The sequence below is a fragment of the Herpailurus yagouaroundi genome, unplaced genomic scaffold (genome assembly GCF_014898765.1).
Source record: "Herpailurus yagouaroundi ecotype Mexico unplaced genomic scaffold, PumYag 139, whole genome shotgun sequence".
Taxonomy (NCBI): domain Eukaryota; kingdom Metazoa; phylum Chordata; class Mammalia; order Carnivora; family Felidae; genus Herpailurus; species Herpailurus yagouaroundi.
The window spans coordinates 32,937,675-33,009,763 of NW_024412394.1; the positions used below are offsets into that span (position 1 = coordinate 32,937,675).

Sequence of the window (72,089 nt, forward strand, 5' to 3'; positions counted from 1 at the left end):
CTTAACCAACTGAACCACCCAGGTGCCCCAAAGCCTGGAACTTTAAAAATCAGTGGCTTGGCTCTGGGAGAGCCCAGAGAGTGACAGGAAATTTAGTCCCTGCCCTTAAAAATATAGCATGACAAACAGCTCATGGAGATATAGTGTAGAAGGGGTAGTTTGAAAAATGCCTGGGGCATATGAGAGGGATAGTTACTTACTAAACCCAGAGTCCACTGAAGGAGTTCTCAAGGAACAAAGGAAGTAGCAGGCACCATTCCCCTCCCCTGCCTCCCCGCTGCAGGAACCAGTCCAACACCAGATTTCAGTATCTAACTGACTTATACCATGCTTCTCCCCCTGCAGTTTGGTGGATCTACACCTTCCAGCCAGGCCTGCCTCAGCTCTGGCACTGCAGGTGTCCCCATTCTCCCCCTCATCTCCCCCCAACCCCACCAATCCAAGACCAGGGCAAACCTACCCATACTGTATCATATGACTGGGTGTTTTGCAAGGCTTTGGTCCCAGCAGCTGTAGCTGGTCACCTCATGGGGAGGACAGTGCACCTTGTTAAAACTGCATCCCTCATCATGCACTCTGCACAGTGGCCCCCAACCATGATATTGGCAGCAGCTGTGTATCCCCTGTGGAATAGGAAAAGAGCTACCATCCCAGACTATGAGTCTGGAGTTCTCTCTTGTCCAGCAATAGAGTGCATGCAGAATGGAATATAAGAGAGGCTAATGTCCAGGAGGAGACAAGGGCCCCGAACAGGGGTTCTGTCTCCATATTTATTGAGCTCACAAGATATTACACACATGAACGTGGAAAAAACAATCAGACAGTAATCATTAACTTGCATGTGTAAAAAGCAAAGGGTCTGGGGGGCAAGTGGAGTTTGTGATCAAGGTACATTGGCACCAGATGTAAAGCAACTTCCTGCAGGTGATATAATAAGTTTCTCGTGATCCCATTTCAATATCTTGCTAACTAGCCTCAGACACTTTGACCCTGTGGTGGCGGTTTTCCTCCTTAAGTTTTTTCCTAACTCATTTATGTAAGTAGAACCTATTTCCCCACAAGCCACCTTGCTAAAGTGCTTGCTAAAAGCCCCACCCACCACTTCAGGAGCAAGAGACATAGATGACTTTCCTAAGACACAGAAATACACACAAAGTTAGGCAAATGAGGAGGCAGCAGAATATGAGAGAATATGAGAGAACAGGACAAAAATCACAGCAAGAGACATATATGAAACAGAGGTAATATGTCTCATAGAGAATTTAAAGTAATGATCATAAATATACTCACTGAACTTGAGCAAAGAATGGAGGACATTAATGAGATCCTTAACACAGAGATAACCAATCAGAGAGGAAGAACACAATAACAAATTAAAAACACACTAGATGGAATAAATGGCAGGATAGAAGGAGCAGAAGAATCAATCAGTGACCTAGAGGAGAGAGTAATGGAAAGTAATCAAGCTGAGCAGGTGACAGAAAAAATATGCAAAATTAGAATACACTTAGGGAAATCAGCAACTCCAGCAAGCATTAACAACATTTGCATTATAGGGATCCCAGAGGAAGAAGAGAAAGAAAAGGGGGCAGGAAATTTGTTTTAAGAAATAATAGCTGAAAACTTACTGAGAATCTGGGGAAAGAGAAATTCAGATCCAGGAGGCACAGAGATTACACAAAAAAATCAACCCAAGAAGGTCCATGCCAAAACAAAACACATAGTAATTAAAATGGCAAAAAGCTGGGGCGCCTGGGTGGCGCAGTCGGTTAAGCGTACGACTTCAGCCAGGTCACGATCTCGCGGTCCGTGAGTTCGAGCCCCGCGTCAGGCTCTGGGCTGATGGCTCAGAGCCTGGAGCCTGTTTCCGATTCTGTGTCTCCCTCTCTCTCTGCCCCTCCCCCATTCATGCTCTGTCTCTCTCTGTCCCAAAAATAAATAAACGTTGAAAAAAAAAATGGCAAAAAGCAGTGATAAAGAATTTAAAAAGCAGCAAGAGAAAAGAAAAGTTACATACAAGGGAAACCCCATAAGGCTATCAGCAGATTTTTCAGCAGAAACTTTATAGACCAGAAGGGGGTGGCATGATATAGTGAAAGTACTAAAAGGAAAAAATCTGCAGCCAAGAATACTCTATTCAGCAAAACTATCAAGGGGAGACAGAGTTTCCCAGACAAACAAAAGTTAAAGGAATCCATGACTACTAAACCAGCTCTACAAGAAATGTTACAGGGAACTCTGTGAGTGGAAAGAAAAGACCATAAATAAAAGAAAAGTAGGAAGCACAAAAGAGGTAAAAATAAGTATACCTATAAAATTCAGTCAAGGGACTCACAAAATAAAAGGATGTAAAGTGTAACACAAAATACCTAAAATGTGGGGAGAAAAGGAGTAAAGAATGGGTTAAAACTTTGGTGACCATCAACTTAAGATAGAATGGTATGTAAAGAAGATGTTACATACAAACATAATTGTAACCACAAATTAAAACTAGTGATAGTAATGCCAAAAAAATAAAGAAAAACCAAAGTATATCACTAAAGAAAGCCAACTTATTGGTGAGAGAAGAGAATAAGGGAAGAAAGGAACAGAGAAGTTCCACAAAGACAAACACAAAATAAATAAAAAAAATGGTAATAAATATATACTTCGGATATAAATGGACTAAATGCACCAATCTAAAGAATACGGTGATATAATGGAGTAATCAGACAAGACCCATCTTATACTTCCTATTAGAGACTTGCTTCAGACCTAAAGACACCTGCAGATTGAAAGTGAGGGGATGGACGGGGTGCCAGGTGGTTCAGTTGGTTAAGCATTCTATTTTGGCTCAGGTCATGATTGCGGTTTGTGAATTCTGGCTCTGCATCAGGCTATGTGTTGACACAGCTTGGAGCCTGAAGCCTATTTGGGTTCTGTGTCTCCCTCTCTCTCTGTCCGTCTCTGCTCACACTCGGTCTCTCTCTCTGTCTCTGTCTCTCAAAAATAAATAAATACTAATTTTTTTTTTTAAAGTAAGGGAATGGAGAAACATTTATCATGCAAATGGATGTCAAAAGAAAGCCAGGGTTGCTTTACCTACATCAGACAAAATTGACTTTAAAACAAAGACAATGAAAAGAGACAAAGAAGGACATTATATAATCATTAAGGAACAATTGACCAAGAAGACATAAATTGTAAATATTTATATGCCCAAAATGAGAGCACCAAAATACATAAAATAGTCAATAATAAGTAGGAAATCATTCACAGTAATAAAATAATAGTAGGGGAAATGAACACCCCACTTACATCAGTAGACAGATGGTCTAAACAGAAATCAATAAGGAAACAGTGGCTTTGAATGACACACTGGACCAGATGGATCTGGCAGATACATTCAGAACATTCCAACCTAAAGTAGCAGAACACACATTCTTTTCAAGTGCACACAAAACATTCTCCACAAGAGATCACATATTAGGTCACAAAACAAGTCTCAACGATTTCAAAAAGATCAAATTTATACCATGAATCTTTTCTGACCACAACTCAATGAAACTAGAAATCAAACACAAGAAAAAATCTAGAAGGAGCACAAATACATGGAGGTTAAATATCATTCAGAATACAAGGAGAAGTAGATGCATGGGTCAATCAAGAAATCAAAGAGGAAATAAAAAATACATGGAGACAAATGAAAATGAAAACACAATTGTCCAAAATCTTTGGGATGTAGTAAAGTGGTTCTAAGAAGGAAGTTCTTAGCAATACAGGTCTACTTTCAAGAAGCAGAAAAATCTGAAACAACATAACTTTATAGCTAATGAAGTTAGAAAAAGAACAAACAAAACTCAAAGCCAGTAGAAGGAAGGAAACAATAAAGATTAGAGCAGAAATAATAATTAATAATAATGAAAACAACAACAAAACAGATCAGGAAACCAGGAGCTGATTCTTTGAAAAGATCAAAAAAATTAATAAACCTTTAGCCAGATGCGTCAAAAATTTTTGAAAATGAGAGGATTCAAATAAACAAAATCAGAAATGTAAGAGGAGAAATAATAACTAAATCCAGAAAAATACCAAGGACTGTAAGAGAATATTATGGAAAATTATATGCCAACAAACTGGACAACCTAGAAGAAATGGGAAAATTATCAGAAACATATAACCTAAAAAAATGGATCAGGAAGAAATAGAAAATTTGAACAGACTGATTACCATCAATGAAACTGAATCAGTAATTTAAAAACTCACAAGAAACAAAAGTACAGGACAAGGATTTACAGGTGAATTCTACCAAACATTTAAAGAAGAGTTAATCCTTATTTTCCTCAATCTTCTCCAAAAACTAGAAGAGGAAGAAAAACTTCCAAATTTATTCTATGTGGCCAGTATTACCCTGATTCCAAAATCAGATAAAGAAATAGCAAACCAAATCCAACAATACACTAAAAAAAATCATTCACCATAATCAGGTGGGATTTATTCCCAGGATGCAAAGGTGGTTCAATATTTGCAAATCAATCAATGTGACACATCACATCAATAAGAGAGACGATAAAAACCATATGATCATTTCAACAGATGCAGAGAAAGCACCTGACAAAGTATAACATCCATTCATGATAAAAACCCTCACCAATATAGGTTTAGAGGGAACATATCTCAACATAATAAAGGCCATATGAAAAACCCACAATTAATATCATAATGGTAAAAAACTCAGAGCTTTTCCCATAAGGTCAGGAATAAGACAAAGATGTCTATGCTCTCTACTGTTATCCAACATAGTACTGGAAGTCCTAGCCACAGCAATCAGACAACAAAAAGAAATAAAAGGTATCCAAATTAGTAAGGAAGATGTAAAACTTTCACTGTTTGCAGATGACAAGTTACTATATATAGAAAACTTGAAGGATTTTACCAAAAAACTACTAGAACTGACAAATTCCGTAAGGTTGCAGGATACCAAATGAATGTACAGAAATCCACTGCATTTTTAGACAATAATAATGAAGAAGCAGAAAGAGAAATTAAGAAAACAATAAAATTTACAATTGAACCAAAAATATTCCAATACCTAAGAAAAAACCTAACCAAAGTGGTGAAAGACCTGTACTCTTAAAACCATAAAACACTGATGAAAGAAATTGAAGACAACATCAAGAAATGGAAAGACATTCCATGCTCATGGATTAGAAGAATATTGTTATAATGTCTATACTACCTAAAGTAACCTACAGGTTTAATGAAATTCCTATCAAAATACCACCAGCAGTTTTCACAGAATTAGAACAGCCAATCCTAAAATTTGTATGAAACCACAGGAGACTCTGACTAACCAAAGCAATCTTGAAAAACAAAAACAAAACTGGAGGTATCACAATTCCAGATTTCAAGTTATACAACAAAGTGGTAATAATCAAAATAGTATGGTACTGGCACAAAATACCCACATAGATCAAAGGAACAGAACAGAAACCACAGAAATAAGCCCATAATTATATGTTTGATGAATTTTCAATAAAGGAGGCAAGAATTTGCAATGGGAAAAAGAGTGTCTTCAACAAACGGTGTTGGGAAAATTAGACAACTACATGCAAAAGAATGAAACTGGAACACTTTCTTACACATATGCAAAAATAAACTCAGAATGGATTAATGATCTAAATATGAGATCTGAAACCATAAAAATCTTAGAAGATAGTATGGGCAGTGATTTATCTGACACCAGTCATATCAACATATTTCTAAATACGAATCCTGAGGCAAGGGAAACAAAAACAAAAATAAAGTATTGGGACTACATCAGAGTAAAAAGCTTATGCACAAAAAAGGAAACAACACCAAAACTAAAGACAACCTACTGAATGGGAGAAGATATTTGCAAATGACATATATGATAAAGGATTAGTATCTAAAATATGTAACAAACTTATACAATTTTTCATGCCCATTTTGGGGGGTATTGAGTTTTGTAAGTTCTTTATCCACTTTGGAGAACAGACAAATGAAAAGATGCTCAACATCACTGATCATCAGGGAAATACAAATCAAACTACAATGAGATATATTTCATACCTGTTAGCATGGCTAAAACAACATGGCTAAAATACCTGTTAGCATGGCTAAAACAACACAAGAAACAACAAGCGTTGGCAAGTATGTGGAGAAAGGGGAACACTCTTTCACTGTTGATGGGAATGGAAACTGGTGCAGCCACTTTGAAAAACAGTATGGAGTTCCCTCAAAAAACTAAAAATAGAACTACCCTATGATCCAGCACCACCCAAAGAATACAAAGCATTCATTCAAAGGGATACATGTACCCTGCTGCTTACAGCATCATTATCTATAATAACCAACCTATGGAAACAGCCCAAATGTCTATCGATTGATGAATGGATAAAGAAGATGTGGTACATATATACAATGGAATATTAGTTAGCCATGAAAAAGAATGAAATCTTTCCCCTTGCAATGACATGGATGGAGCTAGAGAGGATTATGTTGAGTGAAATAAATCAGAGAAAGACAAATAACATATGATTTGACTCATATATGGAATTTAAAAAACAAAACAAGTAACCAAAGGAAAAAAAAGAGAGGCAAACCAAGGAACAGACTCTTCACTATAGAAAATAAACTGATGGCTACCAGAGGGGAGGAGGGTAGGGGTATGGGTTAAATAAGTGATGGAGTTTAAGAAGCGCACTTTCTGTGATGAGCAATGGGTATTTATATGGAAGTAGTGAATCACTGTACTGTACACCTGAAACTAATATTACACACTGTATGTTAAGTAGAATTTAAATAAAAACTAAAGAAAAAAAGAACTTCTGCAACTTTAACACTAAATCCCCCCCCCCACTTCCCCACAAATAATCCAATCAAAAATAGGCAGAAGACACAGACATTTGTCCAAAGACATCCAGATGGCCAACAGACACATGAAAAGATGCTCAACATCACTCATCATCACGGAAATGCAAATCAAAACCACAAAATGTGATATCATCTCACACTGTCAGAATAGCTATAATCAAAAATCCAAGAAACAGGTGTTGGTAAGGATATGAAGAAGTAGGAACCCTTGTGCACTCTTGGTGGCAAGGCAAACTGGTGTAGCCACTGTGCAAGACAGTATGGAGGTTTTAAAAGATTAAAATTAGAACTACCCTAGGATCCAACAATCATACTATTGGGTATTTACTCAAAGAATACAAAAACACTAATTCAAAGGGATTCATGCATTCCTATGTTTATTGAACTATTATTTATAATAGCCAAATTATGGAAGCAACAACCTAAGTGTCCACTGATAGATGAATGGATAAAGATGTGGTTTATACATATATATGATGGAATATTATTCAAGCAAAAAAAATGAAATCTTGCTATTTGAAACAACATGGATGGATCTAGAAAGTATAATGCTAAGCAAAATAAGTCAGTAATAAAAGACAAATACAAATACCATGATTTGTTTTGACTCATGTGTGGAACTTAAAACAAATGAACAAAGGAAAAATAATAAAGACAAACGTAAAAACAGACTCTTAACTATAGAGAATAGATGGTTAGTAGAGAGGATGTAAGTTGATAAATAAATAGGTGAAGGGGATTGAGCACACTTATCTTGAAGAGCACTAAGTAATATTTGGAATTCTTGAATCACAATATTTTACACCTGAAACAAATATAACACTGTATGTTAACTATACTGGAATAGTAATAAAAATTTTTTAAAGAAGAAAAAAATTCAACATATGATGAAGATGACATCTCAAATCACTAGGAAACATGTAGACTTTTTCATGAATAACTTAACAACTGATGATTATCATACTTCACATCACATACCAGAATAAACTCCAAGTAAGGCAGAGTGCTACTGTAAACTACGAAGCCATACAACAACTAGAAAAGAACAGGTGAAGGTTTTAAATAATGGCCGGGTAAGTTTTGACTCAAATCCAGATACAATAAAAGTTTGATACATTCAATTACATTAAGAAATACTTTTAAATTACCAAAAAGAAAGGCAAATAACAAATGGCAGACAAGGAGAAAATATTTGCTACCTTTGATACATTCAATTACATTAAGAAATACTTTTAAATTACCATAAAGAAAGGCAAATAACAAATGGCAGACAAGGAGAAAATATTTGCTACCTTATTGTAGATAAAGGGATAATCTCTCTCTAATACATAAAATTTTCTTAAAATAGATTAAAAAAACCCTACAACCTAATACAAAATAAGCAAAAATATAAGCAATCGGTTCATGGAAAAATATATATATACAGAGGCCCTCAAATATATAAAAAGTTCAATAAGTTCTCTAAGAAAAATGCAAATTGAAACTACATTGAAATACTATTTATTAGAACAAGACTTTAAAATCTCAATAACATATTTTGTATACAAGACTACAAGAAACAAGTTCCCAAATATTGCTGATGAGAATTCAAAATGATATAGCCTCTTTGGAAGGGACTTGGTATTATCTAGCAAAATTACTTGACACAGCAGCAATTCTCACATGTAGGAATTTAACCTGAAGATACACTTTCACAAATGTGAGGAAAAAAATATGCACAATGTTATTCATTGAAGCATTATTTGTAATAACAAACTATTGGAAACATCCCAAATGCCCAACCACAGGAAAGTACTGGAATAAATTATGGTGCACTCACACCAGGAACACTATTTACTGTAAAAACAAAAGATTAAGGAAAAATTCTATGATCTGGTATGAAATGATTTTCAGACTACATTGCAATTTGGAAAAAAAAAACAAACCCAAGTATATACAGTATACTGTCTTTTGTATAAGAAAGATAAATGAGACTATATACATACATTCTTATATTAATATAGATATGTGTATTGTAAAACAAATACAGGAAGGATAAGCCAAAAATTAATACAAAATTTTACCCATAGAAGGTAGGCGGGAATGCAGTGGAAGAACGTGAGCCTCCTCGGAATATATAAACTTTTGAATAATGCAAGTGCTTTGCATATTCAAAATAAAACAAAATTTAAAAGAATTTTAAAAAGATAAATCTAAATGGATACAAATAGAAACACATGAACCTAACTGCATATCAAATTGGCGATATAATCATATGGAAAAAAGAAATTCATTCAAGTAAATTTTAAATATATTACCTTGACTATATATAATAAATGGGGTTTTCTTGAAGTAAAGAAAAACTGCAAAGAAATCCTGAATGTTGTTTTGTTATTGATAATGGTATCAGTTTAGTAATACTATACATATTTTGTGTATATTGTAGACAAGGGAAAATTAATGAATATATTGATGTGGTTGGGATCCAATATTTTCACTGTGAAAGAAAAAAGATACTAATTTGAAATGGGTTTAAGTGTTTAGATTTGGATTGTAGCTGTCAGTGTGAACTCCTGACTTAAACATATACATATATTTCTTAGTTCTGTCCACTAAATGGGTTTAAAGAACGACCTCCCATTTTCCAACAACACACCTTAGCATTCCAATTTCAGCTTCTAAATACATTCCCCGCTAAAAGAAATCAAGAGGACTTCCTGCAGAAATACCTGATTGTGAGAAGGGATTAAGAAAGTGCAAGGTAAGTCTGGGACATTTTTCATCAGAATCATGGGGACTTATTAAAAGGACCTAAAGCTGTCTTAATAGAATCCCACTTGTCATGCCTGGGACAAATAGAGAACTGAAAAGAATAGCGTAGGTAATGGATTATAACACAGCTAACCAAAGAAAAACCCATGAATCCATAGTAATACCCATAAAAAGGCAGAAGGGTATGAAAGGCAATTCTTTACAAAAGAATGTCAGCTAATTAGTGTAGAAATAATAATAGAATTAGAAATTTTCCATTTTTAAAGCATCAATATAATAATTCATTCAGGCAAAAATCATGAATGGATGGTAAGACCATTGAGTGAAGATTTCTCGGGCATGAAATATTAACATAGACCTTCCAACTTATTATCTCACAGATGACATAGTAATTTTAAAATGTAAGAGATTTCTTTACAATGTAGACATCTGGGGAACACCACCATAACCAAATGACCAACATTAGCATTATCAATAATGGTGCAAATTAACATTTTATATTTCCTGATGTGAAGCAGTGGGAAATATATCTAAGTAGTATCCTTGCAAAAATGTTTAACATGAATTATATCATAAAAAAACCAAATTGAAATTTGGGACACTTATAGAAGACAATTGGCCCAAGTTTTTCTTTTTTTTTTTTAAGTCAATGTCATAAAAGGCAAAAAAAGAAAACAACAACAACAAAAAAGGTGAAGGAGAATATCCTAGTCTAAAGGAAGCTGAGTAGAAATGAAAACTACTGAACAAGTGATTCTTGATTAGGTCTTCGAAAAATAAAATAGGTATAAGAGACATTTTAGAATAAGGTAAGAAATTCAAATATAGATTTCAATTTTGATGGTATTACTGTATCAGTGTAAATTTCCTTATGAGTGATAATCTTGAGGTATTGTGGTTAGGAAGAGACTATGGAAAGGAAGGGAAGTATCTGTTTGTAGGTGATACATGCTAAAGCACTCAGAGCTGAAGTGTCATGAAGTCTGCAACTTATTCTCAAATGGTTCCAGGTGGCTGTAGGGGAAGAAATAAATAGCAAAAAAAGGAAATGGTAAACATGGCAAAATGTTAATAATTGGTAAATGTAAGTAAAGAATATATGTTTATTGTATTATGCTTTTAATGTTTTTTGTTTGCCTTTTTTAAATTTTTTTTTCCCAACGTTTTTTATTTATTTTTGGGACAGGGAGAGACAGAGCATGAACGGGGGAGGGGCAGAGAGAGAGGGAGACACAGAATCGGAAACAGGCTCCAGGCTCTGAGCCATCCCCCAGAGCCCGACGCGGGGCTTGAACTCACGGACCGCGAGATCGTGACCTGGCTGAAGTCGGACGCTCAACCGACTGCGCCACCCAGGCGCCCCTGTTTGCCTTTTTTAAATAAAAAATTGAAGTAATAAATAAAACAGCAAAAATGATTCTTTTTCTGAGTATGTTTCTACTCTATTGAGAATCCTAAGACAATTTTACATCATTTGCATTCAAGTGGTAAACATTCAAGCATAGCAACATTCCCTTAGAGAATGCAATCAGATTGGCCACATTCCAAATTACAGGAGTGGAATTTACATTTTCATTTTTCTGCTTCCATTTCTCAGTCCTTCCCCTCTTCCTTCACAGAAATACTTCAATCTTAAATGCCCCATTCTAGCTAAGGAGGAAAACTGTGTAATGGGATTTCCTAAAGTCACAGAACCTTCCTTTCTTGTCATGCCTCCTAAAAGGTTTTACATTTTTAAGGAGACTATAGAAAAAATAATAAATGATTCTTACATTGGAAAACTATTCTGAGTGGGGCTAGCTCTTCTGTGTCTTAAAACAAAATACTCACATTTGAAGACTTATTATAAGGCAAGCATTGATGTAAGTATTCTTGTATCTGACTTATTTTTTACCCCAGGTGCAACTAAAGGTGGCTAGATTAGTAATTTTCACTTCAGAAAATCATGAACTACTCCCTGGCAATTTATGGTCTTTAGATAGCTTGCTTCTTTAACTTAATTTTTTAGGGTTTTCCTTCAATGCTCTCATTACTTCTCCAAATGGCAAAATATATGACTTGACGTGTCAAAACTTACGCAAGCTTTATAACTAACCACTGACCAAGGCCAAATTTGTCGGGGGTGGAGGGGTGGGGGGGAAGTGAGCCATCGTTTTGTAATTAGAGACCACTGGTCTGACCAGTAAGATGAAATACCAGGAGAGAGACCACACTGCAATTTTTTTCCTTTACCAGTTTTTCTGAAACTCAGTTCTGTTCATCTTCCTGTGAGAAATTAGACATTCAAAGCATTATTACTGTAGGGTAATGATTTCTATTCTGTTAAAGCTGACAGCTTCCATTTCTGTAAAATAACATTCCAAAGCATATGGAAAATGGAAAGAAAGTCTCTCTTATTCTCCCTTGTAATATTTATCTTTTTGTTCATGATGGTACCTAACTAAAATTAGAATGTCCATCAAGGCTGGTAGAGCTGTGTGGTCACCAAACAGACACTGGTTTTCTAGGGCCTGAAATTGATATGATTTTTATGACCCATTTTAAGAAAAATCATAAAAAGTTAGTCAAGTACAAATATGAATGTTATGAATATTTAGAATGAGAAAGAAGTGATGTTTAAGAATAACTTCTAGGGGCACCTGAGTGGCTCCATTGGTTAAGCGACTGACTTTGGTTCAGGTCATGATCTTGCAGTTCACGAGTCTGAGCCCCACATCAGGCTCTAAGCTGACGTGGAACGTGCTTCTGATTGTCCTCGCTCTCTCTCTTTCTCTGCCCCTCCCCCATTTGTGTGTGCACTCTCTCTCTCAAAAATAAATAAAAACATAAAAAAAAACTTTTAAAAAGCTAATACCACAAACAGAAAAATCCTGAAAAAATATATTTTTTATTAATCAACTGCCCAATGCATATTTTCATTTTTGACTCTAATCTCTTCATCACCTTTTACATGAAATGTCAATTTTGTGATAATTTTTAATAAAGAAAATGAGAAGATAGTTTAGTTTTTCACTAAGCACTGCTGATTAAAATTTATAGAATTCAATTTTTCAAAAATATTTCTCCTTCCATAATTTGTTATTGGTAATACCATGAAATTTTAGAATTGTTGTCAAATTTGGAAAAATATCTACCAAGTTTTTTCATATATGAATGATAGGATTTCAGATCATTATTAAGTACACTTTCAATAGGAGGCAACTGATTACTCAAGGAATCTTCCATGGACTAACTCATTTTTCCATATAGTTCAAACTTCATTTCTCCTTCAGTACCCTCCTAGTTCTAGGACTAGGAATTGTGGGCACCTTTGTGTAACATGCTGAGTAGAGTGGGTGCAGGAAATGGTAGTTTTTCTGGGAACAAATTTTATGCAGAGTAGCTAGCAGTGATTTGACAATGCATGGAATTAACTGTGAATCATTGAAGTGTATTCCCCTGATCTCAACACCACATAGCTGCTCTAGGTCCTCCTGGCAGAAGGGAGTGTGAGGGTGAAGCTGCTGTAGAAAATAATAGTCTTAACCGATTGCAATAAAATTATCTTACTTTTGCAAATTTTTCTAAAGCATATAACCCTGTGCACATATTACTTGGGATTAATCTTCATTAGTTTCATGGTAAATCCATCTCTGGCCATTACTACAATACAAACAAAGCTGCCCTTTTCTAAGTCTTTAGTAGAATCTGTTGAGAAGCCAATACAGGGATCATGCTTTGTTGCCCTCTCCATCCATCCCATGCCATGCACATCTAAGTAAGAGCAGGAAGAAAAAATATTTTTACTCTTTGGTTAGTGCATCTTTACATTTAAATTTGCTCACATGCAGAGGTAGGGATGAATGAAATTAGAAAGCTTTTTTAGGTACATAGTGGTTATATGGCTTAACAGAACATTGTTCAGAAACTTTTAATTATAGAATCAGTTAGGTATCCAATAATTGTACAGAAAAATATTTCAAAGAACCTTTTCAAAAGTAATAAAGGTTTAGGATTTAACTGAAAACTTACTAGGTGGAAGGGACTAATTATGATCTCAAAGGAAATGGGAGAGATTAAATATGATGTCCACAAAGGCAAAAGTATATTAGCATAACACTAAAAAAATCCAACAGAAATATTTGTAAAAAAATAAATAAGGGTAAATACCATTCTGTGCATTCTCCCTCCTCCTAGGGAATTAGTTATTTAGGTAGGGCAGAAAATTTGGTGGGATATTTCCTTTATGAAGGAGATAGCAGGTGGCTGTCTGTTGAAGTGTGAAAAACAAGTAGAATCATTTGGATGTAATTAAAAAAAATTAATCAAATGACAAAAAATACAAGCAGAAAATAATTTTCCTCTTCTCTTGGAAATTTCTCTATGCAGAAATTTAGGAAGATATTGGAATTAGAGGAGACAGTAAACTATGAATCTAAGAAATTATAATTGCTAACAAAAAAAAGAGAAAAATTATTTGGTAATTTAGACAATCAAAAGATTTTTATCTTTCAAAATACATTCAATATAGTTTTCTTCTATTCTTATGGTTTTAAAAATCATTTATACACAAGTCTTCCAAGGAACAACACATGCAATATCGCAATATTTTCTAATTACAGCCCAAAGAAACTAACAAAGATCTTTTTTTTTAACCTGAGCCCAGTAGAGTCTGATAAAAAAGCTTTTTCTTTTCAAAATTTAATTTAAATTCTAGTTACTTAGCATACCGTGCAATATTGGTCTCAGGAGTAGAATTCAGTGATTCATCACTTACATACAACACCCAGTGCTCATCACAAGTGCCCTTAATATTCATCATTTAACCCATCCCCCTACTAACATCAGTTTGTTCTCTATCTTGAGAGTCTCTCATGGTTTGTTTCCCTCTCTCTTATTTCTCCCCTCCCATATGTTTGTCTGTTTTGTTTCTTCAATTCCATATGAGTGAAATCATATGGTATTTGTCTTTATTTCTCTTATTTTCCATTTTCCATTTTATTTTCCATTTTATTTCCATTTCCATTTTCCTTTATTTCCACACTTGCTACATTCACTTCCTTGCAAATGGCAATATTTCATTCTTTTTGATGGCTGAGTAACATTCCATTGTGTACACACACCACTTCTTTATTCCTTCATCAGCTGAAAGACAGTTGGGATCTCTCCAAATTTTGGCTATTGTTGATATTGCTGCTATAAACATCGGGGGTGCATGTGTTCCTGTGGATCTGTATTTTTGTAACATTTGGGCAAATAGTGCACCTAGTAGTGCAACTGCTAGATCATAGGGTAGTTATACTTTTAGCTTTCTGAGGAAACCTCATATTGTTCTCCAGAGTGGCTGCAACACTTTGCATTCCCACCAACTGTACAAGAGGGTTCCCCGTTCTCCGCATCCCAGCAAACACCTCTTGTTTCTTGTGTTGTTAATTTTAGCCATTCTGACAGGTATGAGGTGGAAGCTCATCATGGTTTGATTTGTATTTCCCTGATGATTAGTGATGTTGAGCATCTTTTCACGTCTCTGTTAGCATGTGGATGTCTTCTTTGGAAAAGTGTTTATTCATTTCTTCTACCCATTTCTTCACTGCATTATTTGTGGGGTTTTTGGATGTTGAGTTTGATAAGTTCTTCACAGATTTTGGATACTAACCCTTTATCAGATACGTCATTTGCAAATATCTTCTCCATTCTGAATGTTGCCTTTTAGTTTTGTTGATTGGTTCCTTCACTGTGCTTTTTTTTTTCATAAGTGTTTTATGGTTTTCAGAGTACAGATCTTCTACCTCCTTGGTTGGGTTTATTCCTAGGTACCTAATTGTTTTTGGTGCAGTTGTAAGTGGAATCAATTCCTTGATTTCTCTTTCTGTTGCTACATTATCGGTGTTTAGAAATGCAACAGATTTCTGTAAGTTGATTTTATATCCAGAGACTTTGCTGAATTCATTTATTAGTTCTAGCAGTTCTTTGGTGGAGTCTTTTGGATTTTCTACATAGAGTACTATGTTGTCTTCAAATAGTGAAAGTTTGACTTCTTTCTTGCTGATGTGGATGCCTTTCATTTCTTTTTGTTGTCTGATTGCTGATTGCCTATGTTACATAACAATGGCGACAGTGGACATCATTGTCTTGTTCCTGACTATAGGGGAAAGACTCTCAGTTTGTCTTCATTGGGAATGACATTATCTGTGAGTAGATATGGCCTTTATGATGTTGAGGTATGCTCCATCTATCCTTACTTTGTTGAGGGCTCTTTTTGATTTTTTCAATGAAGGGGGTGTTTGTTGTGTGAGAGAGCTTTCATACAGTAGACTAAGAATCTGAAAACTTATGTTTTATTTCTACTTCTGTCACAAACTAGTTCCTCTGTTGTAGGAAAATTACTTAAATTGAGCCTCAGTTTTTTTCACCTGTGTAATGAAGATTGGAATATATAATATCTAAGATTTAAGTTCCAACATTCTATGAGTCAATGTGTGTCTGATGTAATATTCTTTTACTCAGGTGAATGGATCGAACAGAATTTAGTCTACTGAAAAATGAATAAAAATCAATTAATAATAAACATAATAAAATAATAAATGATAAAATAAATAAATATCCATGATAATAATGAAACTAGTTTGTGAGTACTAATGACCCTATGATTATATTGGGCTTTTGCCTAATGCTGCCATAGCCTATTTGCTGACAAATCCCAGATTCACATAACCAGTATAGACCTATTTGCACTCCAACTTGTGTAAGGAACTGACTACATAACTATTACTTGTATATTTCTCAGATATTCAAATTTAGGACATATAAAGTCAAATTCTGGACTCTGCCTCTACCCCTCTTTACTTGGAAATAACACATTCCATTCTACTTCTATGACCTACCTGATCCCAGTAGCTTGAATGGGAACTACAGCATCTGCCCTGACTCCTCTTCTGCATACCACTACCATTCAAGCCTGTGAGTCCTTCCCAAAAGAGGAAGAGAGAGAGAAAGGGGCTGAAGGTGTACTTGAACAAATCATAGCTGAGAACTTCCCTGATCTGGGGAAGGAAAAAGGCATTGAAATCCAAGAGACACAGAGAACTCCCTTCAGACATAACTTGAATCGATCTTCTGCACGACATATCATAGTGAAACTGGCAAAATACAAGGATAAAGACAAAATTCTGAAAAGCAGCTAGGGATAAACAGGCTCTAACTTACAAAGGGAGACCAATAAGATTAGTGGCAGACCTATCTACTGAAACTTGGCAGGCCAGAAAGGAATGGCAGGAAATCTTCAATGTGATGAACAGAAAAAAAATGCAGTTGAGAATCCTTTATCCAGCAAGTCTGTCATTCAGAACAGAAGGAGAGATAAAGGTCTCCCCAAACAAACAAAAAAACCTGAAGGAATTCATCACCACTAAACCAGCCCTACAAAAGATCCTAATGGGGATTCTGTGAGTGAAATGTTGCAAGGACTACAAAGTACCAGAAACATCACTACAAGAATGAAACCTACAGACATCACAATGACTCTAAACCCATATCTTTCAATAATAACACTGAAGGCAAATGGACTAAATGCTCCAAGCAAAAGACACAGGGTATCAGAATGGATAAAAAAACAAGACCCATCTATTTGCTGTCTACAAGAGACTCATTTTAGACCTGAGGACACCTTCAGATCGAAAGTGAGAGGATGGAGAACTATCTACCATGCTACTGGAAGTCAGAAGAAAGCTGTTGTAGCCATACTCATATCAGACAAATGAGACTTTAAATTAAAGGCTGTAACAAGAGATGAAAAGGGCATTATATAATAATTACAGGGTCTATCCATCAGGAAGAGCTAACAATTATAAATGTCTATGTGCCAAATACGGGAGCCCCCAAATATATAAAACAATTCATCACAAACATAAGCAACCTTATTGATAAGAATGTGGTAATTGCAGGGGAATTTAATACTCCACTTACAACAATGGATAGATCAGCTAGACACAGGATCAATAAAGAAACAAGGGCCTTGAATGATACATTGGATCAGGTGGGCTTGACAGATGTATTTAGAACTCTGCATCCCAAAGAAACAGAATATACTTTCTTCTCGAGTGCACATGGAACATTCTCCAAGATAGATCACATACTGGGTCACAAAACAGCTCTTCATAAGTATACAAGAATTGAGATCATACCATGCACACTTTCAGACCACAATGCTATGAAGCTTGAAATCAACCACAGGAAAAAGTCTGGAAAACCTCCAAAAGCATGGAGGTTAAAGAACACCCTACCAAAGAATGAATGGGTCAACCAGGCAATTAGAGAAGAAATTAAAAATTATATGGAAACAAATGAAAATGAAAAGACAACACTCCAAAAGCTTTGGGATGCAGTGAAGGCGGTCCTGAGAGGAAAATACATTGCCATCCAGGCCTATCTCAAGAAACAAGAAAAATCCCAAATACAAATTCTAACAGCACACCTAAAGGAAATAGAAGCAGAACAGCAAAGGCACCACAAACCCAGCAGGAGAAGAGAAATAATAAAGATCAGAGCAGAAATAAACAATATACCATCTAAAAAAACCGTAGAGCAGATCAATGAAACCAAGAGTTGGTTTTTTGAAAACATAAACAAAATTGATAGACCTCTAGTCAGGCTTCTCAAAAAGAAAAGGGAGATGACCCAAATAGGTAAAATCATGAATGAAAACGGAATTATTACAACCAATCCCTCAGAAATACAAGCAATTATCAGGGAATACTATAAAAAATTATATGCCAACAAACTGGACAACCCGGAAGAAATGGACAAATTCCTAAGCACCCACACACTTCCAAACTCAAACAGGAAGCAATAGACAACCTGAACACACCAATAGCCAGCAAAGAAATTGAATCAGTTCTCAAATATCTCCAAACAAATAAGAGTCCAGGACCAGATGGCTTCCCTGGGGAATTCTACCAGACATTTAAAGCAGAGATACCTATCCTTCTCAAGCTTTTCCAAAAAATAGAAAGGGAAGGGAAACTTTCAGACTCATTCTATGAAGCCAGCATTACTTTGATTCCTAAACCAGACACAGACCCAGTAAAAAAAGAGAACTACAGGCCAATATCCCTGATGAATATGGATGCAAAAATTCTCAATAAGATACTAGTAAATCGAATTCAACAGCATATAAAAAGAATTATTCACCATGATCAAGTGGGATTCATTCCTGGGCTGCAGAGCTGGTTCAACATTCACAAATCAATCAATGTGATACATCACATTAATGAAAGAAAAGAACCACATGATCCTGTCAATCAATGCAGAAAAAGCATTTGACAAATTCAGCATCCTTTCTTAACAAAAACCCTCCGGAAAGTTGGGATAGAAGGAACATACTTAAACATCATAAAAGCCATTTATGAAAAGCCCACAGCTAATACCATCCTCAGTGGGGAAAAACTGAGCTTTTTCCCTGAGATCAGGAACACGACAGGGATGTCCACTCTCACCGCTGTTGTTTAACATAGTGTTGGAAGTGCTAGCATCAGCAATCAGACAACAAAAGGAAATCAAAGGCATCAAAATTGACAAAGATGAAGTCAAGCTTTCACTTTTTGCAGAAGATATGATATTATACATGGAAAACCTGATAGACTCCACGAAAAGTCTACTAGAACTGATACATGAATTTAGCAAAGTTGCAGGATACATAATCAATGTACAGAAATCGGTTGCATTCTTATACACTAACAACGAAGCAACAGAAAGACAAATAAAGAAACTGATCCCATTCACAATTGCACCACGAAGCATAATATACCTAGGAATAAACCTAACCAAAGATGTAAAAGATCTGTATGCTGAAAACTATAGAAAGCTTATGAAGGAAGTTGAAGAAGATATAAAGAAATGGAAAAACATTCCGTGCTCATGGGTTGGAAGAATAAATATTGTCAAAATGTCAATATTACCCAAATCTATCTGCACATTCAATGCAATCCTAATCAAAATTGCACCAGCATTCTTCTCTAAGCTAGATCAAGCAATCCTAAAATTCTTATGGAACCACAAAAGGCCCCGAATAGCCAAAGTAATTTTGAAGAAGAAGACCAAAGCAGGGGGCATCACAATCCCAGACTTTAGCCTCTATTACAAAGCTCTAATCATCAAGACAGCATGGTATTGGCACAAAAACAGATACATAGACCAATAGAGTAGAACAAAGACTCCAGAATTGGACACACAAAAGTATGGCCAACTAATCTTTGACAAAGCAGGAAAGAATATCCAATAGAAGACAGACAATCTCTTTAACAAATGGTGCTGGGAGAACTGGACAGCAACATGCAGAAGAATGAAACTAGACCATTTTCTTACACCATTCACAAAAATAAACTCAAAATGGATGAAGGACCTGAATGTGAGACAGGAAACCATCAAAACCCTAGAGGAGAAAGCAGGAAAAAACCTCTCTGACCTCAGCCACAGCAATTTCTTACTTGACATATCCCTAAAGGCAAGGGAATTAAAAGCAAAAATGAACTATTGGGACTTCATGAAGATAAAAAGCTTCTGCGCTGCAAAGGAAACAATCAACAAAACTAAAAGGCAACTGACAGAATGGGAAAAGATATTTGCAAATGACATATTGGACAAAGGGCTAGTACCCAAAATCTATAAAGAGCTCACCAAACTCCACACCCGCAAAACAAATAATGCAGTGAAGAAATGGGCAGAAAACGTGAATAGACACTTCTCTAAAGGAGACATCCAGATGGCCAACAGGCACATGAAAAGATGCTCAAAGTCACTCCTCATCTGGAAAATACAAATCAAAACCACACTCAGATACCACCTCATGCCAGTCAGAGTGGCTAAAATGAACAAACCAGGAGACTACAGATGCTGGCGAGGATGTGGAGAAACAGGAACACTCTTGCACTGTTGGTGGGAATGCAAACTAGTGCAGCCGCTCTGGAAAACGGTGTGGAAGTTCCTCAAAAAATTAAAAATAGATCTACCCTATGAGCCAGCAATAGCACTGCTAGGAATTTACCCAAGGGATACAGGAGTGCTGATGCATAGGGGCACTTGTACCCCAATGTTTATAGCAGCACTTTCAACAATAGCCAAATTTCAACAAGAGCCTAAATGTCCATCAACTGACGAATGGATAAAGAAATTGTGGTTTATATACACAATGGAGTACTACATGGCAATGAAAAGGATGAAATACGGCCTTTGTAGCAACGTGGTTGGAACTGGAGAGTGTTATGCTAAGTGAAATAAGTCATACAGAGAAAGAGATACCAAATGTTTTCACTCTTACGTGGATCCTGAGAAACTTAACAGAAGACCATGGGGGAGGGGAAGGAAAAAAAAAGTTAGAGAGGGAGGGAGCCAAATCATAAGGGACTCTTAAAACCTGAGAACAAATGGAAGGTTGATGGGGGGGGGGGTGTGGGCGGGAAGGAAAGGTGTGCGATTGGTATTGAGGAGGGCATCTGTTGGGATGAGCACTGGGTGTTGTATGGAAACCAATTTGACAATAAATTTCATATTAAAAACAAAACAAAACTGTTTATTGACATCCTGCCATGGTAAATGAGGATTTAGCTCAGTTACTCTTCCCTAAACTCTCCCCTCTCCCTCCTGCCATCATAATTATTTCACTACTCTTCTTCATTCCTCTTTGGATCACATTTGTGCCCCTCAAGATATGCATTTTCCTTTTATTTTTGTCCAGTAGTAACAGACAATCTATCTTGACTCCTTACCTTGTAAAGTGAGGTCTTCAATTCCTTACTCTTAGAAGCATCACTTTTACTTTCACATTAACAATACCAAAAAAAATGCCTTCTGAGCTATAACCACAGTTAAGTTTCCCATGCTTTGCCTTTTCTTAGGTCTTAAAAGTTGAAAAATCAATAAGCATTCCTTTGCATTACCATAACTATGCAAATATAGTTCATTGCTGAACCAAGCAGTGATTACATGATAGCATGTACTTTTCATGTACAGTGTCCCTCTTAAGCAAATTTCTAATTGCTTTCTATTTTTTATTTAGTCAATCCTCACGTGTGTTCTGCATTTCAAGGATACTATCAAGTCTATGGAACATACCCCACTGCACATACCTTTTATCTTTTTTACTGCATACTTATTTCTGGACCTCACTTTGAGAATTATTTTGCCACACATTAGTAATGTTAGGTCTTCTCTTCATTACTGTCCCAGGTTAGATTCATTGTTTCCAATATCCTAGGTCTTGTTCATTCTTAGTTTCTTGTTTTCTCTGACCCATCTTAAGGAATCTCGTAAAGATGGATGCATACGAGAGAAATTTTCTGAGTTCTTGGATATTTGAAAACACTTTTATTCTATCATCATACTTGATTAATAATTTGGCTAGGTAAGGCTTTTAAGTTCAAAATCAGCTTTCATCAGAATTTTTAAGGCAATTCTGCCTGCATTCTAGCAGTCTGTACTGTTACTTTTCCTTTCTGAAAACTTCTAGGATCTTCTCCCTGAACTTGGTGTGGTAAAATCTCTCAATATTATGTTTAGAAATGGATGTTTATTGCACTCATGCTGTACATTTCCTGGCTTCTCTCAATCTGAAAACCTATATCCACCATAAACTGTGGTATGTTCCTTTCTATTATTTCTTTGATGTTTTTCTCCTCTCAAATTTCTTTGTTTTCAATAGGCACATACTAATTTTCTAACTGTACCTTCTTGCTATTTCATTGTTCCCTTTTCATAGATGCTATTCTTGCTATATGCATGTAACATCTTCTAACATATTAGTATAATAGCTAGAATATTTAAAAATTCTTTTCCATTCCTTAATTTACCTTTCTTTCTCTTGGGGTATCTTACCAGGTTTATCTTAGTCTTATTCTTTAAATATTTTCCCTCAAGTGTCATGTAATTCATAGCTATTCATTGTTTTAGAATAATGGAAAAGAGAACTAGAAGTTATACATAAGTGGCTTCCTTAAAAAGTGAGTGAGTAGTGATCTTGCCCTTAAGTTGAAGAATCCTAAAATGAGAAGATAGGTTTTATCCAAAAGTGTCAACATTTCTACTTTAGGTTTTCCAAACTATTAAATTTCTTTAGAAAAGAAATGTTTAGTTTTTATTTTCTTGGTGTGGGAATGCTAAAAGTAGGTGAGCGATATGGGATGACTACTTTTTCTTTACATATTTTTTTAAAGTAAGTCTTTATTTTCAAGTGTTTATTTATTTATGCAGAGAGAGAGAGAGAGTGAGTGCAGGGGAGGGGCAGAGAGAGAGAGGGAGAGAGAATCCCAAGCAGGCTCTGCACTGTCAGTGTGGAGCCCTACGTGGGGTTAAATTTCACGACCATGAGGTCATGACCTGAGCCAAAATCAAGAGTTAGATGCTTAACCTACTGAGCCATCCAAGGGCCCCATACATATTTAATTAATTCTTTTAATTTTTTTTTAAATCAGCCCTAGGTCTCTATCCCACCCCTGTCATACCTGGCTTCTTCATGGCCAGAGCTCTTTCTACACTTCCACCCTTCTATCTGCTTTTTGGACTCCAGAAACTTACTGAACTATTTTGTCAAACACTGTCCCTTTCCTTGTCCCCCTGGATCTTATACTTGTACTATCATTTTAATCCAGTCTTGGGAGAAAGAGTTGATCAACATATGTTCTCTGTCTGTGGTCTTGAACCACTATCAGGATCTACATTCTGTTTTTCATAAAAAGTAACTTAGTTTTGCTTGACATTAAGACACTAAAGTTAATCATTTAAAAGCTTTATGGCATTTATATTGTGCTTTGTAACCTTAGTTTTGTTTTCTTTGTTCTATGTTTAAATGGATTTAATGTCTATCACCATTTTTTATTAGTTTTTCATTCCTAAGTTCTAAATTTTGATCCCCTCTTGTATGGATTTTATTTCAAAGGTTTATTAAAAAAAATACTTCTAGGTGTTATATTCCCTAAGTTCTTTCACACTAGAGCAGACAATGTGTCTATTGCCTTTCAACCTAAAGAAGCACTTAACTGATTATAGAAAACGTAGGTCACACTTTTTTGTAATGCTGTGACATTACTGTCTTCTGGTATTCAACATGGCAGAAGTCACCATATGCCATGGTGTCTCTATTCATTTGATTGGATAGATTCCATTCTTGAGTCATTTTTTTTGCCCCTCAAGAAAGTGAATGCATGTTATTATTTTTTTCCTTTCACATTCAAGAATATCTGTTTGTAGCCTTCATAGCTGAATGGAATATTAACTGGATGCAATATTTTTGGATCACATTTCTTTTCCTTTACAGTTTAGTAGACAGTGCTCCATTGTCCTCTCCCCTGGAGTGTTGCTCTGGAGAAGATTAAGGCCAGTCTCCTTTTGTTCTAGATTATAGCAATTTGTTTCTAGATGCCTAAGGAATTTTTTCCTTATCCTATAAATTCAATAATAACAGGAATATGATTTAGAATGGATAGTGTTCAATATTTTTGTCCTGGAATAGTATATAAACTTCTGAGTCGCAGAGCCTCTTATTCCTACAGTTCAGGATTATCTTTCTATTTGTTATTGAAACAGGTTTTCTGATTCATTTTTTGAGTTCTTTAACTCAGGGACACTTACCATCCTTGTGTAATGTCATCTTTTTCACTCTTCCATAGCTATTATCTTCTATTTCCATTAATCTTTTTATCTTTTTCCTTTGATTTTACTGTGCTTACCTCAGCCTTTTCTTTGTGTAAGCAATTTATTTTTCAGCCCTGTCCATTCAATTTCTTTCCATATGTAATTTATTAGTTTTGTTATGGCATTATTTTACTTTCAATTTGTGTCATTTTTTTCAGTTTTATTTCATTCTGTGTTATTATCTTACATTTAAGCTCTTATTTTATGTTCTTAATATGCTTTTCTATGGTATGAAACACTGGTGAGACATTTTCCTGTGTTTTTTAGACTCTGGTTGCTATAGAATTTCTTTTGTTATTTTTCGTTCTGTTTGCATAGTTCTTATGTCATTATATTTTTGTGTTGTTTATATTTCCAATGAATCCTGTATGTAGACTTTGTTTTTGCCCTGGTATAATCTGGTAAATTCTCCGGAAGTCTATCCGATATTCTCTGAGTCTTTCCCTACAAAATATGGTTTGAGAGCTGGTTATTGAATTATTCTTACTTCTCAGTGGCCTGAGGGTTTTGGTGTGTGTATTTTGGAAGATGGGTAGGAATTGGGAGACAGCTGAGCTGGGACTGGGTATAGCCTATTTGTTCAATTATTCTATACTTTTACTATTTGATTCATGGTTTTTGTTGAAGTGTTCACATCTACTACCCTTCTGGATTTGTCAATTTTACTTTGTAATCCTGTCAGTTTGCTATGCCTAATGGAATGTTATATTATTAGGTGCCAAATTGTTTTATTGTCTTGGGAATTATTCTCTATTTTTTGTAATTCAACTTACTATGAAATCTATTTAGCTTTTGAAAAGTTTATGTTCAAATTTTCTTTTTGGCTTGATGTTAGGTATACCTTTTATAACCACATGTATCTGAATTTATATCATCGTTACTCCATCTGATAATCATACTGAGAATAAACTGAGAGTTCATGGGGGAAGTGGGTGATGGGCATTGAGGAGGGCACCTGTTGGGACAAGCACTGGGTGTTGTACGGAAACCAATTTGACAATAAATTTCATACCAAAAAATAATAAAAAATAAAAATAAATGACAATTTCTTTTAATGGGTGAGCTTTATCACATTCACTTTGATATCTTATGCATTTGGGCTTATTTCTACCACCTCCTTTTGTATTTTCTGCTTACTATTCATTTTCCTTTTTTTTTTTTTTCCTGCTATCCTATCTTTTTTGTTGGATTGATAAAGTGTTCTAAATTTTTCTTTTTCTTCTTTTTTTCTCTCTTCTTTTTCCTCCTCCAAATCCTCCTATTTGTCCTCCTTTTGATTCATCTAGTTTGGAAGGTATTAAGATTGTTTCTATTTATAAATTGGTTATCTAGGGTTTACCTTTTAAATTTTATGTAGAGCAACATACAGAAATGAGCACATGCATAACAGTACACCTCAATGAATTTTCACAAAGTAAATATACCTGTGTAATAACCCAGATCAGGAAGTAGAACACTACCAGTACCCCAAAACCCCTATAATGTCCCATCCCAATTTTCTCTTCTTCCCTTCCTAAGTTTAACTACTACTCTGTCTTCCTTACCATAGATTAGCTTTGTCTGTTTTGAACTTTATGTATATGGAATAATAAAATATAACCTCTTTGTGTATGACTCCTACTGCTCAATGCTATGTTGTTAGACCCATCTATGCTGTTGGATGTAATGGTGACTCATTTGCTTTAATGTTGTAGACTACCCCATTGTATGAATACACCACAATTTATCATCCATTATACTGTTGCTGGCCATTTAGATTGTTTCTAGTGTTTGGCTATGATAATTAAAGCAATTTTAAACATTCTTGCTCCTGTCTTTCAGTCATCATTAGGTTGGGTATGTTTGTAGTAGTGAAATCTGAGATTGTTAGCTTATAGGCTACACATGCATTCAGCTTTATTTTTTAAAAAATTTTTTTCAATGTTTATTTATTTTTGGGACAGAGAGAGACAGAGCATGAACGGGGGAGGGGCAGAGAGAGAGGGAGACACAGAACCGGAAACAGGCTCCAGGCTCTGAGCCATCAGCCCAGAGCCCGACGCGGGGCTCGAACTCATGGACCACGAGATCGTGACCTGGCTGAAGTCGGACGCTTAACCGACTGTGCCACCCAGGCGCCCCCATTCAGCTTTAATAGTTACTACCAGTCTTCTGAAGTGGTTGTACCAATTTATATTTCCATTTATAATGCATGAAATTTCTTGTTGATCCATATCCTCACCAATATGTAATATTACTAATTTCTTTAGATTTTGCCTATTCTTATGAGTGTGTAGTTATAGTTATACAATTTTTCAATTCCCTGATGACTACTGATGTTACGTACTTTATATGCTTGTCATCCATTTATTCTCTTTCATGAGTTATTTGTTCAGTGTTCAAGTTTTTGCCCACATTTTAATGGACTTTCTATTTTTATAATGCTTCACAGGAATATTTTACATATTTTGGATAATAATCTTTGTCAGATAAAATATAAAAGTATTTTCTTTAGTTTGTAGTTTTCTCTTTTATTCTTTTGCTGGGGTCTTTAGATAAACAGAAGTTCTTAATTTTGTCTCATTTATCAACACTTTTCTTTAGAAAGTTTTTCCTATCCTGAAGGCATGAAGATAGTCTCTGTTTTCAATGTGATGGGTTTTTGTTTTGTTTTGTTTTTTTGGTTATCAAATGATCCTTTATTGAAATAGTTTCCTTTATAGGTTTTAACTAGCTGGGCATTTCACTACACCACTACTGATGTCATCTATGATATCACAAGGGTGGCAACCATCACATTGCAGCCCACAGACTGGGAAATTCCCAGGATTTCTTTAATGGTTCCAGAGAGTTCACTGGCTAGAGATTGGTGCCACATCTGTTGACAACCCCATCAAAAGCGGTATTTCCACTGTGTTTAGCATTTTTCCACTTCTTTCTGCCTCTTGGCAGTTCCTTGAGGGCTTTGATAATCAGGGCAGAAGCATAAGGCACCATTTCAATCCAGGAATGTTTGTTCTGAATGGTCACTTTCACTGTAATCCTCAGACCCTTCCAATCACCTGATGTCTTAGCAGTATCATCACCAACCTTCTTTGTAGACAGGGCCAGGGCAGATGGCACTCCCTGTGAGTACACCTCTAGTATATGACTTTGATCTCATTGGGGTCAAACTTAGGAAGCATGGTGGAGGCACCTGGTGTCAGATGAACCTACTGAAGAAAGCTGTACCTTTGCCTCCCTCTAGCTGAAAGCCTAGAGTCTATGTGATATTTTATTATTACCATTCACATGGACATATATATCCCACTTGCCCCAGAATTGAGTTTTGTATCTTATGTGAAGTAGGATATCAAGAATATTTTTTCCATATGGATAACCAATTGACCCAACATCATTATTAAAAAAAAAACATTTTTCTTATTATTTTTTATACTTTATAAGAAAACAAATGGTCTCTCATGTGTCTATTCTCTTCAGGGTGTCTATTTGTCTAATCTTGTGCTAGTACCAAACTGTCTTAACTACTGTAGCTTTGCAATACACCATGATAACCCTTAGAGCAAAGTTCTCCAATTTTGCTATTCTTCAAAATTGATTTGTTTTGTCTTAGTCCTTTACATTTCTATATATAGATAAATTAGATAATATTTTTTAATTTCCACAAAAATACTTTAACATTCATAGCATACAAGCTATAAATTAAGCATAGATAAAATTAATTATAATTAAATTATAACATAGGCATTAACTCCTTGACATTGGCCTTTGAAATGAGTTTTTGGATTTGACTCCAGAAGCAAAGGCAACAAAAGAAAAAATAAACAAGGAGGACTATAGCAAACTAAAAAGCTTCTGCACAGCAAAGGAAATCATCAACAAAATGAAAAGCTAATGTACTGATTGAGACAAAATATGAACAAGCCATATATATGAGAAAATATGTGCAAGTCAAAATATCCAAAATATTTAAAGAGCTCATGCAACTCTGAGCAGAGAATTTGAAAAGACATTTTTTTTCCAAAAAGACATGTAGATGGCCAACAGACACATGAACAGATGCTCAATATCACTAATCATTAGGGAAATGCAAATCAAAACCACAATGAGATATTATTTCACATCTGTTAGAAAAGCTAGTATGAAAAAGACAAGAAAAGGGGCACCCCGGTGGCTCAGTCGGTTAAGTGTCCAACTTCGGTTCAGGTCATGATCTCATATTCGTGAGTTCGGGCCCCATGACTGGCTTTGTGCTGACAGCTCAGAGCCTAAAGGCTGCTTCGGATTCTGTGTCTCCCTCTCTCTCTGCCCCTCCTCTACTTCCGATCTGTCTCTCTGTCTCTCAAAAATGAATAAACATTCAAAAAATTAAGAAGACAAGAATTAAGAAGTGTTGGTGAGGATAAGGAGAAAAGGGAACCCTTATGCCCTGCTGATGGGAATGTAAATTGGTATAGCCACTGTGAAAAACAGTATGGGGATTCTTCAAAAAATTACTAAAACTACCATATGATCCCGCAATTCTACTTCTAGGTATACCTGAAGGAAACAAAAACACTAATTTGAGAAGATATATGTACCCTCGTGTTCACTGCAATAGTATTTATAACAGCCAAGATATGGGAAAAACATCTATGTCCTTTGATGGATGAGTGGATAAATAAGATGTAGTATATGTATACAATGGAATGCCATTCAGCCATATATAAAAGAATGAAACCTTACCACTTGTGACATCATGGATGGACCTGAGAGCACTAGTGCTAAGTGAAATAAGTCAGACAGAAAGACAAATATCATGTGGTCTCACTTATATGTGGAATCTAAAGACAAAACAACTGTGGGACACTTGGGTGGTTCAGCTGGTTGAGTGTCTGACTCTTGATTTCGGCTCAGGTCATGATCTCACAGTTGTGAGATCAAGCCCCATCTTGGGGCTCATACCCCATGATCATGAGATCATGCTCAGCATGGAGCCTCCTTAAGATTCTCTCTCTCCCTCTCTCTCTGCCCCTCCCCACTCTAAATAAATAAAATAAATAAAATAAAATAAAATAAAATAAAATAAAATAATAAAATAAAATAAAATAAAATAAAATAAAAATCAGCCAAGGAAACTAACAAAGACCAAGCTCACAAATACAAAGAACAGATTGGCTGTCGTGGGGCCCAGGGGTTAAAATGGGTGAAGGGGGTCAAAAGGTACAAACTTCCAGATATAAAATGAATGAGTCATGAGGATATAATGTACAGAATGGTGACTAGAGTTAATAATACTGTATTGCATATTTGAAAGTGACTAAGAGGAAAATCTTAAGTCTTCATTATAAAACAAAAAATTAAAAGTTATAACTATGTATGATAAAGGATTTTAATGAGATTTATTGTGGTGATCAGTCATTATGTATACAAATATTGAATCATTATATTGTACACCTGAAACTAATACAATGTTATATGCCAAGTATACCTCAAAAAAAAAAAAAGAGTAGAGGAAGGAGTTAAGACAGTGGAATAGTATGGGGACCCTATGCTTGCCTCAACCCTGAGACACAGATAAATATCAAATCATTCTGAACACCCAAGAAATTGATGTCCAATTTCTTGGACTGAGAGATCAAATTGTACAACTAGAAGGAAAGAAAAGGCCACATCATGGAAGGTAGAAGGTGTGGAGATGTGATTTGGGGGAGAAAAGAATCATGGGTGCTGTAGAGGGGAGGGAGCCCTGATTATGGGCAGAAGGTAGAAAGAGAGAGAGCAAACAACACACAGGGGATCACACAATAAAAACACTTCTCCAAAACCATTGACAGGAAAAATGAGAGGGGCTGATTATTGTGAGTTTTTACAACCACTGGGGCTCAAAGACTGAAGTTTTAGAAGTCTGCACCATGGCCAGTGTGGAGCCCAGTGGGTGCAGTGGTGCTCCTGTGGAGAAGGAAGGTGGAGGCCCAGGAGTGGAAGGTGTAATCTGAGGATCTGCTGGGATGCACTGGGAGAGAAGGCTCTCCCTTCTTGGAGTGCATCTGGGAGAGATGGCACTGTATCTCAGGGGACAAAAGAGTCAGCAAGTGCCATTGTGCTACCCAGTTCCTTAGCATAGGGGCAGAGACACCTGCTGAGGGCAGCTAACCTGGACACCAACTTTTTGCTGCACTTTACTCTAAACTCCAAGCTCCTACATGTTGGTGTGACTGCCCTTCTGGACAAACTGGCACCAGCCCCAGCCCCAGCACAGCAAGACCCTCCCCAGAGAGTTAGCGGGTCTGTGCCATGCCAGGTCCCTGAAGTTCAGAGTTTTGAAACTCAGCTTGTGTGCCTGAGATAAAACACAGGTTCACTGTGCTGCTGGGTGGGCAGATGGCCCAGATACAGACAGGGTGAAGGCAGAGAACTGAGGGATACCTGGAACACATGAGAAAGGGGAAATTGTTTGTTCTTCTGTGAGGGCTTCCTGAACAGTGGAAGCATAAACTCCCCTCTATGAGTTGAGAGAGTTGGCTAATGCCATTTTTCTCCCCCACCTACCAGCACTGACAGACTTAGTGAGCATCACAGTGCCCACAGTGGAGGCTGGAGCCACCTACACTAAGTCCCACCCCCCTGTGCTCTGCAAGTGCTTCTTTACATGGGCAAGTATGCCTGAGAACCAGAGCAGCGGGCCCTTCCACAGAAGACCAGCACAAATGGCCTTGCACACACAAGTCTACTGACCACAGAGCGCTGCAAAGCTTCTGCTCCAGTAGAAATAGAGTTGGGGCTTTTTTAACAAGCAGACAGAGCACAACTAGTTAAAACTCACCGCATGCTGAATAAGGTCCAAACACTCCCCACTGCAGGAAAGTCCTCTACTGAGGACTGACTTGAGGGAAGAAGCAGCCAAAACACAGAATCAGAGCACACACAGCATACACCAGAAATGCTTCCTAAAGTGCCAGGACCTGGACAATATATGACCTTTTCTTCGGAAAGCCATTACTCTTAGGAGAAGGAAATATAACAGGCTTTCCTAATAGAGAAGAAGATAGAGAGCTAGACAAAATGCCAAGATGGAGGAATTCATCCCAAAAGAAAGAACAATAAAAGATCATGGCCAGGGATCTAATTGAACCAGATATAAATAATATCCCCGATCCAAAATTTAAAACAATAATCATAAAGATACTAGCTGGGCTTTAGGAAAGCACAGTAGACTCCAGGGAACCCCTTACTACAGAGATAAAAGACCTAAAAACTCGTCAAGCCAAAATAAAAAATTCTATAACTGAGATGTGAAACCACCTGGATGTAATGACCACAAGAATGGAAGAAACAGGGGAGTGAATGCATGATACAGAAGATAAAATTATGGAAAATACTGAAGCTGAAAGGAAGAGGGAAAGAAAAATATTAGATCATAAATGTAGACTTATGGAACTGAGTAACTCCATAAAGCATAATAACATTTGTATCATAGGAATCCCAGAAGAAGCAAAGAGGGAAGAGGGGGCAGAAGATTTATTTGAGCAAATTAGAGCTGAAAACTCCCCAATCTGGGGAAGGAAACAGACATTCAAATCCAGGAGGCACAGATAACTCCTATCAAAATCAACAAAAGCAGGATAACATCATGACATATTGTAGTAAAATTTGCAAAACACAGACATAAGGAAAAAATCCTGAAAACAGCAAGGGAAAAGGAATCCCTAACTTACAAGGGAAGACAAATAATGTTAGCAGCAGACCTATCCACAGAAACTTGGCAGGCCAGAAGGGAGTGGCATGATAAATTCAACATCTGAATGGGAAAAATATGCAGCCAAGAATACTTTATCCAGCAAGGCTGGATAGAAAATTTGAACAGACCCATAACCAGTAAAGAAATTGAATCAGTAATCAAAAATCTCCCCCCAAAAAAACAAAAGTCCAGGGCCAGATGGCTTCCCAAGGATATTCTACCAAACATTTAAAGAAGAGTTAACACCTATTCTTCTCAAACTGTTCCAAAAAATATAAATGGAAGGAAAACTTCCAAACTCATTCTATAAGGCCAGCATTACCTTGATTCCAAAACCAGACAAAGACCCTACTAAAAAAGAGAATTACAGGCTAATATGTCTTGTGAACATTAATGTAAAAATTTTCAACAAAATACTAGCAAACTGCATCCAACAGTATATTAAAAGAATCATTCACCATGATCAAGTGGGATTTATTCCTGGGCAGCAAGGCAGTTCAATATTTGCAAATCAATCAACGTGATACACTGCATTAATAAAAATACTTTCTCAACGGCTTTTTTGCATCTACTGGGAGGATCATATTGTTCTTATCCTTTCTTTTATTAATGCATTGTATCACATTGATTGATTCTTGATAAAAACCCTCAATAAAGTAGGGATAGAGGGAACATACCTCAACATCATATACAAAAGACCCACAGGTAATATCATCATCAATGGGAAAAAACTGAGAGCTTTTCCTCTATGGTCAGGAACAAGACAGGGATGTCCAATGTCACATTGTTAACAAAGTACTAGAAGTGGTAGCCTCAGCAATCAGACAATAAAACAAAATAAAAGGCATTCAAATCAGCAAAGAACAAGTCAAACTTTCACTATTTGCAGATGACCCAAAAGATTCCACCAAAGAATTGCTTGAACTGATACAAATTTAGCAGTCACAGGGTACAAAATCAATGTGCAGAAATCTTTTGCATTTCTATACATCAATAATGAGGCAACAGAAAGAGAAATCAAGGAATCAATCCCATTCACAACTATACCAAAAACAACTCTGAAAACTATAAAAAAAAAACTTATGAAAAAAAACTGAAGAGAACACCAAAAAATGGCAAAACATTCCACACTCATGGATTGGAAGAACAAACACTGTTAAAATGTCTATACTACCCAAAACAATCTACACATTTAATGCAATCCCTATAAAAATACCACCAGCATTTTTCACAGAGCTAGAACGAACAATCCTAAAATTTGTATGGAACCACAAAAGACTCCAAATAGCTAAAGCAATCCTGAAAAAGAAACACCAAGCTGGAGGCATCACAGTTCCAGATTTCAAGCTATATTAAAAAGCTGTAGTTACCAAGACTGTATGGTACTGACGCAAAAACAGACACATAGATAATGGAACAGAATAGAAAACCCAAAAATGGGCCCACAAACGTATGGCTAACTAGTCTTCCACAAAGCAGGAAAGAATATCCAATGGGAAAAAGACTGTATCTTCAACGGATGGTGCTGGGAGAATTGGACAGCAACATGCAGAAGAATGAAACTGGACCACTTTCTTACACCACACACAAAAAATAAATTCAAAATGGATGAAAGACCTAAATGTGAGATAGGAAACCATCAAAATCCTAGAAGGAAACACAGGCAGCAACATCTTTGATCTCGGCTGCAACAACTTCTTACTAGATACTTCTGAGGAAAGAGAAACAAAAGCAAAAGTGAACTATTGGGACTTCATCAAGATAAAAAGCTTCTGCACAGTGAAGGAACCAATCAACAAAACTAAAAGGCAACATTCAGAATGGGAGAAGATATTTGCAAATGACATGTCTGATGAAGGATTAGTATCCGAAATCTATGAAGAATTTATCAAACTCAACATCGAAAAAACCCACAAATCATCCAGTGAAGAAATGGGCAGAAGACATGAATAGATACTTTTCCAAAGAAGACATCCAGATACTAACAGACACATGAAAAGATTCTCAACATCACTCATCATGAAGAAAATAGAAATCAAAATCACAATGAGATACCATCTCACACTGTCCAAATGGCTAGAATTAACAAGGAGGCAATAGATGTTGGTGAGGATATAGAGAAAGGAGAATTCTCTTACACCGTTGGTGGGAATGCAAACTGGTGCAGCCACTCCGGAAAACACTAGGGAGATTCCTCAAAAAGTTAAAAATAGAAATACCCTGTGACCCAGCAATTGTACTATTAGGTACTTACACAAAGAACACACAAATACTGTTTCAAAGGGGCACATGCACCCCAATGTTTATATCAGCACTATAAACAGTAGCTAAATTATGGAAACAGCCCAAATGTCCATTAGCTAATGAATGGATAAAGAAGTTGTGGTATATACACACAATGGATTATTATTCGGCCATCAAAAAGAATGGAATCTTGCCATTTGTAATGACATGGATGGAACTAAATAAGTCAGTCAGAGAAAGACAATTACCATATAATTTCACTCATATGTAGAATGTAAGAAACAAAACAGATGAATGTAGGAGAAAAAAAGATGGTGACAAACCATAAGGGGGACTTATAACTATAGAGAACAAACTGAGTGTTGCTAGAGGGGAGGTGGCGGGGGATGGGCTAAATGGGTGATGGGTATTGAGGAGGGCACTTGTGATGAGCACTGGGTGATAGATATATATAAATGATCAATGACTAAATTCTACTCCCAAAACTAATATTATACTATATGTTAACTAACTAGAATTTAAAAACTTGAAACATCAAAAAACACACACAAAAAATGGTATGACTCATAAATAAAACTGCTAAAATTTTTTTAAAAAGAAAAAAGAGTAGATACAATTTAGACCCTGAAACCATGCCAATAAACTTTGCACTCTTAAAAGTTAGGTAAGTTATAATTTATTTCTAAAAATATCTGAAGTTAACTAGTATTTAAAAAAATTTTTTTTTATATTTACTTATTTTTGAGAGAGCACAAGTGGGGGAGGAGCAGAGAGAGAACGAGACATAGGATCTGAAGCAGGCTCCAGGCTTTGAGCTGTCAGCACAGAGACCGATGTGGGGCTCAAATCCACAAACCGTGAGATCAAGACCTGAGCCGAAGTCAGACACTTAACCTACTGAGCCACCCAGGCGCCCCTGAAGTTATCTAGTATTTTCATCCACTTCTCGAACCCAAGAATCTAACTACACATCAAATATGGGTTGATATCTATTTTCCAAAACCTTGGGTTTTTTTGTCACCAAATTATCTGACTATAGTATTCTAAATTGAAAGTTCCCCTCATTACATTGAAATTATTTCTCTATTGTTTAATGACATCTATTGTTGCTGGATAGAAATCTGCTTGGTTTAATGTTTAAAATGTTTAATGTTAAATGTTTAAAAAATGTTTAAAAATTACCATTTTTACCATTACCATTTAGTAATCTGTCTTTTCTCCCAGTACCTGACACAAGTGTCTCTTAATTCTTGATTTTTCCTAGTTTAACTATGATGGGTCTAAGTGTGAATATGTTTTCAATAATCCTTCTTGGTTCTTAGAGTTCACTTTCAATTTGAGGATGCATGTCTTTATTCAATTTTCAAAAATTCTTAATTTTTTTCTCTTTCTTACTTTTTTGTGATTCTATTATTTCCTTTTGGAAGTCTTATTTGCCTTTTAGTCTATCCTATATATTTCTTAAAATATATTTTTTTGTCTAAATTAGGGCGCATTTGAGAGTTAAAAGGAATGCCGCTGATAATTACATCATTTAACATTTTTTTCAGATTTTATTCCTTATGCTGTGATCTTGGTGAATCCTCAGTAATACTTTCCAATTTATTATTTTCTCTTTTATTGTTCCAAAGTTTACCAAATGCTTAGAATTTTTATTTCAATCAATAGATTTTTAATTTCCAATGTCTAGTCCTTCTACTTTTAACTTATCTGACTTGTTTCATTCTGGTTTTTTACTGTCTTTATATAATTTTTTAAATTATATATATATAATTATTATATATATATAATTATATATATATATAATTTTCATTTTAATCCTTAAGCATTCGAAGCATGTGTTTTCTAAAGCTTTGGCTGGATAGTTTCATAAAATTTCACCTGGAATGAAATTTTGTTACAATTGTTGATTTTTGGCTAGGTCACATTCATAGCATTAGAATTCTCCTTGTTTTGAAATTTTGTTTTGCAGCCTCATTTTGAATGAGATATCCATCTCTCTTTCTTCTTTTTCCTCACACTTCTCTGTCCAGTGGTTTTGGAGCTTTGTTCTCTCAACTTCCTGAACCTCAGCTTTAACCCAGATACTGTACACAATTGCAGAACACCTGCCTGTGGTCTCAGTAGGGACAGGACCATCAGGTCTCTGGCCATGGGCATTTGGCCCAGTTCCTTAGGTGCATGGAGTGTTTGGTCCTCCTGCTTTTGAAGCAGTCTACAGTCATCACCCCAGGTAGTGGAGGGCTGCATACTTCCAACCTCCGTTCACCAGAAGGAGCCTCACCTTGCTCCTGTTTTCAAACCTGGCTCCAGTCTTCGGATTTCCATGGAACACCTTCAGTTTGCCTTCACTGAACTGCCAGCGGCCACTGCCTGCTTCAGGACTAGAGCCCAGCATGCCTGTGACCTCGGATCTACCCGGCTCTGCGTTTTTCTTCTATTTCTGTACACAGCAATGCTTAACAGGTTTTGAACCTGTGTTTTAGGTGTTTCCTTTTATATCTTTATATACTTTTGCTATGTATTGGATCCAGGGGGTACATTAAAGCAGGAACTAACTGTTCTATTGTGAGCAGAGTAGATACAATTTTAAAATAAAGAAGTACATTGTATTTTTCTTAAGCTAAAACAGGTGATGGTAAAATATCCAGATTTACCAAATTTGGAGGACATTCAGAGGTATGTATTCTTTGTGTAAGTCTCTGAAACATTTTTATAAGTGTGCAAAAATGGTAGTACTAAATGGGATGAACAGAACCTTTTGTCCATTGGATTGTTTAAAATATTTTTTGCCAAACTGCAGTTATTTCTTTTCTAAATTATATCATGGAAATCCTTTCTATTAGCAGAAGCACTTTCTGGTACTATATGACATTGTGACTTGTCTATTTTGAAATGAGACCTATATTACTCAGAAAGACAAAAGATTAAATTTTCCATGGAAAATAATTATAGACTCTGCAGAAAAAAAAAAAAAAAAAGAAGGACAGAGGAAAAAGCACATTCACTCCAGTGTTTTGAATAGTGCCTGGCCCTTAGTAAATACTTGTGGAAAATGAAAGGATCTGAGACTCACACCATTGCTGGTTAGCACTATGGAGTCAAGGGATTCGGGTAGGGGACACAGCGTGGATGGGACAGAGATGAGCACAGCATCAGGGCTCACAGATCTAAGGTAATGGATCAGGTAAGAGGGAGAGGTGAAGTGAAGCACAAAGTTAGTATAATTGTCAGGGCGTTTGTTGTTTTATAACCTAGTTGTAAAAAACAGTGATTTTTTTATTTTGACATTTTTATGTGGTTGTGAGTTTTCTGAGTCACATCAAAACCATTATGTCAACTCAGCCATGTCTAAATGTCCTGCTTCCCATTTTGAGCCTATTTTCCTGAGCTTTACTCGTCACTCAGAGATGAGGAGACAGGCCACAGTGTGAGGTTATATATAGATATCCTCCATACTGCGAAAGGAACACATTTGGAGGGAAGAAGTACATGAGTCATCCCCGGCTGCAGTCTCTGGACTGTGGAACCTAAATAGAAGGTCCATTCAAGGCTATATTGGAATGAATAGCAGTTTCTAGCAACGCAGCTTTACCAATCTTTATCTCAGCCAAGCCCCTATAGGACAAACAAGAGAATAGGTTGGATCTTAAGGAATCAGCCAGGAGTGACTATGGTTGAGTCACGGTAGCCTCAGCTCCAGCTCTGCTACCATCTTAGCCCCTGTGCACAACAGCAGTGGGGTTTCGGCTTCCGAACTGCTTATGTGGGAAACAGGTAAGGACCTCTCTTGGAATTACTTACTCCCAAGGCCCATTCCCAAGAGAAGAACTCCTCAATAACTACTGACTCAACTACTTTATCATATTAAAGGAAACTACAGTATGTGAAAATATTTTAATGCACAGGTCTCATTTAGCAGTACAAAGTTTTCTCCCCGTCATTGTATATTCTAAGTGACAACATACTCTACAGCTGAACACAAATATGTTCCGTTTAATTCTTCCTAGGTTGACACTTGCTCTCAACTTATTAGCCAAAGACTGATGATGATAGTAAAGAGAACTTTGAGCAATCTCCTGAATAGGTGGGGAAACCAGTTCCAGCAGGTTAAAATGACTCCTACTTCTTAGACTGGTTTCTAGGGACTCAGAATCTATATAAACACTGTGAGGAAGTTGGACCAAGACTAAATCAATCAGAATTAAAGACTGTACAAGAAAGACGGGGAGGGGAGTTACACCACAAATTCTCATGTCTCTTGGTTTTATTGCCACAGTATTTCAAAAGGGTCATAGTTGCGGGGCACCTGGATGTCTCAGTCAGTTGAGTGACTTCGGCTCAGGTCATGATTTCATTGTTCATGGGTTTGAGCCCCATGTCGGCTCTGTGCTGACAGCTCAGAGCCTGGAGCCTGCTTTGGATTCTGTGTCTTCCTCTCTCTCTCTGCCCCTCTCCATCCCCCTCTTTCTCAAAAATAAAAATGAAACCTTAAAAAAAATTTTTTTTAAAGGGGTCACAGTTGCTTCTTTAATTTGTGTCATTGAAAAGGATCAGCCAGGGCAATGGTTTATTCATCCCTGTGATTCATATATTATCTCAACAGGGAGGCAAAGCATTTATGTTTGTTTAGTGCTTTGTGCATGGGATTTTCCTTCCACTATCTCAGTTTTCCCTCACATTTTCCCACACAGCTTATCATTTTACATATAAGGAAATTACAGATGGGAGGTAAATAACTTGGCCAAGGCCATCAGCTTTAAGTATGAGAGCTAGTACTGAAACTCAGGAAGGCCATATAGTATAATGGGTAAGAGGGTGGAATGTTGAACCCAGCTTTCCATTTAGTCACTTCTGTCTGGCTTTTGTCAAGCTACTCAACCTACCTGTGCCTCAGTTAACTCAGTTTTAATTTGGAAATAATAATCATACCTCCTCCTGAGGTTGTTATAAGTTAAGAATTTATAGCATAGTTTGACACATAGTCATTTTTGCTTATAATTGGTGGGAGTATAAATGGGTATTTCCTCTTTGGGAAGGCAATTTAGTATTTGCTTAAATGGGAAGTCTAATACATCATCATTATTATGGTTTTTAAAATTGAAATATGATTGAGAAATATATGAAAAAACTTATCCTCCAGATATACTCACACACATGCATAAAAGTATTTATACAGGATGTTCATTTTGGCACCATTAGTAATAGCAAAAATTGGGAAAACAGAAACGTTAATTAGGAACAGATTATATTAAGATACACAAAATGTACTATATGACCTCCAAGGTATATTGCTAACTGAAAGAAAAGGTGGCATATTATTTGCACAATTCTGCCATTTGGATTTGAGTGTGTGTAATACAATATCAATACTTATATGTACATTAAGTATATCTTGAATTATATACAAGAAACTCTTTACCATTGGTAGGCTTTGGAAAAAGAGGTTGAAGAGTTAATTTTTTATGTAATTTTTTAAATACAATGGAACTAATTTTTAAAAATACTACAGTATTGCATTATTAAACAAATGAGAATTATTAGTTACTCATGTGCAGTTGGATTGACTTAATCCCCCAATCTTGGTAGGCAAGACCCTTTTAGTGAAATGTAGGGGCTTGCAAGAACCAGACTGTCCACGTAAAGCAGCTATAATCAATTCTGAGATCCAGAGGATGCCTCTGAGTATCAAAGAAAGACTGGAACTCACTATACTTTTGTCAGCACAATTAGGATTTAAAATAAACATCTAGCATCTGTATTTCTTTCATATCTTATGACTCTCCTATCTAAATTCTACTATTTCTTCTGCCTCATCTCTGTATTAGTCGGCTCAGACTGCTATAACAAAATATCATGACTGGATGGCTTAAACAGCAGGAATTTATTTCTCACAGTTCTGGAGGCTAGCAAGTCCAAGATTGAGGAGCTGGCTGATTTCGTTTCCTGAATTCTCTGGTGAGGGCCTTTTTTCTGTCTTGCAGATGGCTGCCTTCTCACTGTTTCACATGGGGTGGGATTAGAGGAAGCTCTCTCACATCTCTTCTTATAAGGGCACTAATCATATCAAGCGGCCACACACCCTTGTGACCTCATCTAAACTTGATTACTCACCAAGAGTCATATCTCCAAATACCATCATATTAGGAGTTAGAGCTTCAATATGTGAATTTTGTGGGGACACAATTCAGTCTATAGCACTTTTACTTGAGCTAAAATATTAAGCTTATTAACTTTTATAGTAGGATACTGTCTTATCAGCTTATTGTTTTCTAAAATTTATGGAATTTCCTTAATCAGCCATGCGGAATGCCTGTAATCCAGGTCAATTGCCTAGAGCACATACTCTTAAACAATATGTGCTTAAATGGTGCATACTGAAACTCTGGTAGAGAAGTGGTTAAGACAGATTGTCTCGGGTTATGCATCTATTCACTACTGTATATACTCCAAATTCTCCTAATGTCTTTTCCTTAAAAAGGTCTTCCCTGACACTAGATGGAAAGAAGAGGACATCCTCCACCCCTTTAACTCTTGATAGGTCTAAGAAGAAAATTAACACTGCTATCACAATTTGTAACTATTTTATTTTTGTATCTTTTTTACTTTATTTTATGACTCCTGTACAAACTGTAAGCTCCATGAAGGCCGGGACTATGCCTATTTTGTTCACAAGTGTGTCCCCAAGCCAGCACAAACACTCGCTAAATATGAACCAATGTTCTTGGATCAAGTTAGATCATAAGAAGGCTACATTTTCAGACAGTGACATGTCATTGCTTTTGTAGAACTGTCTCTCAGTTGTTGGCCATGGATTTTTATCTTGGGTTACTTTCAAAACTAACTATGTAAATTTAGCTATTCATTGTGAAACCAATATTGATGTTGTTTTTGATATTCTATTCCTGCTATTGTCACACAGGAGACAGGTTTCTCCCAGGAAACTTTTATCCCCCAAACATTTATAGGTGATTAGTTTACATTATAAATTATAAAACACTCATGAAATATAATTAAGTTTCCATCCTTATCATGGCTAGGAGAAAACTCCAGGTTTTATGCTCAAACATAGCCACCCTGTGGACTCTTATTGTAGGCTTCCCTCTCCCACTTTAGGTACTGTTTTATGAGTCTTATTGTAAATAACTCCTCCTTTGAATAATTCATCTCAAATGAAATAAAATGTAAGTACACTACATCGATGAAAGTAAGTTATATTATATCGGTTTTATTTGTGTTATCATTTTCCCATTTTACTAGGTTTTTGCTGCTAAGATTTGGTCCATGACATATTTTGGTTTCTGGCTCAATACTATCAGCATCTGGTCTCCCTTTGTCCTTCCTCTTTTCTCTGTTTTCTCCTGTTCCCTCCCACCAAAATGCTGTTACCGAAGACATCTTTCTTTCCCATTATGCCACTGTGGCTGCCACCTCCTCTATCATGAACTGTCCCATAAGATCCTACAGTGTACCATGTGCACTTGCTTCCTTGGGGTGTGCCTGCTTCTTCTTTGTCCTATTTCTAAAGTTCTCTTGGTTTCATCTTCTCTACAATACCTCTAATGCTCCCATAACACAAACTGTTACCAATAGAAAATCCACGTCATTTATTTCTTCTGTAATAACCCTTGAAATCCATTCACTGATAAAAATAATTTTAAACCTTAGGAATAATACTCATCTATTACTATCCAGATTTTCTATATTCATAGATTAGGTAATTATAGTGCTTTATTTCATTAGTTCTATTGATAAATAGTCCTATGTAATTATAAATCAAGAATTAGAAGTAGTCCCTTAACCATCTCTTATCCAAACCAAAACTATATATTATTTGATATGTAGTATATATATACTACATAGCACAAAGACACATGCATATACACTTTCCTCAAAATCCTTTCAGAATGACATAAAATAATAAATTTACCAAAAGACAAAATGATGAGAGGGAATTAGAAAACTGGGAAAACATACTGTTAATCTGGCAACTGATTAACTACTTTTCTGTTAAGTATAAGGTAAGAATTCAAGTCTGAGAAGAACTAAGTTTGAATCTTTCACATTAAGCTTCCTCACGTGTACAGGTAGTAAAATGAATTATAATTGAGCATAGTGTTCCAAATTCGTTACTTAGAACATAACATAGCAGGTACTAAATTGAATTGAAGAATGAAACTAAAGAAGGTATCATAGGAAGATAAACTAGAATCTTGTAAAATTAAAGACCCTGTTTTTCATATAAATTGTTTAGTTGAAGTTGCTTAACTAGGAGTGTGGAAGAAAATTGCAAAGTGTCTTTACTTTAGACATGGTTGTATTCACTAACATGCTTCAACCTGGTAATAAATCAGTCTGGGAACCTTTTACATAAAGGGATGTCAGTATAAATTAGCTTTTACATTTTATCGTAAGTAGTATCATCATAAAATATTTAATCAAGACACTAAAGCTGTCAAAGTAGGTAGATAATTTGAGACCTGGTATGTTAAAAAAAAATCCAATTCTTTCATGTCAGGATTTTTCCTAGTTATATAAATTTTGATCTGTGACTTTACCAGAACTTGCCACAGTAACAACAATAGATAACTCGTTTACAAATTATAACTATAACAAATGTTTGGCAATCAGAGATGCTAATTAAATACTTTGGTTAGAAACTAACAAGAACAGACTGAATTTAAGGAAAATAAACACCAAAATGCTTTGTCCTATTTTGTTCTGCAACAACAAAATATTCTTACCATATAGATGGTTTTTTCTATTCTTTCTTTTTTATTTAGGTTATCTTTCCATATATTTTTCAATTGTTTCATGGATTTGGATAATAATAATAATAATAATAATAATAATAACGGTAATTTGACTTTACCTACGAGATCAACATTGATCTTTTCCACACTCTTCTTAGGCAGGGAGAGAGGAAACAGATAAACAAACTGAAACCTAGAAAGGTCAATGGGTGTCCCTTCTGCCCTGGCTTCATATATTCAGAAGGCAACAAGTGCTCATCTTTTGGCTGCTTGTCAGCCATCTTGCTTGCCTCTTTCTAGTGGAGGATCCTTGTTTTCCTTTTCACTGGCTCTTTGACTCACAGCCTGCACCAGTTAACTGTTTCCTGCCTGGGGCTCTTCTTGCCTTCTTCTATGACTGTTTTAGCTCTGCATTTCTGAGTATGATCTTCGACTTTAAAATTTGTTCTTTGCCTCCATACAACCACAGAGGCCCTGAAAGCCACTTCCTGCCATCTGCCCAAGTTCCTTGAGCCTGTGTCAGCCAGGTCAGCTCTCCAACCATGAGAGGAAGATCAGATTTCCTGCCATGGAGCAATGAAATCTGGATGATAATGCCATTGAAAGCACTTTTGGAAAATGCCATTCAAATTGTTGAAAATGACAGCCATCACAAATTCTTGACTATTTTCAGTCATTACCAGCCTGGCTACATTGATCAAACAAACATATTGTGAAGGTAGATATGTGAATTCCTCTTACTTTTTAAAACTGAAGTAATAAATTCCCCAGGTATAGACTTCAAACATCTGTTGACTTAATTAGAGAAGAAATGCTTCATGGATGAATTCTTTTCTTAAACTTGGTTGTCTTTTCAACAGATGATACAGCTAAAACAATAGGTATGGAGCAGGTGTGGGGTAGTCTGAGTCCTAGCTCGCGTTTGGCAAAATTCTGACTACAGAGTGAAGTCATTAAAGATGTTGTCAGTGAGATTGATGATGTTACACATTTTGAACCGGTCCTTGACAAATTATATAAAATGCACACTTCTTCTCCAAAGACACATCATGAAATGTAGCAAAATGTAACACATAATACACCCTTTTTTCAGGGGCAAGGATTTTATTAGTTAACTGAGGCACATTCAGATTGAGTGAAGACAGGTTCTGAAATAATTCTACTAAAATATGTCATTGTAAATGGTTCAGAGTCAAATGGAAAGAGAAGCATGAATGATTTAAAAGGGGGTGTTTAGCACACAATCCTCCTCCAGAGTATGATTCCCCTTCCATGTTGGAGTGGGGAAGGGAGGCCTTGCAGAAACAGGTCCCAAGGGTTGTGAGTTGTGAGATCATGGATAATAAACCTGCCTCCAGAGTGCCTGCCAGTCTATGTGTTGATCTGAGTTTCTTAAGCAGGAGTGATATGCCTTGTCATGTGAAGAAATCAGAGGCATATCTTCCCAGATGGATTGGGTCACATTTTACCTCCTCTGCCTCCAACAGTTGGTGACTTAAAGTATTATTTTGTATTAAAAGAGAAAGAGAGGAGCGCCGGGTTGGCTCAGTTAAGCATCCAACTTCAGCTCAGGTTATGATTTTATGGTTCGTGAGTTCGAGTTCAGAGCCTGGAGCCTGCTTTGGATTCTGTGTCTCCCTCTATCTCTGCCCCTCTCCCGCTCACACTCTCTCTCTCTCTCTCTCAAAAATAAATAAACATTAAAAAATTTTAAAAGAGAAACAGATATATGATACATAATTTTAAGTTTCCATGTACTTTTAAAATAAAGAATAATAGGGGCTCCTGGGTGGCTCAGTCGGTTTATTGTCTGACTTTGGCTCGGGTCATGATCTCATGGTTCGAGGGTTCAAGAGTTCGAGTCCCGCATCAGGCTCTGTGCTGACAGCTCAGAGCCTGGACCCTGCTTTGGATTCTGTGTCTCCTTCTCTCTGTGCCCCTCCCCTGCTCATACTCTGTCTCTCAAAAATAAATAAACATTAAAAAAATTTTTAATTAAAAAACTAAAGAATAATATTCAAAGAAATCTTGTGCTTGCATTGATTGACCATCTCTTCAACTAACGGGATGCATTTACCTTTGATTTAAGGATACCTATACAGACATGCTGAAAAAGAATGGAAAGATATTAAAAAAAACTGTGTATCTACATATGGAGTCAGAATGGACAGGTAAAGAACAACCTTAGGAAGACTGGAGCAACTCTAGAAACCAAGGCTGAAGTCCATGCAAGTCTGAATAAATAAGCTAGTTCTCTTCCTTATTTCCTACCTGCCTCTTTTCCATAGAACTAAAGCAGAAAGTCATTGAGTCTCAGGGTTCAGAGAGACTTTTTAGGGCCATTGAATCCAATCTTATTATATAAACATTCCACAAGAGTCTTAAGAAGTGGTTTTCAAGTGTCTTCTGGAATACTTTCAAAGACAAAGAACTCATTACTATTTAAGGAAGCTCTTTCTACCTTCCAGGAATGGGAATTGTTTAGAAATACAGGGTCCATTGAACACTGGTTTCTAAAGTCAGATAGCAAGAAGGAAAATGGGCCTAAGAAATCTATTTATCCTGCCTTCTCATTCAGTGCTTTATTCACAAAACTTTAGTAGAAATACTTGATTATAAATTGGTCTAAAGGAAACTGACTTGGCAGCTGTAAGGGAGGTCCTAATTCAAGCCAGAGAGAAAAGAACAGATGACATCATAGGAAGTTATGAAATCTAATTCAGCAGACAAACAGTCAGAGTATTGACCACAACCTCAGACAATTCACTCCACTAGTGGCTCATAGGGCTTTTTTACTGAAGAATATTTCCTCCTTTGTTCCTCATTTTCCTCTCCTGGGTTCAAGAGTTTGCAGGTGTCCCAGATACACACCATTACCTTGTTGGTGGGGGGGGGGGGTAATATTTTGAAGTTATTGTCCTATTTTTGAATCAACAAAATTAAAGAATCTACACTAAATCACAAGCAATTCTGGCATTCTACAGAAAATTCTACAAAAAAAAACAAAAATTACAGTGATTCTATAATTACCCTCAATTCTAGAGAGTAAACTGCATGTCACTTTCAAGTAAAAAAAAGGAACTTAGGACATCATTTTGAAGTGATAAAAGCATTGCACTTATAATTAAGCCATGGATTCTTCTCTCTTATCAAGCACAGAACTTCTTATAAACATTTTATTTGTATTTTATACATTTGTTTCATAATATCCACCACTCTAGGATATCATCACTAGTCCCTTTTAATGCCATATTAACTGGAAGTCTATACAAAGATAGGATATGTATGAAAGCCAACCAAATTTGGGGAACTACAGACTGACATTTAGCTCCTACTCACCACCAACTAACATGAAGGCTTATAGAGGAATGTGCCTGGGCCACGAATATACATAGAATTCTCCATCAAATCTCTTCCTATTAGTGACACCATGAGGAAAATCATCCTATTCAAACAATAGCAGAAGAAATTCTAGTGATCCAAACCTTTTTAAAGTATGACTACACATCCTAGGATAAGGAGACATGTGAGGAATACCACCAGCATTAAAGAGAACAAGCAAGGCCAACATACAAAACACTGACTTGAGGAATTAATAATAATCTGAGGTATAAACTATCTTGAATTTACATATACTAAGTTCTCCATTCTAACAGCCTTAAGAGGTAGATACTGTATTACCTCATTTTATGGAAGAAGAAATTAAGGTACGGTGCAGCCACAGGCCTGGCTACACATGCAGGGAACAGTCTGTTCCTTCTATGAAGTGTCCCCTGTGCGAATCCCTAGGCCCACCTGGCTAGAGTGGCTCCAGCATGTCTAAGAGAAAAGAATTCAGAATGGAATTCGATCATCTCAGCTTCAAAACAGAAAGCTGAAAGCTACTGGGAATGAGAAAGCTAAGATAATGCTTAAAGCAGAAAATTTTTTTAAATCAAATTATTAGCAGAAAAAGATAGTCTTTTCTACAACCAAAAAAAAAAAAAAGAGACTATTATTGAGCATATTGTAGTGGAAGAATTGGAATATAAATTATTGGCAGGAAACTAGGAAGAGCAAAAATCTAGCAACAATTGGCCCAAATGCATAATAATGTAAAGAGACTCCAGCATTAGTGAAAAGTGAAAATTACACGTAATTTTATTGAAAGCTCAGAGAAATAATGGAAACCATTGAAAATGCAATGAACACTCTTAAATAAGAGCAGAGGTTGATATATTAAGAGCTTATTAAAGAAGAGAAAACAACCAAGGACTTGAGTGCCATATCCAGAAAAACTGACACACAGGCTTTGGATCACTCGGAAATACAGAGTTTTCACAGCCACATCCAGAAAAGTTCCTGTAGACAAAGTACCATCACACGCTTTCAAGAGAAGTGCAGATTCTGAAAAATTCTTTGAGCAAACCGGAAGATGACATGGGCACTGGACAATTATGATTACCAGAACTTTGTAAAAGTGAGAAACAAACATAAACAGAAGCCAACATTAAAGGGAGAAGTTCCTTTTTTTTAAAATTTTTTAAATGTTTTTATTTGAGAGAGAGAGAGAGAAAGAGAGATAGCACATGAGCAGGGGAGGGGGAGGGAGAGGGAGAGAGAGAGAGAGAGAGAGAGAGAGAGAGAGAGAGAGAGAGAGGGAATCTGAAGCAGTCTCCAGGCTCTGAGCTATCAGCAGAGAGCCTGATGCGGGGCTTGAACTCATGAGATATGAGATCATGACCTGAGCTGAAGTCAGACGCTTAATTGACTGAGCCACCCAGACTCCCCTGGGAGAAGTTCTTAGAACACTACCCTGGAAGAACATAGTATGAAGTGTAATAGCAGAAGAAAATTATAGAAAAATTCTGTTTCTAGAAGAAAGAGAAATAAAGTCTGTTAAGAACTGTAAAACTAAGGGGTGCCTGGGTAGCTCAGTTGGTTAAGCGTCCGATTCTTGATTTCAGCTCAGGTCATGATCTCAAGATTTGTGGGCTCCAGCCCCATGTCAGGCTTTGGGCTTACAGCACAGAGCCTGCTTGGCATTCTCTCTCTCCCTCTCTCTCTACCCCTTCCTGGCTCACTCTCTCTGTCTCTCAAAATAAATAAACTTAAAAAAAAAAAAAGAACTGGAAAACAAACTGGAAAACTGCAAAAAGATAGGGAGTTTCCAAATTAAAGACAGATGATATACTTCTGCTTGTTCGTGATAAACAAGAAGATGATGAAAGTAAAAAGAGGAACAAAGAAGAAACAAATTTCCAGTTGAAGCTTGCAAAAAACAGGAACAGGAAAGTATATAAATGTCAATGAAATGCATTTTTCATGTTTAAAAGAAGTTAAGAGAATGAGAAAAATGTAGCAGAAAGAGCATGGATGCTTATTTAAACTAAAGTTACTAGTAGAAAGTTACACCCAGGAGAAGAAAAAATAGGAAGACTTTTGAGGCTTGAAAAGGAGATATGGGCAAAGGCAGAAAAAAGGAAAACTGCGCCAGGTTTCAAGAAAGAGATTTACATAAACCTGAATAAAAATTTCTAGATAGGCAGGGTGCCTGGGTAACTCAGTCAGTGGAGTGTTCCACTCTTGATTTAGGTTCAGTTCATGATCTCAGGGTTGTAGGATCGAGCCCCATGTCAGGCTCTGCACTGAGTGTGAAGCCTGCTTTGGATTCTCTCTCCCTCTCCCTCGGTCCCTCTCCCCACTCACACTCTCTCTCTCTCTCAAATACAAAAAGAAAGAAAGAAAGAAAGAAAGAAAGAAAGAAAGAAAGAAAGAAAGAAAGAAAGATCTAGATAGGCAAAGGAAGAGGAGAGGGCAGAAAACCAAGAAGACTGGAAAAATTAATAGTGAAAACATGCTAGTAGATATCCCTCTAGGCTTTACAAACTTATCAAAGTTTGGAAAGAATGGACCAGATATATAGGACCAAGTTCTGGGACACTTCTGCCTATTCCCCACTGGGCACAGGATACTGTGAGAAAGGGATAAACAGAGGCCCAGAAAGAGCTCCTAAGTGTTAAAAATGCGAATAAGTTCTGGCACAAAAACAGACACTCAGATCAATGGAACAAAATAGAGAACCGAGAACTGGACCCACAAATATATGGCCAACTTATCTTTGACAAAGCAGGAAAGAATATCCAATGGAATAAAGACAGTCTCTTCAGCAAGTGGTGCTGGGAAAACTGGACAATGACATGAAGAAAAATGAACCTCGACTACTTTCTTACATCATACACAAAAATAAAGTCAAAATGGATGAAAGACCTCAGTGTAAGACAGGAAGCCATCAAAATCCTCGAGGAGAGAGCAGGCAAAAACCCCTTTGATCTTGGCTGCAGCAACTTCTTACTCAACACGTCTTCGGAGGCAAGGGAAACAAAAGCAAAAAATGAACAATTGGGACCTCATCAAAATAAAAAATCTTCTGTACGAGTGAAGGAAACAATCAGCAAAACTAAAAGGCAACTGGCAGAATGGGACAAGATATTTGCAAACGATATATCAGCTAAAGGGTTAGTATCCAAAATCTATAAAGAACTTATCAAACTCAACACCCAAAAACAAGTAATCCAGTGAAGAAATGGGCAAAAGACATGAATAGACACTTCTCCAAAGAAGACATCCAGACGGCCAATGGACACATGAAAAAATGCTCAACCTCACTCATCATCAGGGAAATACAAATCAAAACCACAATGAGATACCACCTCACACCTGTCAGAATGGCTAATATTAACAACTCAGGCAACAACAGATGTTGGCCAGGATGTGGAGAAAGAGGATCTCTTTTGCATTGTTGGTGGCAATGCAAGCTGGTGCAGCCACTCTGGAAAACAGTATGGAGGTGCCTCAAAAAAATAAAAATAGAACTACCCTACAACCCAGCAATTGCACTACTAGGCATTTATCCAAGGGACACAGGTGTGCTGTTTCAAAGGGGCACATGCACCCCAATGTTTATAGCAGTACTATCCACAATAGCCAAAGTATGGAAAGAGCCCAAATGCCCATCAATGGATGAATGGATAAAGAAGATGTGGTATATATATACAATGGAGTATTACTCAGCAATCAAAAATAATGAAATCTTGCCATTTGCAACAGCGTGGATGGCACTGGAGAGTATGATGCTAAGCGAAATTAGTCAGAGAAAGGCAAGTATCATATGACTTCACTCATATGAGGAATTTAAGATACAAAACAGATGAATGTAAGGGAAGGAAAGCAAAGATAATATAAAAACATGGAGGGGGACAAAACATAAGAGACTCTTAAATATGGAGAACAAACACAGGGTTACTAGAGGGGTTGTGGGGGGGGTGGGCTAAATGGGTAAGGGGCACTAAGGAATCTACTCCTAAAATCATTGTTGCACGATATGCTAACTTGGATGTAAATTAAAATAAATAAATAAATAAATAAATAAATAACATCAGATAAGAAGACATACAACAGAAAATAAACAGAACAATCTTGTGCACGTAAAAAAAAATGCGAATAAGTTCAATAAAACAATATAAGGACCAGAAAACTATTTCCCAGAGCTACCAAGATAGTGAGTAGTTCCAGGGGATTCTGTTTACGCATTCAGTCATCTGCGGTGACTGAATCTAGCAGTTACTAGAGCCGTTCCCATGGTTAGGGAGTCAGGTTGCTACTGCTGCAAAGGGCCTGCGGTGACAGCTACCTCTGGTCCCTGAGGTCACCTAAGAACACAACCTGACAGCACCTTGCCTGCTCCCCTGCAGCACCTTTTGCCTCCTACTCTGGGGATTCCTTGTTGTTGCTGAGGAACTTCTTGACACCAACAACTATACAACCTGCAATTATTGAGGGGTTACCCCACGGAACAGTCCTTGGCCAAAAGGAGAGGGGACTGGGCAAACACTCTTTCCCTTCAGAGGGACTGTGTGGAGATGCATACCTTTCAGTTTCTTTTCTGAAGCTATGCTGTGGGACCTAGGACCCAGCACTCGGCTTTCATGAAGCTGTGGCCTTCTCGGTAACACTCTTTCCTCTCTTGCCTCACACCTGTTGCTCTCACTCCTGGTTCTCTGGTACTGCACTCCCAGTAGTAAGATTTTACCTCAGGTGCTGTCTTCTAGAAAATCCAGTCCAACACAATATAGTCTTCGAGAAGGGCAGAATCGGTCCTGAGATGTTACAGCCATGACCACTCTTCCCAGAAGAAGCTGCATCTCGTGGGATCTCGGGAGTTCTTCTGAGGTAGGCTGGGGAGTCCTGGGATGAGAAACACCTGAGTGCTGGGTGCCAGAGGCACCTGAGCTCCTCTGTAAGGCATCTGGCTCATGCCACCTATCAGCCAAACCCCAGTGCTCCGGGAAGCATTGGCTCCCCCTGCCCCTTCAGAGTCACAGTGCAGTGGGCCTTGCCCCAGGGGCCTGGCCATTTGTGGGGAATGGGCTCTTGCCCAAAGGTGGTGCAGGAGCCAACCACTGAGGCCAGACGTAGGGCAGCAACTATACATATGTGGGCTGCAAATCCATAGATTTCCAGGAAGGCTCACCATGTACCCAGACAAGGAATGAAAAAAGACCATTTCTTAGACATATCAGCATGACATTTCAAAGCAATAAATAAACAAAAGATTATAAAAGCTTCAATGGAAAAAAAAATAATACATCATTTACAAAGGAACAAGAGTCAATCTGGCATAGCACCCCTAGAGGCTAGAAACAGGGGAGAAATGCCTTCAAAGATTACAATCAGCCAAACTCCCAGCCAGGGTGAAAGCGAAACAAAACAAAGAAACAATTCAGACGTGCAAAGAATTAGATAATTTACGCCATACACATCTTTTTAAAAGAAGTTACCCAAGAATGTATTCCAGGAAAACAGGTATATTCAAGAAAAAGGAAGACAGACTGAGAGGACAGTGATTTCAAGTTGGAAGGGCAAAAAAGAGTTCTAGGATAACAGATAAGCAGACCGCTAAAAACAAAACCAGCCAGACCTGAATAGGAGAACGGAAGTCTGGGGGGAAAAGGGAGCCGCACGGGCTAGTATGATGTAAAGTCTGAAAATGTGAAGAAGCTGGTCAAGGCAAATGCCACAAGAAATCAAGAAAGCAATTTGAAATTCTAGGCAAAATACCTAAGAAAGTCATGACCTAAAAATGAAGTCATGACCTAAAAATGAAGGAGATTATGATGTTACATAATTTTAACTAATTGGGGAGTATAAGAAAAATTAATCCATTTGACCTTGATGCTTGGAATTGTCCAGCAGTGGCATACGGGTCAGGAAATCAGGGAAGGAAGTGTAATTCCAGCCCACTATTTGGCAACATTGTAATTTCCTTCACAGTGGGGGATGTTTACAGAGTAGCAATAATAGAATACTGTTTGTTGGTTTCCATGTTTTAGAATGAATGTATATATAAAGCAAGAGAGGTTTGGTTACAGTGGAACGGATAAAATGTAATGATAAACTCTGAGTGTAGTTGATAGAAGACAGGAGGTAGAAGGAGAGGGATGGTAGGAGTGTTCATATTCTTATCTCACAGAATGGGGAAATAAGAAATACTCTTGAAGGTGTATGGAAAATTCAGCCGCAAGAGTCAGATGACTTTGGGATTAGAGTGCAATGAAAAGTGAAGAGCAAAACCTAGGATAGAATCCTAAAGAATATCAAAAGTTAAAAAGGGGCTTCTGGGTGGCTCAGTCAGTTAAGTGTCTGACTTCGGCTTAGGTCATGATCTCACAATTCGTGAGCTCGAGTCTAGCATTGGGCTGTCTGCTGTCAGCACAAAGCCTGCTTCAATCCTCTGTCCTCCTCTCTCTCTGCCCCACCCACCCCTCAAAAATAAATAAACATTAAAAAAAATACAGGTAGCATAGTAAGGACACTGTGAAGGCACAAAAAGGGAAGCAGAAGAGCAAAGGAAGAAGGTGAAGGAAAGGAAGCCTTGGGGAGAGGAGGAACTCAACTGTAACAAATGCTGCTGAGGTCCAGCAAGATAAGGACTGGGTGTGTCCTTTGGATTTGGCCGCAGGGTGAAGAATAATAGGAGCTGTAGCCGGAAACAGTGTGTTGACTAAGAAAGTGAGGCACAGGTGCAGCAGGTTTGGGTGATGCTGAAGTTTGGGAGTGAAGGAAAGTAAAAGGGTAACAATCAGTGACACTGGATCATAGGACCATTTTGGAGTTGTCAGATATAGAGGGAGATGGACACTTTCAAATGCCAATAGGAAGGTGGCGGTGGAGAGGGAGGGGTGAAGCCGGAAGGATGTGGGCTGATGGACTCCAGAGACCAGAGAACAAAGTCCACAGGAAAGGGCACTTCCTCCTTTGCAGCAGGAGGATGGAGGGATCAGCTGATGTAATTACAGTTAGATGTGCAGCAGCAGGAATTTGGGGAAGTTCCTGTCTGACAGCTTCTGATTCCTCTATGAAGGAAAAGGCCTGCCCAGGTCTGCTGAAAGCGAACAAACAAGGAGATTAGGGCTTGCTTTATTGCCTGACTTTTTCTTCAGCACTCAGCAGTCTAGGGTGAGGCAAGGCAGGTGGAGAGCTGAGTCCATTCAAGAATGGGGTTTTGCCAGGTGGGTGTAAGAGGCAAATAGATACTTTCTGGGAGCACAAATGGGGGGAGGCAGGGGCAGGCCAATTAGCAAAAGGCTAATTGTCAAAAGCTAATTCTGCAAATAGTGAAAAGAACTTCAATTATGTACTGAAATAAACTTTTTTTTTTTAAATGGAAAGCAGGAAACAAGAGGGCTATAAGATGCAATTTGAATAATGAGTCTAACACAAATGATGTTTACATTTAGGACTTATTAACCTAACTTGGGCTGGAGGAAAGCTCTGAATGCTTTCAGGGGCAACGGAAAAATTCCAGAATGTAGGGTTTCTCTGCTACTTAAGCTCAGTCTTAGCAGACAATCGAGAAGCATCCTAGAGAGATAGGCCCAGCCCACCTCGTGTTTAGGTGCCAGTTAGGGCAGGAAACATCTGATTGTAAATTTCTATGGAACTGTTCCACTGTGATGGGAAAGATGCATGCAAATGTGGACCATTCTGGAAAAGGGCTTGATATTCCTGAAGGCAGCCAACTGGGCATTGTGTTTCCCTGGCCTCAGCTCTGCTCAGCTTTTCTGGAACGGCATTTTGGCAGCTCAAGTCCCTTCCTTCATCAGGCATCTGTGGGACTTCAGTGATGGTACTGGCTCAGGAAGAGAGCCCTGCCAGGTGATGGGGAAATCCAGTCCAATGGCACAATCTTTTTGCAATGACTGAAAGAGCTGCTTTTGACTCAGGTCCGCTCAGAAGGTCTAGCAGTCGGGATTCTGTGGCATGAAGACAAAGAGCTCCCCATATTAGGGTATGTTGGGAGATACGAGGCATTTCTGAAGGAGACTGAGATGCGAAGTGTTTGGGCACTGTAGCTATATACCCCATAAAATAGACCTGACCAAGGTCTATTATTAGAGACTAGTTTCAGCCTCTTCTCTTTGCTGCTGTTGCCTGCAAGCTCAGAAGTATCATTTAGCAATACACTGACACATGCTTTTTGTGCCAGAGGAGGCTGAGAAGAGAAGGAAAGTGGGGACTGTGTCTGAGTGACCCTGGCTGACAGAAATCCCAGGGGAGAGTATGTGACAGCTTTAGCTTTGTGCTTCATACTAGAATGATTGCTTGGTTTGGACTGCATCATCACTCCTTTGCACTCTCAAGGACATACAGAGATGCACATTCCTTTGTTCATTTATTTATTTGAACATTTGTTTAGGATTTTTATGTGCCATGCACTGTGCTAGAAATCAGAGATGGAAATCCTAATGAAAACAACATCCTTATTCGTGAGGGTTCAGGGTCTGTTTCCTTCTTTTTCCTCTGAAATCCCCACAGCACATTACTTGGGTCTCCTTTGAGACTTTCATTTCCCCTCACTTTGAGCAATAGTGATTTATTTAAATGTCATCCCCTTTTATACTTCTGGCTAGATTTTGCAAAATGGCTGTGGTGCATCTATTTGACCTGCAGATTTGTTTTTTTTTTTCCTTTTACCTCACATAGAACTTAAAAAAAAAAACCCTAGAATTAGTTACCAGATATAAAATTTAGAAGAATTCACCTAAAAATGTGGATTTATAAGTTCTCTTAAAATATCAGAAGATCCGTAGCCCTGGGTACAGTTTCCCACATCCGAAACTGGGTCGTAGCTGCACTTTAATGAGCTTGCACTTTCCAGGACACCCAGTCACTTTGCCTACTTGTAGTGCCTTTTTTGCCTCTGGAAATCTTGAGACTAGTTAGGAAAATATGATGGTAGACTAAGTGTGAGTCAGTAAGAACTTGGATCTGCTCCAAGTGGTGGCTGGGAAAAAAAACAAGGAAAGAACACAAGAAAGAAAATGTAAAGGAAGAATGTTCAAGATTTAGTGACCAATGCAGTACGGCTTGAGGAGTTTTGACCCAGAGTGGTCAGCAGAGTGATGATGTTTATGATAGGCATGGTTGGTGGCCAGATGCTTTTTACCAGATGGTGCATATATCCTGCAGCTGCTTTGAGAGTTGGCTGGTAATGACTTGTAGTTGCCCCCTCCTCCAGAAAATTGCCATCTACTGAAGGAATGAGAGCACAAACACTGAGAGGTTACACATGGCACTCTCTGGGGGAAACAGCACACAGTCGGTGATTCATTGACAAGGATGTACAAAAGACAATCCTTCTTGCTTCATGGTGGAATCAGCTCAGTGGTACAATTTATGCTTCACAGTTCCCCACAGATCAGGCTGAAGCTGGATTCCAGTTGGGACCACTGCCTTATTTAGTTTCCTTCTCCTCCATAGGTCACTTGCTTGGCTCCTTCTATCCTGAGAGTGCTCTCTCAATAAATCATGAACACTAGAATCTCAGTGAATCTTGTATTCTTGGGAACGCAGGCTTAGATAGTGTTCATAACAGAATTATGTAGTTTAAAACCTGGGAAATGGCTGATGGTGGGGAGATAAGATCTAGGAGCTCCTCCCTGTAGGGATTCTTTTATAATCATGGTTTTATCTCTAGCTCCCAGCACAAGGCCTGGCAAATACATTGTGCAGCAAATTTTATTTTGTTTGTCAAATGGATTTGATTTGGAGTCTATTGAGTTCGAAGGAGCAGCAGGACATTCAGTGTGAGATATGGTACATGGGCACAGGAAAAGGATTGTGGCAGCATATTTTAGACTTTCACAGGGAAAGAAACAATTCAAGAAAGAGGCAGTAATTAGTGTCAAGTCCAAATAAAGTCTTGAGTCTTTTCAACGTAAAGCAGCCAATATTTGTCTTTATTTCAATTAGGTACATAACTCCAATTACTCTAGATCAATGATTACAGTCCTTTAGTAAGGTTTGGGCAAAATTCCAATTAGTGAGTTTTACTCCCTACTAGTAAGTAGGTCCAGTGGAAAAGATTAACATTTGATTGGGGGAGTACTTGTGGATTTTGTTTATTTCTTCTGTATTCTATTGCTAAACAATTGAGCGAGCCACCTGAGATTCTTTTAGGACAAGGGAGTGTGCAAAATAAATAAAATAATCAAGTGTTTGTTGTACTTACCCTTAAGAGATTTATGCCTGTCTCTCTTCACTACATCGATTATGTTTTTTAAAAATAGACATTAAAGAAAAACAGATAAGAGCATTCAGATATCCCAAAGATGACACTATTTATCTTTTCAAATACAAGTCTCCAGTAACCCAAGAAGAGTGGTTTTGAATGCTTTACATCTTGGTTGTCTAATTTCATCCCATAAACTGTAATTATAGCTCTTTATAACATGCTAAATAATTCCTCCCCTACTGGATGTTTATACCTTTCAAATATTTATAGACTGTCATCACTCCTTAGTCATCTCTTTGCAAAGTTGCACATATTTTTTTCCTATAATGTTTTTCATAAATCAATTTCCTCAATACTAAGCTGCTTTTCTTAGTTCTCCATTCAATTTGTCTCCATCTTTTTAATATAGTGCTAATCAAAGTTAAATGAGATATTTTGGGCTCAATTTATCCTAAGGCTGTTTGAGAGGGTTTCAAATTTCCTCACCTGGATTAGAGTTCCTCATTTATATATAGCTCAGAATAGTGCTGACTTTATCGGTGTTTTTATCATTTTACTTTGAAGAGTCATAACTAATTTCCCATGTAATGGCACTCAAAAATCTTTGTGCCATTACTGTTTCTTCACTGATCATTGAATATGCAGGAATTAAGTGAGTTCAGAATAAATTTCTATAATTTGCTTCTTATTATGCAATATTGAATCACAGTTCCAGCTTCTTAATATCCATAAACTATTATTATTTCTCATTGTCCTTCCAAATCATTAATATCTGGAAACTTAAAAAAATATTCCTTTCATTCTAGATTGTTAAGAAAGATATTAAATTCTTCCTTGCAACCACATTTTTAGTCTTTCAACATAATGATTTCTTTTCAACCAATGTTTCAGTTGCCCTGGCTGTGTCATTATTATGATAATTTATTAAGACAATTTCCTTTGCTAATTATATCTTAAGCATATCCTCCTGCTGATGGGATACTATACATACACCCTGAGTGTAACAGATGTATAAAAATAATATGAAATGCTCAATATTATCTTCTTCAAGTAACATCATTCCTCAACAACCATTTCCTATATTTATATATTTCAAGTTTTAAAACATTTTCACTTCCCTTTTTCAGGTTAAAAGCCTCATGGGAGGGGTACCTGGGTCACTCAGTCAGTTAAGCCTCTGACTTCGGCTCAGGTCATGATCTCCCGGTTCATGGGTTTGAGCCCAGCGTCCAGCTCTGTGCTGACAGCTCAGAGCCTGGAGCCTGCTTTGGATTCTGTGTCTCCCTTGCTCTCTGCCCCTCCCCCACTCATGCTCTGTCTCTGTCTCTGTCTCCCTCTCTCTCAAAATAATAAATAAGCATTTAAAATTAAAAAAAAAAAGCCTCATGGGGCACCTGGATGTGTCAGTTGGTTAAGCATCCAACTCTTGGTTTTGGCTCAGGTCATGATCTCATGGTTTGTGAGTTCAAAGCCCCACATCGGGTTCTGCACTGACAGCTTGGAGTCTGCTTGGGATTTTCCATCTCCCTCTCTCTGCCCCTCCCCTGCTCACTCGTGCTCTCTCAAAAATAAATAAATAGACATTAAAAAAAAAAAATAAAAGCCTCATATGAGTTCCTAGTGCCACATGGGTAATAACGTGGGTGTGGCCCCTGAAGGGCCCATTCACTCTGACCCCACTCCACCTCCCTGTTCTCAGCTCTTTTCACTCAGCCTCCAGAGCCCTATGCTCCACCACACACAATGGATTTCTTTGAAGACTTTAGAAGGATCTCCACAGAATTCATTCTTCCCTCTTACCTTAATTTGTACCTCTATAACAGCCTTTGTTTCACTCAAAGCTTTACTGTTATTTGTTTGTATACATTGTTGTCTCCCACACATCATTCTGTGAGTTTTATTTTTCCCTGCCTAGTGCCTCATAGGAGAAGTACTGAAAAAGTGTTGAATAATGGCGACTCCAGATTTTCTACCTAGGGTTTTGGGTCATAGTCTAGTTGGGGGGGTGGGGGTGTTGGAAACTAGAAGACCTGTCCTGAAGCTGTGTTGGTAGAGCAAACACATGGCATTTACTTAGATTGCTTATTTGGGAGTGACTCTGGATGACTCGATAGAGGTCATAGGGGGCTACAAACCTCTGTGCACCCCTTGATGTTGGAAACAATCAGGGAGGAAGGAAATGAGGACAGTAAGGCTCAGAATGGTGAAAGGACTTGCAGAAGTCACCCTGTGATAGACTGGATTAAAAATCATGGGCTTGGGTTTTCACTCTTGCTTGTGTTCCCATGATTCATTATTCTGTTTTACTTGGGTGTTTCTCTTAATGCCTAATTCCTGACTCATAATGACATCTGACAGAACAGATGACATTTTTCTACCCTCATGTAATCTGTTTGGAAGATAGAATCACCTTGTACCATCCTGACCCCATATTAATCAGTGTCTAGTCAGGAAAACAGAAACCACTCTAGGTTCTTCAAACAGAGGGGCTTTATACAAGGCATTGGTTTCAATGGTGTAGGAAAACCTGAGGGAGCAAAAGGCGGAAGGTGGGGTAACCAAGAGTTAGTGATTGTAAGAAGTCACCACCAGCCCTGGCTGGAGGAACACAAGGAAAGACACAGTGTTGCCAGAGCCAGGATGATTCTCACAGTGGGCGTTGCTGGAGGACAGAAGCCACAGCACTGACAAATCCATTGTCATTACTGCTGCAGCTGCTGAAGGCCATGGAGGGCACAGCCAGCTGGCTTCATGGCTGCTTTTGTGCTGCTTTAACTGTGAACAGTGCCATCAGCCCCAGTCCACAAGGCCAAAAGGCCATTGAAGCCTGAGACCATCCACTGCTGTCAAAAACAGAATTTGTTTAGAAAAATAAAAATAAAATTTCCCTTTTCCTTCAGCTTTCCGATCTTCTGCTAGTGCCTCTTTTTGGAAGAAGTGATCCAGAAGTCATCTGGCTAAGAAATCAGGGAAATTTAATTTTCAGTGTTTCAGGCCTAGAATGTGAGAAGATAGAAAAGAAACTAACAAAGATGGGGAAATGAGTGTCACACACCCCTAATTCCACCAAATCTTTGGCATAATTCCAATCTTCTACTCTCCCACGCATGAAATAATAGCAGCTTAAATTTAAATATTAATGCAACCAACTTTATAACCTGGTAAAAGTAGTTTTGGCATGTACAAAATTTCCAGTTATCTCTTTAGATCAGTGTTTTCTACAATGTATTCTACAGAATACATCCTGAAGAAAGATCTATTGGTCCCATGAGTTTGAGAAACTCTGCACTTTATACTCACCCTTGGAATTGCATACTTCATTTAGTACACGACGGTCTCTGAGAAATGTATCAGTCTTAATCGAATTTGACATTTTTGACTTTGTAATTGCTATGCATTAGTGGCAAAAATTGTCACAGTTTCTGCCACCTGGAGTTTAGGAGAGAGATGCAGGGAATAAAGTAAGCAGAGAAATCGTGTGTGTATGTGTGCATGTGTGCGTGCGCATGTATATGTAATTTAGGTCAGGGTTATGAACGAAACAAATAGGATGCAGTAATAGAAAATAATACAAAGGGTGATAGACCGAATTAGCTGGTATGTTTGGTGCAGATGCAGAGGAAGTGACATTCTGGCTGAGACCTTAAAGAGCAGGTGGAATCAGTCATAATGCAGAGTATGCCACCACAGGGCCACTAAATAGCCTATGGATCATCCCCGTCAGCAAATTTCTCTGGAACCCTAGTAAAATCTGTTCAGAAATTGAGAATAAGCATTCGAAACATTTATAGTAATTTGATAGACCACCTTTATGTCTGTTAAATCTAAAAATAAAACATATCTCTTTAAACATTTTTTCTAGTTGTTAATTTTTATGCTATTTTAGAAAGTATAATTCCATGATAGATTGAAGAAAAGATCTGATCCTTTACTGCAGATAATTTGAGAAACTGCTGTAGCAGAAGTAAACTTCGGTTACAAAATCTCTAAAGAAGGAAGTGATGGCTGAGTTTGAGCAACTGACAAGAGGCTCATGTCTGGAAGTGTAGTTGTGTGTAGAGCTTTGAGGACAGAAAAAAAATAAAATAAAGTGACTTGATTTTAAGTGCAGTGGGAAGCTACTGAAGAATTTTAAAAAATTTAAACAGATGCGTGATACGATTTAGATTTTTAAAAATTCTAACTGCTTTATGAAGAACCAGCTAAAATTAAATGAAGAGTGTAAAACACGCTGACCAGCCTGGAAGCTTTCAGAAGTTTTGGGAGCAATGATAATGGCTTAGACTGTGGCTGTGATAGACAGGCAGGGGCTAACTGGGGGAGAATTGGAAGAGAGCTGACACATGACTGAGGATTTGGAGACAAGTGGGGAGACAGGGCTGGGAAAGGGGGAACAGGAAGATGCCAGATTTTCTCTGAGGAGAAGATAAGGCTAGTTATATATACATTCAGGGATCAGCAGCATTTAGTTTTCATAGCATAAGGACTAGGTAATATAGAAGAGAATGCAAAGGAAGAGTGGAGGGCTCAGGACAAACCCTAAAGAGTATCTTGGCTCTTGAAGGCTTTGAGGAGTCCAGCTTGAGCAGAACTAATTGCCTCAAGGGCATGTTGATTCTTAGACATTCAGATTTGTGTCTAGATATCACCAACATTAAATCCCATTCGGTAAATTTACTGAGCACCTGTGTTATTTAGAAGCTGATGGAGGTGTTGAAAAAGGTAAAAGACAAACAAGACTCTTAAGAGTTTGCTATCTGGAAGGACATCTAGGATAGCTACACAAATGTAAGACTTATACTGTAAGTACTGTAAGAGAATTATAAATGGAAATGGGAATCTGCAAAGGGAAAACTGGAAAGCTTCATGGAGGAGGTGGCATTGACCTGGTTTAAAGGAGATGCATGAATTTGAATCAACAACAAAAAAAAGATAATACGTGTATATACATATACATGTATGTATAATATATAATATTAGCCCCATGCATATACACACATTTATATTTATTTCCACATCTTTGTTGGTACACAAATAGTGTGTGTGTGTGTGTGTGTCTATATATGTATATATATATATATAACTATACTAATAATAACATACTAGTAACTATATATAGTGTATATATAAATACTCTAAAAACTATATATACCAAAAGCTACATGTATAGTATACAGTACACACACACACACACACACACACACACACACACAAACCTATGAGTTCATAGCTCCATTCTAATTTCAATTCAATACTACAGGGTTTAATCTTTCTCTGACAGAACCTTGGCTCTCAGAGTTTACCATGTATTTCTTTTTTGTTGTTGTTCAATCTTAGAATACACTGGTAGTTTCAGAATTGCTAACTCATATCTCTGTAAGAAACACATTCACTAACTGGAATATAGTATACTTTTATGATAATTTTTGTCTTTACTTTTAATAGTATTTGATCAAAACATTGCTTTCTAAAGTTTCTTAGGTTAGTTCTTTTCTTCTCCACCTGTGTTAGTGTGGTAATGTTATTCATAGGTTAGGTTAGTAATATTTGTTAGAGCCTGTATTCCATTTTGGGATACCCCCACATCCTATTATATTTTTTTCACTTTACATTGAGTAAAACTAACTCATTTGGGGGTATAATTCTTTGGGTTTTGACAAATGCTTAAACCCACATATTCACCATCAGACATGATACAGAGTACTTTTATCATCACCTAAGTTCCTTTACATTGCCCTTTTGTAGGTAACCCCTCTTCCAATTCCTGGCAATCTTTTTTCTGTCTCTATTTTAGCCTTTTTCAGAAAGTTATATGAAGAGAATCATATAAAACTGGCCTTTTGGGTCTGGTTGCTTCCACTTGGCAAAATACACTTAAAGTCCATGATTTTGTTGGATGTATCAACAGTTCGTTCCTTTTTATCACAGAATAGTATTCCACTGTGTGGATGTGCCATGCTTTGTCATCTCTTCACTGATTAAAAAATATTTGGGTTATTTCCAGTGGGGTGATTATGAATAGAGCTATGGGAATCATTCATGTATAGGCTTTTGTGTGAACACAAGTTTTCAATTCTCTAGGGTAAATACCTAGGAGATTTAAGTTTTTTTCCCCTCTGTGTTTCAACTTTAAGTCATGTCTAGTGACCAATTCTCAAGTTCACTGTTTGTTAAGTCTACTGAGGGCCACTGAAGGCATTCTTCGCTGTTACAGTAGTTTTCATTCCTTCCATTTCAGTTTGATTCTTTCTTACAGCTTCTACCTCTTTGCTGAAATTACTCAGCCAATATTGTATGTTGTCCCCCTTCTCCACTAGAGCTTTATCATAATACTCATAGTTATTTAAAATTCCCTGTCAGGTAGTTCTGACGTCTCTGTCATATCTGAGTCTGGTTCTGTCAATTCCCTTATTTTTTGACAGTGTGTTGTTTTTTCTCACCTTTTCATATGCCTCATAATCTTTTGTCAAAAGCCAGACACCTTGTTCAGGTAGCGATGAGGCAAATAGATTTTTATGCCTGGAAATGCATATACCTGTCCTTCTGCTAGACTTTTAGCATGTGAATTTGAGTTAGGAGTTGGAATGAGTTTGACATTACCTTCCTCCGCTGCAGTGCTTACTCTCAATGTACCACAGGAATCAAATTCCTTTATTGACTCCTTGTGTGTCAGCAAGGGGATGGTTTGCTTGTAATCCCCCCCCCCCCAGTGTTTGCTCCACCCTTAGAGTTAGGTCTTCCCTTTGTGCTGTGCCTCAGAGAAGGTCTGTCTCCACTCTCTTGGCCATTTTCCAGCAACATCCATTGTCACTTGTTACTCTGCTTGTGAGCCTGGTGGTGAGGGTGGGTGAGGAAATTCTCTGTTATTATTAAGACTTAGTCTTAGGTAGGCACTGTGTCTGTAGGATGTGGTCCTCTGTCCACCTGTTTTTCTCTTCACTGTGTTATGGATCCAAGAGATATATTCTAGAGACTCACCTACGGTTAGGATGACTACCTCCTCCCAGTGTGCCAGGGACTTACCCAGTTTTTAGCGATGAAAGCCCAATGTCCATCCTAAGCAAACTGGAACTAGAAGTAGAAGGTTATTTCCTGTTCCTTTCCCCAGTTGCAATGGGTTCTCACCTGTGTCCTATAGATGACAGTGTTTGTTATCATCCTCCTTAATAGCATAAGGCTTTTGTTCCATAAGCAGCATAAAGGAGAAAGGTCCTACTTGGGGTTTCTTATCCCCATAGCAGATACTGCTATTTAGCTTTTCAGTCCTCCAAGGTCAGGGATGCATTCCTAGTGTGCTCTAGGTGGGATTCATGGAGAAGAGTCTGCAAGAGAGTGTAAACTTCTCCAACAAGCTCTGCTTGGGCTCTACTGGTTCATGAACTATCCTGGCTGAGTTCTTCCACAACCAGTCTGATTGTGTCTGTCCCAGGTAAGCAAGTGGCCATGTCTAGTCTCCCTGCAAATGTCTGTCTCTCCTTATATTTGGGGCTTATTGTTTATCCTGTGACCTCAGTTCTCTGATAGGTTCAAAAAAACTGATGAACTTGCAGTGAGTTTGACAGGGTTTTTTTTTGTCATGAATGACAAAAAAATGACATATTTTTATGCTATGTCCCTGAGACAAATCTTTCATTTTTAACATTTTTAGTAACTAAAAGAATATCAACTGTGTACATATAGCACACACACACACACGCACACACACACACACACACACACACACACACACACACACACACACACATACGCTCTATACAGTCAGCTCATAGCTGCCCTAGGTTGGCAAGTATACTCATACTGGGCCTGTTGGATGTCCAGCTTAAAGCAGACAGGTTGGTTACAGATTCAATGGGCTATCCTGAAAATGTGTCATTTCCATATCTCTTTTGCATGCAACTCAGGAATATTATGAAAGTTTCTTTAGCACCTAGAATGTCAGCCACCAAACTGACATTCTATCTCCCTGCATATCAGGCCTTCTATTTTCTTCACAAATTGGATTTGTATCATTTACTTAGCTTTATTTTTGCTGTAGTAGATTAATTAAAATGTATTTAATAAAGACATATTGAATGTCTTACAGAGAATAAGGCATATTAGAGACATAAAGAGTATGTTGAGTTTTTATGGAAAATCCCAGTATCTTGTCTACTTAGAGCTCAAAGGTGTTTTGTAAATTGATATTTTGTGATTTTCAACTTTATACAAGTCTCTGTGTTGGGAAAATCTGTATAAGCAGATTCATAGAAAGCATTCTGCTAACTGTATCACCTGGCATTTCTCCATAATGGCATATTCTCAAATATGTACAGGTTATCTTTATAATCTTTATCCTCCCTGAATGTTTAACACAGCATTTTAAACCAACTAATAAGATGGACTTTATACTTACAATTGACTTTTTAATTTATATTAACCACTGCCATAATTGCTGTTTTATTACCTAGTACTATGCACATTGTTTCTGTCTCATAATTATTATCTTTAACCCATAAGTATTACAAATATCATGTGTTTCATTTTGCAGCTACTCAAAAAAATGTTTGTTGAACATTTGCCACTCTTTTGCATTCTTTATCCCTTATCAAAGACACTCAAATTATTTACAAAGAATATATTCTTTAAAAAGGGGACTATATCATTTGTTCCTACTGTAAGTATAATTTTTATTAAAAATGTTTATTAGCATTAGTTTCCTGGCTGTTTTTAATAACAAAATAGTATAAGAAACCTAAATGACAATAGAGATGGTTCTGGAACTATATTTAGCCACATAATTCAAGTTTTTATTATTTTTTATCACTATTAAAATTTTGTTAACAAACCATAAAAATAACTTATTTTTGCTATATAATTCTATATGTTTTAACATGTGTGTGGATTCAGGTAACCACTAACACAATCAGTATGCAGAATGGGTCCATCACCACTACAATTTCCCTAGTACTATCTCTGTTTATCCACAACTCCCTTTGCCCCAATCCCTGCAATCACTCATCTGTTCTTCCTCCTCACAGTTCTGTACTTTTGCCTTGGATATACTGCATCTTGCTTATTCATTTACCTATCGATAAACATTTAGATTGTTTCCAGGTTTTGGTGATTATAAATGAAATTGCTATAATTATTTATGTACGGGTTTTTTTCTGTGAACACAGTTTTTATTTCTCTAGGTTAAATGGGATTCTGGGTCATATGGTATGAATATTTACAACTTTGTAAGAAACTGCCAACCTGCTTCATATTGTCTGTATCATTTTGGATTCTATGAGCAGTATATGAGAGTTCCAGTTGCTCTGCATCCTCATCAGCACTTTGGTATTATCAGTGGTTTGTTTATTTATTTTTGCCATTCTTGTAAGTAGGTAGTGGTATCTTATCATAAATTTAATTTGCATTAGCCATAAATGGGTAATGATATGAGACATCTATTTATGTACATATCTGCCATTTGTCCATCTATATATTTTCTCTGGTGAAGCATCTATTCAATATTTTGCCCATTTAAAAAATTGTGTTGGGGCGCCTGGGTGGCGCAGTCGGTTGAGCGTCCGACTTCAGCCAGGTCACGATCTCGCGGTCCGTGAGTTCGAGCCCCGCGTCGGGCTCTGGGCTGATGGCTCAGAGCCTGGAGCCTGTTTCCGATTCTGTGTCTCCCTCTCTCTCTGCCCCTCCCCCGTTCATGCTCTGTCTCTCTCTGTCCCAAAAATAAATAAACGTTTGAAAAAAAAAATTAAAAAAAAAATTGTGTTGTTTGTTTTCTTATTGTTGGATTTGGAGAGTTCTTTATATATTCTGGATATGAATCTTTTTTTTTCTTTTTGGATATGTAATTCGCTAATATTTTTCCCAATCTGTAAATTGTCTTTTTGTTCTTTTAGTAGTATCATTTGTAGAGCAGAAGTTTTAAATTTGGATAAAAACCAATTTATGATTTTTTAAAAGTTTTATGGATTATGCTTTTGGTTTCACATCTAAGAATTATTTGCCTAACCCAAGGTGTCCATAAGAAGACAGACCTACTGAGAGTAAGCATTCATAAGCTTGAGTGAGAGAAAACGACCAGCAAAGCTGACCTCTCATCTTATCAAGATGGGGGCACACTACAGGTGTTGAGCAGAGATTGAAAGGATATTTTCAATGGACTTTTATGGATGATTGGTCTGGTAAAGGTATACTACATGAACTGAAAGAAGGAGAGGGGGTAGAGTCATAAAGAAAAACTGGAGACTACTGAAGTAATCTAGGTGTGCAGTGTTAAGGACTTAAACTAGATTGTGACACTAGTCCATGGAAATAGGAAGGAACATATGGATGGGACAACCATTTTATTTCTTTTTTCTTTTTTTACCATTTTATTTAATTTATTTTTAAAATTTACATCCAAGTTAGTTAGCATATAATGCAACAATGATTTCAGGAATAGATTCCTTAATGCCCCTTACCCATTTAGTCCATCCCCCCTCCCACAACCCCTCCAGCAACCCTCTGTTTGTTCTCCATATTTAAGAGTCTCTTATGTTTTGTCCCCCTCCCTGTTTTTATATTATTTTTGCTTCCCTTCCCTTATGTTCATCTGTTTTGTATCTTAAAGTCCTCATATGAGTGAATTCATATGATACTTGCCTTTCTTTGACTAATTTTGCTTAGCATAATACATCCTAGTTCCATCCATGTAGTTGCAAATGGCAAGATTTCATTCTTTTTGTTTGCTGAGTAATACTCCATTGTGTGTATATATATATGTACATATGTACATATATGTGTATATATATGTGTATATATACACATATATGTACATATGTACATATATGTACATATGTACATATATATGTACATATGTACATATATATGTATATATACACATATGTATGCATATATATATATATATATATATATATATATATATACATTCATCCATTGATGGATATTTGGGTTCTTTCCATACTTTGGCTATTGTTGATAGTACTGCTATAAACATTGGGGTGCATGTGCCCCTTTGAAACAGCATACTTGTATCCCTTGGATAAATACCTAGTGGTGCAATTTCTGGGTCATAGGGTAGTTCTATTTTCATTTTTTTTTTTTTTTGAGGCACCTCCATACTGTTTTCCAGAGTGGCTGTACCAACTTGCATTGCCACCAACAATACAAAAGAGATCCTCTTTCTCCACATCCTTGCCAACATCTGTTGTTGCCTGAGTTGTTAATGTTAGCCATTCTGACAGGTGTGAAGTGGTATCTCATTGTGGTTTTGATTTGTATTTGGGACAACCATTTTAAAGAAAAAAAATTAACTCCATATATAAGATCTACCAAAATGAGAAGTAAACAGAAAAAATTAATCAAGTGTGATTCTAAGATTTATAAATTGGGTGATTAAAAGAACAGCAGGGAAGTTAGTAAGGCCACTGGTTGTAGAAAAAAAAAATCATGAGTGTAGATTAGGATATCTTAAAGAGGCTTTATGTATCCCTGCACCTAGAACAGCACCTAATACTCAACACATGTTATTCTTCAAATAAATGACCTGGAGGCTTTGAGATGACAGGAAGGAAATGAGAAGAGAACTAAGGAAATATCTGGAGGTAATGTGAGGAGAACGAGGGCAGTGTGGAATCTTGAAAGTGGTTGAGCAAAGGGTTTAAAGATGGAATATGTCACCCAAGTGGTAAATACAGTGAGCAGGATGACACATTACAGAGATCATGAAGCTTATGCAATAACTTCTAGAAGTTCTAGTAAAGTGGTGGGGAATGGAATGTAGTTCTGGAGGGGGTGAATAATGAGAGACTGGAAACATATAGATCACTTGTATTTGTAGAAGTTTGGCAATGAATGGAAGTTTAAAAAAAAACAAAGAGTAGCCATGGAAACATCTGGTCAAGTTTACTTTTTTTTTTTTTTTTTAAAGCTAGGGAAGTTTGTGTGTGTGTGTGTGTGTGTGTGTGTGTGTGTGTGTAAAGGTAGAGCCAGTGGTAAAGGAGAAGTTAACAACGTTGGAAAAAGAATGGTAAGTATTAAAGAAAGGTCCCTTGGGACTTGGCTGGAAGGAGATTACAAAATTCTATTTCCTACCTCAATCTTCACTCTTACCTTCATCCTCTGGATTTGTAACCAAACTGTACAACTGTTAGAGCATTTATATTTTTCTGAAAAACTACTGAACTACTCTGGGCACAACTAACTTATTAAGTGGTGCTATTCTGGGTCAGTTCTTCTGTTGAATTAATCCAGTTTTGCTTCTTCTCACCTTCAAACATTTCATGTGATAATCTCAATCATCAATTAATATTTATTGAGAAACTCTCTCTGTACTGAGCATTATACACATTGCAGACTGATTGGTTTCTACTATGAATTCTTAGGAATGGCACAGTTATTAAAGCAGAACCTTGAAAATGCCTTTTGGGGAATTATTCTATATAGATTTACACAGCTGTAAAATGCATGCCCAGAAATCTATTACACTCTGAGTTTTTTGTTCCTTTTATTTTACAAAATATAAAAGAAGAAATTAAAGAGAAAAAATTCCATTTAAATGGATTACTAGATGCAGTATTATATGAAGATAAGGGTTGGTCAAGAGCAATGATTCATGCAATTACTTTGGAAGGAAAAATGACGAGATGATTTAATAATTATTTTTCAATTAAAAATATGTTTATTTTCTTATACTTGGCAGTTGTGACTCATGTGCCTTGGATCAGACTGGGCTTTGTGACCTCCCAATGATTTTTGAATGATTGTATCTATGACATAGACACAATTAAAAGTTTGTCTCATTGACACTTAAAGAAATGCTCATTTTTGTTGCACTTTTGACACTCAAAACAAAAATCACTCCTTTCTGTGTTCATAACAGTAAAGATAGCTACAGATATATCATTAAAATTAATGAATGAATGTGTTGTAGTTAAGTCTATGAACTGCTAAGAGGTACCAATGACAAAAACTGGTGACTTATCTTTGTATTAACACTCTGTTCATTAACAAATGTTTTATGAAAGTAGTAGGTATCAGTTTAAATGAACATACAGCTACCAGGTTAGGCTTGTTTGTTCATTTATCTAAGTATTTATTACAAACCATTTAAAAGTGCATATAATGTATGACCTCTTACAGAAAGCTCCAAGGAAGAAAAATATCAACCACCTTGCAATTTGCTAATTTATACCTCTAACCAACAAAGTATTTTAAAGAACTTGGGAATAGTTTTCCTCTGAGACCTAAATCTTGATTCAGCATTAAATGGACTTCGATTGAATAGGCAATTACCAAAACGAGAAAGAGTGGCTCCAAGACTTTCAAGGGAGCCTGTCCCTGATCAAGGTACTCACATACATGAAGATGATGGATAATCAGCCTGTCAGTACTTAAACACTGAAATACTCCCAGCCAGTTATTATATACTCATGGTCCCAATACCCCCAGTGCTCCTCCCCTCTCCCAGCCACCCTGAAACTCCCCCAAACCCAGCAGTTGGCAGAGCAGGGGGCCCCCTCCACCCTCCTGCTGGAATTCCACTTGGCTGGAGCCCACATTATATGAGCTCTTAGAGATTTGGAATATCCTCTCTGAATAAGCCACTCATAAATAGTGTGATCACTGATGAATCCTCAGAAAAATAGAGTCTAAGAGCAACAATGTGCCTAACAGAACAGTGCCTGAGCTGCAGAACACACTGTTCCACTCCCCATCGTAGGCCGGCTTTGAGACCTTAAGATCTTTAAACATTTGAATTCTACAGTGTCTCTTAGTTTGATTTCATGCCCACTGTCTTAGTCAGTTTGAGCTGCTATAACAAAAATACCATAGACTGGGTGCCTTAAACAATAAACATTTATTTCTCACAGTTCTGGAGGCTGAGAAATCAAAGATCAGCATGCTGAAAAATTTGATATCTGGTGGGAGCCTGCATCCCAGTTCATAGACAGTCACCTTCTCACCGTGTCTTCACATAATGGAGGGAGTGAGAGAGCTCTTGAGGGCGTCTCTTTTATGTGGGCACTAATCCCACTCATGAGAGTTTCTCCCTCATGACCTAATCACCTCCCAAAGTCTTCAACTCCTAATATTATCACACTAAGGGCTAAGATTTCAACATACGAATTTTGGGGGACATTCATGAAGTCTGATGAGCATTCACTCATATACACTATGGATTGTCAGTTACAGTTCTCATCATGAATTAAGAAAAGGTATTCTAGATTTATGGACTAGTCTTTTGAAGAGCTCTGTTAATATAAGCAAACATCCTCAAGTCAGATCAACTCAAAACAATGACAAGTTAGAGATCCTGAGCTTGTGTGGCTGAGGGCAGCCTCTCTGCCTTGCTGACCTCACCATCGCTAATGCCACCCAGTCCATTCTCATGGGAAGAGCCAACACTTCCAGTGATCCTGTTCTGCTCACCATTGAAGAAGCAGAAGTGAGAAGAATGGCAATGAAACCAGTAGAGCTGATGGGACCAGGGGGTCGGCACAGGTGAGAAGGAGAACCAAGCTCTTGACCTGTCTCCCTCCTTCTCTCTACTAATAACATTCTGGAAAAAAAAAAAATAGTTCTACACTAGCAGCCTCTACTTCCTCTTTCTGTTCTAATTCTTTATTTATTTTCACCATTTTACAGAAACTGCTCCCACCAAGGTCACAATACAGCAAACTTGATTACCTACTTTTAGTTTTCTTCCAATGTGTTATCTCCTCAGCTTTGGTATTAACCTTGAGAGCAGGCATGTGTCTTGTTCACCGTATTTTCACCAGTGTCTATCACAAATCACAGTGACTGGTTCCCAGGAAGCACTAAGTACATTTTTACTGAAAGAATGAATAACTCTATAACTCTCCTTATTAACAAAGGAACAAAAACCATTCTCTTCTTTTTGTGTTCTCATAGCATTTTGTCATAAGATCTTGTATTGTCATTTATATTTACTCATCTATGTTCCCACACAATTGATCCCACAACTGTGATTTGTACGACCTTGTATCCAGCCTAGTACAGGGCCTGCCATATAATAGATGCTTAGTAAAAGTTTGTGGAATAAATAAAGTTGGTGACTAGCATTGATTCAGTTACTCTAATAATTTATAATAAATCACTCCAAGATGGAGTGACTTAAAACAATAATTACTTATTTTCTCTTAAGGTTTCTGTTTTGCCAGGAATTCAGGAAGAGCTAGGTTGGATAGTTCTCATCTTTGGAGGGGAGAGTGCTTTCAGGTGGTTGTGGTCAGGTGTCAGCTGGAGCTGTAGGAATCTGAAGGCCTGGCTGGGGCTGGAGGATCCACTTCCAAGGTGCCTCACCCATTTGTCTGGCAAGTTTGTGCTGCCTCTTGACAGTTCTGTTCCCCACTTTGTGGGCCTCTCCACCGGTCTGCTTAAAAATCTGTAAGACAAGGCAACTGGCTTCCCTCAAGCAAGTGAGGACACAGAGGTGGAAGTTGCATGAGTTTTTATGACCTAGGCCCAGAAGTCACGTGTTAGCAAGTTCACCATACTGGTCATACAGGGCCAGCCCTCATTCAGTGTGGGAGGGGACTTTTCA

The 72,089-nt window shown here is 37.3% G+C and overlaps 2 pseudogenes; one reads left to right on the forward strand and one right to left on the reverse strand.

Annotated features, from left to right (window-relative positions):
* Positions 1-26,833: 26,833 nt before the first annotated feature.
* On the reverse strand, positions 26,834-27,467 carry LOC121029133 (60S ribosomal protein L12-like; annotated as a pseudogene).
* A 2,694-nt stretch (positions 27,468-30,161) lies between these two features.
* On the forward strand, positions 30,162-47,500 carry LOC121030043 (coiled-coil domain-containing protein 112-like; annotated as a pseudogene).
* Positions 47,501-72,089: the final 24,589 nt, after the last annotated feature.